Source organism: Rhipicephalus sanguineus, chromosome 6 (genome assembly GCF_013339695.2).
Source record: "Rhipicephalus sanguineus isolate Rsan-2018 chromosome 6, BIME_Rsan_1.4, whole genome shotgun sequence".
NCBI classification, from domain to species: Eukaryota; Metazoa; Arthropoda; class Arachnida; order Ixodida; family Ixodidae; genus Rhipicephalus; species Rhipicephalus sanguineus.
In genome coordinates, this window is record NC_051181.1 from 108,621,038 (window position 1) to 108,683,996 (window position 62,959).

General features: G+C 46.0%; 1 protein-coding gene and 3 long non-coding RNA genes across 5 annotated transcripts in view; all 4 read left to right on the forward strand.

Moving 5' to 3' along the window:
• LOC119396152 (uncharacterized) overlaps nucleotides 1-8,538 on the forward strand; it is a 91,590-nt gene extending 83,052 nt beyond the window's left edge. For both annotated transcript variants that reach the window (XR_007416564.1, XR_005184396.2), the window contains exons 2-4: nucleotides 1,795-1,865; nucleotides 6,916-6,973; nucleotides 8,395-8,538. This is a non-coding gene — a long non-coding RNA (uncharacterized LOC119396152). The remainder of the gene's footprint in view (nucleotides 1-1,794; nucleotides 1,866-6,915; nucleotides 6,974-8,394) is intronic.
• A 14,503-nt stretch (nucleotides 8,539-23,041) lies between these two features.
• On the forward strand, nucleotides 23,042-26,971 carry LOC119396154 (uncharacterized). The gene is made up of 3 exons (XR_005184398.2): nucleotides 23,042-23,100; nucleotides 25,834-25,891; nucleotides 26,826-26,971. It is a non-coding gene; the product is annotated as an uncharacterized LOC119396154 (long non-coding RNA).
• Nucleotides 26,972-31,273: 4,302 nt separating this feature from the next.
• LOC119396145 (uncharacterized) lies at nucleotides 31,274-39,196 on the forward strand. The gene is made up of 4 exons (XM_037663246.1): nucleotides 31,274-31,463; nucleotides 34,259-34,329; nucleotides 35,335-35,392; nucleotides 39,042-39,196. The coding sequence occupies exons 1-4, from the start codon at nucleotides 31,280-31,282 to the stop codon at nucleotides 39,068-39,070; spliced, it is 342 nt and encodes a 113-aa protein (XP_037519174.1). The 5' UTR covers nucleotides 31,274-31,279; the 3' UTR covers nucleotides 39,071-39,196.
• Nucleotides 39,197-56,543: 17,347 nt separating this feature from the next.
• Nucleotides 56,544-60,701, forward strand: LOC119396146 (uncharacterized). The gene is made up of 4 exons (XR_005184391.2): nucleotides 56,544-56,744; nucleotides 57,980-58,047; nucleotides 59,396-59,450; nucleotides 60,577-60,701. It is a non-coding gene; the product is annotated as an uncharacterized LOC119396146 (long non-coding RNA).
• Nucleotides 60,702-62,959: the final 2,258 nt, after the last annotated feature.

Here is a 62,959-nt window from a genome sequence, read left to right on the forward strand (position 1 = left end):
TCATAACATGAAAATCATGACACGCATGTCATGTACAGCATGATTTACATGCTACGCTCATGGTGCGCTGGCGGCCGTTTCACTAGTTTGATATACACCAAAATTGGTATCTTGCGACGTGAGTGTGTGACGAACATAAATAACACGAGTTAACATGAAAATCATGACACGCATGTCATGCACAGCATGACTTACGTGCCACGCTCATGGTGCGCTGGCGGCCGTTTCGCTAGCTTGATCTACCCCGAAATTGGTATTGTGCGACGTGACTGTATGACGAACATAAAAACTCGAGTTAACATGAAAATCATGACACGCATGTCATGCACAGCATGACTTACGTGCCACGCTCATGGAGCGCTGGCGGCAGTTTCGCTAGCTTGATATACACCAAAATTGGTATCTTGTGACGTGACTGTGTAATGAACACAAATAACACGAGTTAACATGAAAATCATGACACGCATGTCATATACAGCATGACTTACGTGCCACGCTCATAGAGCGCTGGCGGCAGTTTCGCTAACTTGATCTACCCCGAAATTGGTATTGCGCGACGTGACTGTGTGACGAACATAAATAACACGAGTTAACATGAAAATCATGACACGCATGTCATGTACAGCATGACTTACGTGCCACGCTCATGGAGCGCTGGCGGCAGTTTCGCTAGCTTGATCTACCCCGAAATTGGTATTGCGCGACGTGACTGTGTGACGAACATAAAAGCAGGAGTTAACATGACAATCATGACACGCATGTCATGTACAGCATGACTTACGTGCCACGCTCATGGGGCGCTGGCGGCCGTTTCTCTCATTTGATCGACCCCGAAGTTGGTATTGCGCGACGTTACATTGTGACGAACATAAATAATAGGAGTTAACATGAAAACCATGACACGCATTTTCCTCAATGACATACAAGACGATGTATGCAGCTCTTTGCTGGCTGCTTCGCATTACATCGATTCCCACAATGCGTGGGATCTGCCGGCTTTTTTTTTAACTTGTCAAAGCTGAAGTGGTCACATCAGTTATTAATCTTGGGCCATTGACAAATCAAACTGAATGTTTGACTTGTCTCTGTTACTAGGTCCGAACTTCAGAATCCTGAAGCGAAAAATGTGCGGCAATACAGAGGCCCCTGTGAAATAGCTGACAAGACGGCCAACAGTCTATTGTGTAAATGAACTTGGACGAAGCCAAGCTGTTAAGAAATATCCCGGGCCAGCGTAGGGGTTGGCGTGGGTGGGTCTGCCTTCTATTAATCCGTCCAGAGGGAAGGGGAGCACGATCCCCGCTGTATCGCCGTAGTTTCCGCCTATGCGTATCACCGCACTGCAACGACTGCGGTTGCCTACCACTGTTTAATGAACGTTCACTCGTGTTTAAGATGGTGTATAAGGATACCCGGGAGATAGTCCAGGCTAATCTGATTCCAAAAAAAAAAAAAAGAAAAGATGCCAACTGCGTGAGTGTGCCAACCGATTTCTCTTAGCACTTTGGAAATCGCCTATTTGGATGATGCTGGCTTGCATGATTATTATATTTTTGCCTGTCTTCGTCTTTTTTATAAGTACCACACGCTTCGGAAATGAAAATCACTTATTACCAGCATACGACAAGTCGTTATTCCAGTGCCTGTCATTTCAGAGCTCTGGCCTCAGTGGTTGCGGTGAAGGGCTGTTTATGAACGTGTGTTAGGAAGTTGTGTTTGGAGCTAAGGTTCATACCCGTGGCTTCCTTTGGCTGTATACTGCTTGTATATTCATGGCAAAGATTGTTTTCGCAGTGGCACTAACGGAAGCGGCACGTCCTGCTCCCGCAAGAGGTGGCGGTGGGAAGAAACCGGCGCTTTGCAATGTAAGTGTATTTTCCTAATATTATTACTCAAGTTCAAACCAAAAAGAAATTCAAAGTTACTAACGATTGCATACGGATACCACTTACATGGAAATTGTAGTGAAGCTTTTAACGCGACAGCACTCAAGAGGTCGTTTCGCAGATATCCCGGTGTCGGTGTCGCTATCGGCGTCGTTGGTTGTTCGCGAAAAATTAGCGTTGTCCGTGAGCGAAAATTCGAAAGAGATGCAAATGAATGAATAATAAAAAAAAATTTAAGGCAGCTTCGCACTGGTGGTGCCAAGCCTAAAGGAGCAGCGGATGTAGGCGACCTTCCTTTCTCTGTTTCTTTTTTAACACGAAAGTGTTTTATGCCGGGGTCCACCAAGACTTCAGTGACGTATTTCCGTCACGGAAATGACGTCGAAAAATGTACACTATCAGACGGCAAAGAAAAAAAGTTTCTACAACGGGCATCGAACTCACGACCGCTGGGTCCGCAACAACAGATGCCGGGCGCGCTATCCACTGCGCCGCGGTCACAGACTAGAGTCTTTACAAGCGCGCCTTTTATATCTACCACTATCCCGGTCGGCGGGGTGGTGTTGCCGTCTGGGAGCGGCAAAGTAAAGTAATTCATCATTACTGTGGCTTCCGCGATTAGTACCTGCAAGGCGTTACACGTTCGTCCCATTTGGCGCGTTTTCAATAGAAGTGCAATTTTGTCAACGCCTTAACATACCGCGAGGTGGCGACCTTAACGCAAGCGTCGTAAAAGCGTCGGCTTCGATCATAGCATCACGCTAATCAAACCAAAAATAGCTCTGCGACGTGCGCCTGCTGCACCCGGCTGTAACATCGCGTTCCCCGCCTATGCGCTCGCCCCGAGAAAAATCGAGGCCGGGCTACTGGGGCGGCACGACGCGCTTTGCGTTTCCCTCTAGTGCGGCCGTGGTGTTCAATCACATTTTAACATGCCGCAGGATGGCGACCAAGTTCTGCGTCCAATATGCGACGCTCTTCTGGCTATCACAACTCGTTCTCTGATTACGCTTTCACCGCTAACTACTACAGCTACCACAAGGGCTTGTTTAATCATTACACATGGACGTTATTCGTAGGTATGGAGATGTACCACCAAGCATCAAAGTGGGTGCATCCACGTTAAACGGTGCTATAGCTGCCAGACACCAATATACATTGTGCAAACTCTCTTGTATCAATGTACAGTAAACATTCAGTTACTTCTATAAGGGCACGTTTTACTTTCGTGTTATTCCGATTACTATGACGGAGGGATCAACCATGTTTTTTTCTGTTCCTGGCCAGTGCGCCGCTCTTTTATACCGACGCTGACTTCATGGCTTTAGCTCCGCCTACGCAGCTGTGCAGAGTGTGATTGAGAAGTGGCGGGCGGCTAGACGATGTGCATACGTAGCCGCGCAGACCTGTGCCCTTATGAAGGTTATGCTGGGGGTCAGAAGGTTATGCAGTGGCGGGAATTTTTCGCGCGCTTTTGCGTGGTGCCATGTAGCAAAGGCAGAGCTCTGGAAAGGTAATGAAAAGCCACCAATTTGGCTTGTACTATGTAGTGCGATGCTTACCTAAGCAAGGGTAAGCAATTTCAAGAAACGTATTGGTCATTGATCGATTATCGATTAGCTATCGATTGGCTTACACCAGCGTTCGGCAACCTTTTGAGGCGAAGGGCCAAGTTTCATGAAGCCGACACGGCGGGGGTGGGCCAGCAAATCGGAGGGGGGGGGGGGGGCTTTGTAGGCAAAGAGAAAGTATTTGGCGAATTGACAATAGTGTACAAAATTCAAAACTGGAACACAAATCATATTTCTTTTCAGCACGCATGTCACGAGGTTGCAATTTACAAGCATAGGTTACAAGCATAAAAAGGACGAGACAAGTAAAGATGCCGCGAACTTTTTTGTAGTGAAGCTGGTAAGGGCTCGTTACCGCAGCATAGCATCCGCAGACACGCGTCGCGTAGGCACAAAACTCGAGCGAGATCACCATCACCCTAACTCGAATACGACAAGGAGGGTCGCCCGTTGTCCTGCGCGGGAGGAGTAATCTTTGACGTACACGTGGAGATTTTTAGGTGAAGGTCCTTCTCCGATCTAGTTTTCCCACAAAATATCTTCATTCCCCCTTTTTTAGGCCCGTGCAAAAAAAAAAAAAAAAGGTAATGAAGGCATATCTGGCTAAGTGTGAAGATGGGGGAAAATGCCAAATGGAAGTGATCTTTTTTCGTTCCTGTCTAACTCCATTCGAGGTCAAAACAGCCATGTCGACCTTCAGATAGGAAATGACAGGGGGAGGGGGTACCGACGTCGTGCCGGGCCGCATGCTGGCCGCGGGCGGAAGGTTGCCCACCCGTGGGTCATACTGTGCTATAATTACCATGCATGTCCAGGCATTTGTAAGAAATTTCCAGAAATTCATTAGTTATTGATCGGTTATCTATTGGTTATATATGTCAATAATTTTTTATGCTTTCTCTTTCTCTTTTTCTTGACTTTCTTTCTCACTGTTTCTCCCTTTCTCTTTCTTTCTATGCTATGCTTTACTCTCTCGCCTCCCCTTTCCCACCCACTTGTTATGCTATACGAGGCTATGTTATGCTGGCTAACACGCCGGGATAACCGAGTTGTTACAATGCTCGCATTCGGATCATCGCTCCTCGGCTTCGAATCCAGCCTGGTCAAGAAACTTTCCCCCTAGAACTCGCCGCAACAATTGCTAATTCGTCGCTCATTGTAAGTGACTCAAAAACTGCCATATACAACTTCGGAGCGGGTAGGGTTTGTAGGACAGCCCTAGCCATTCTCTCTCGTAATCCGCCATCCCAACGTGTTACATTAATCTGGACACCAGCTCACGCAGGCCTAATTGGTAATGAGGCGGCTCATGCAAGAGCTTTCACGATCCGAGCGCAGGCTAGGCTAGGGGACGCTTCAGAAACCAATAATCTTCCTCCTGCATTTACCTCTAAGACAGATTGGTTACGTACCACGACATTTGCGGGCATTACCGCCTAGGCCGCCAAACTCTCCCGCCTTTACTACGTCGGTCCTCACGCAGCCGCGAAGTTCTATGGCGTAGACTACAAACCCGCACTTTTCTTTCCCCTGTCTTACGCCACAAAATTTACCCCGGGATGTGCCCTAATTCGCACTGCAAGTTTTGTTCTGTCAGGTGAGCGGACCTTAACCACATTATGTGGCAATGCAAACGTCACTCCCCTCCCCAGAGCCTTCGTAAACAATTAAGTAGTCAGGAGCTGTGGGAGGCTGCCATGCGCAGCTACAACCCCGCACTTCAGGAGGCTATCCTGAGGTGGGCTGAGGTGGTAGCGTAGGCCTACCGCGAGTAGGATCCCTCGCCTTCATCTCGCAGCCCCTTTCCCTTAAGATGGGATAAATAAAGTTATTTCTCTCTCTCTCTCTTTCTTTCTTCCTCGCTCTGTACTCGTTCTTTCACCCATCAGAGTCATTCCATCCCACGCCGGGTAAATCGGCGCACGTGTTCTGGGATTGAAGCAGAAGAGGAAGAAGAGTACGAACATAGCGTGTGTCGGTTCATGATGTCATAATTTTCTGTTGACACATTATAACCAACGGCTGCCATAAACAGCTCCGCTGTTAAAACGTTCAGTTCGAGTGGGAATCGAACCCAGGACTTCCGGGTGGCAAGGAGATGTTCTACCACAGAGCCACGCCACTGCATGAAATTGTGTCGAAAAAAATAAAAACCCTATACGAAAATCATGTCGAGAAAGGAGTCTCTGTAACGCATGTAATATTACGTGGCAGAAGCGTGGACTCGCACCGGTCGTCAAAACATGTGCATTGCGCAACGAGTGGTTGGTTTAAAGGCCCATCAATTACAAAGCGCACAGCTATAATTAATCATCATTAACAACAACAGCATCAAGAAAGAGTGCAGCTGCGTGGTTACGCGTGTTGCCTTACGGAAGTGCACTGGGTACTTCCCTGACCCACAAAGGGAAGAATTATGCCGTAGTGGGCACTTCACAACTTTATTCGCAGTAGGCATTCAAATAGCCTCAAATAGCCTATGTTACGCGCACAGACAAGTCTTCTGTGGACGAAAATAAAGTTTGGATCATTATTATAGTGATTACTTTCTTTGCGGCACGGTCTCCACCGAGAACCAAGGCGAGGATAGCGATTGAGAAGGCTATGCAAATGGGCCCCATTACGCTATCGCGTTCTACTCTTCAAAGCGAAACTCAAGCGTCCTCCAAGTTCTTTTTTCTCTCTTTTTCTCCTGTTACTAGTATCAGATGGCGAAACGTTATGTTTTGGAGTGAAACAATGCATTCTTGGAAATGCGCAACTTGCCAGCAGCCAGAAACGACATTGCGAAGGTGCGAGAAATGTGACAACCTACTCAATAACCTAACATGGATCACATGGGTAGTATTCATTGATACATAAAACTGGAAGCAGGATATTGGCCCCGTGCTGAGGTGTATTCGCGTAACTGAACTTTCACGTACTCAGTATATTCTGAACGTTACCATGATACCAGACGTGGCTTGCATGCTACTGCTTGAATTAGATTGAATAGATGTTGAAGATATGAGGTCGCCCTCACATCATACGTCTCGCCTGTCCGACAAATACGCTTGCAGCGTCACCGGAGATGACTATTCTAATTTCGCTGTTGTTGGCTATCTGTTGACTTCCTGCAGGGCGTTGCCTTCAATTTTCCTCTTTCAATAGATACTGGTGTGCCTAGGAGCTAATTTCACTGGAAGAATGGTGCATGGTAAATATAACACTAGGGTGAAAATAGGCTGAAAGCCCGAGGGTTAACCATATTATCTATGACTTTTCCATTGGATCTATTAAGCCCAGGACTCTGTCTTACATGAAGATAAGAATGAATACTTGCCCACGCAATGCCTCTTGTGCTACCTGCCCTGTTGCTAAATCTGCCGAAACGGCTCGAAGGTGGCTTCGGAAATGTTTATATGACTTCAGAAAATAAAGAAGTAAATAAATAACATTTTGTTCTTCATTTCTTACAGGGTAAAAGATGTAAACCGAACGAGTACTGCCAAGAAGGTTTTTTGGCACCCACGCAATGTGAGTACTTCGCAGCTGAGGTCGCTTTGTTTCCTATGTTGGAAGCATTAGTGTTATGTTTTATAACCATCATCACCATCATTGTCAGCCTATCTTCTTTCCACAGCACGACGAAAGGCTTTCCCAGTGATATACCCATGCTGCCCTGCGCGAGTTTATTCATTTTTATATTTTCAAGTTTGTTAGTTTCGTCACCACACTTGACCCTTACTATATTCGGCCAAGCATGTTCCTGTGTTACTGGAAGCTGTGTTTAGAAAATATCCACTCCCTTTTCAAATTAACAGCTGGAGGTATAATCACTACCGAGGGGGACCTTTACGTTGCGCCGTAAGAAAACTGGGTTCAGAGAAATCGGTTGGCAGTCGCTTAAATGTATGCCGAAACGTGCAAATAATGACATTAATGTATGATGAACATGAGTGGCATGTCATGACACGACTATCATTACTTCGTGTCACGCACGCCGCCTGCTTCGCGTAACATCAATTCCCACACATTGTGAGATATGTTTTTGTTATTGTGACAGCAAATAAATGGACACTCGATGCGCTATTTCGCCGTCGCCTTTATGTTCCATATAAAGTACAAAATTGATATGATCAGCCCACACGTCGTATGTTCTATGTGCGATCTAATCTAAAGTGTTCGAGGATTACATGTGCGAACGAGGCAGAAAAAAATTGCGATTTAAAGATCCATTACCGTGAACATTATAGCGCGCTAAGCCGTGATGTCATATATATATATATATATATATATATATATATATATATATATATATATAGAATGAAGGAAAGAAGATGACTCTTAAGGGCTCGTTTTCTTTATTAGACACAATATTAATGAGAACTAACAGACAGTAACGCCAAGGAAAGTATAGGGGGTGTTATCTGTAGTACTTAGAATATAAATGTGAAGAAAGTAAAGTGGACGAAAAGATAACTTGCCGCCGGCAGGGACCGAACCTGCGACCTTCGAATAACGCGTCCGATGCTCTACCACTGAGCTACGGCGGCGGTCATCCTCCCGTCCACTTTATGGGGTATATATGTGCATTTAAACCTTGGAGTGTTAGTCAGCGCCAATCGCAGCCATGGCGGCGAGTGTGGAACACTCTTTTTCTGCCTTTCTGGCGTCACGTAGCACGTGATCTTTTTACGAGCTGGCAGCTGACCAATACTCCTTCGCATACTACCTGAAGGCATCAAGTCTGCCAGAACGAGACCCTTGCTATGAATGAAGGAAAGAAGGTGATATATATATATATATATATATATATATATATATATATATATATATATATATATATATATATCTATATATATATATATATATATATATATATATATATATATATATATATATATCAACACGAAAACAATTCATTTGCTAACGAATTCGTCTTTCGTCTTTTTTAGGTCTTCCGAAAGATTACAGGCGATGACAACTTCCTGCCCGTGATGGAAAATCGTTTCCGCAAGAAACCTGCCGCACGGAAAAAAACACATGAGGGACATGAGCGGCATCAATGTTTTGACTGACTGAATAAAGTTACTTGTGCTCACAAAGTTGGCTCAGGCTGCCAGTTCTTTCTTTAACAAGCGTATTGAGAAATTTTAGGTGTTAACGGAATAATGTGCCCTCACAGTCACTTTAAATATTTCCAAAAAGTGGATTCCTTCGTTTGACAGCTTTCACTACGACAAAAGCAAGCAGAAAAAATATGCACAGTAATCACTGACAGACGATGATAGCCGATTAGGCTGAACAGCCGTAATACTTCACAATAGTTATTCATTGGAATAAATGAAAGGTGCGCATAACAGTGCATATTGGTTTGAGGAAGGCACAATGAGTTAGGGTGCTCAGGTAGAGTTTGATGCTTTATTGCAGCGAAAGCTGTTATGAGATCATTTCACCGGCCGTTTTTGGCGCCGTAGTTGTCCGCCGCCGCCGCCGCCGCCGGTGTCCGTAACCAGTATCGCTCGAAATAAGAAAAAAAAACGAAATAAGAAAAATTCCAGGATGGAACGAGGTTCGAACCTGGGCCCTCTGCGTGTGAGCCCAGTATTCAACCTCTGAGCCATGCCAGTGGTTGAAACTGCTTTGCAAAAAGGTCCTATACAGGCTTCGTGTCGGGAACGAACCACATTAGCATATGCAATATAGCGTGGTAGAAGAGTAAAATAAGCACCAAGCGTCGCACAACGCGAATTCTATAACCAGACGTCACACAATGCGAATTGCGCAACGAGTAGGTTGTTGATTGCTTACAACCCATTACAAAGGTCTCTGCCATAATTCTTCGTCGTCATCAGGCACAGCATCAACAAAGTGCGCATAATGCCTTGCATGCGTTTAGCAGATAGCACGGCTCTCCGTAGAATGACGAAAAATGGCACAGTGCCTGCTGCCCTACTTCTCAAAAATTACAATGATTTATAGCGTAGTGGGTTCCTCGCAAGTGCACTTGTATTGGTTGCCAAGGAAGCCCATAAGCGCATGATCCATTTCCTCGGGGTCTCAGTAAAGTTCTTCGCACCCCTCCCCCGTCTCTCTCCCACGTCAGCGTATGTTATACAGCATGACGGCCGAGGGAAATAGCCACCGGGCGTCACCCAGTGCAAATTACATAACTGGTGGGCCGTTTAAAGCTTCCAACCCATTACAAAGGGCTGAGCCGTAATTCTTCATCGTCATCAGTCGTCGCGTCAACAAAAGTGCACATAATCCCTTACAGACGTGTAGCTGGTGCCTCGCTTCTCCGCAGAATGACGAATAATGGCTTAGTAGGCGCTTCCCAACTTCACGAAAATTTGATTTATGGCGTAGTGGGTACCTTTCTAGTGTACTTGTATTGTAGCCCCAACAGAGCTTACAACGGGCTCTTGAAACGCCGCTCCTCCAGCTTTCGCTGTGACTGTGCTGCGGTTTCAGCGCAGGCCTGGCGTTTTTTGTGTAATGTTAAAGAACATATCCACTAATCGGAACATCTATAGCAATAATACTGGCAAAGGGGTGGAAGATCGCTAATATGGAAGGTGTTCGCCCGCTATCCCCGCAGTGAACAACACTGTCATCGCGTGGTATATACTACGGTCAAAGACGCACGTTATCAGACTCATGCACCAACAGAGACAGCTGTTTGTGATCGCCGACATCAGCTGTACCACAATTACTGCGTACCACCTCTTCTAGTCAGTCCGATCATCATTGGCACTGGACAGGGATATTGTTTTTCTTCCGCTAAAACCATATACTGCACACAATTCGTAGTACTCTCGCAAAAGTTCGCAGGCACTTCCCCCGTGCAGAAGAAGTTAGTGTGAGCGCATGCAACAGATAAATGATTTTCATCTTCCTCCTGGGTAGATATCGTCAGCGCGTGTGCATCTTCCTCATCTGTAGTCTTTGTCAGTGCGTTAAACAGCTTGCTATGGTGCCTGCTGGCGGCTCTTATTTGCCTGGTGTATGTGTACAACCATTTCTTCGAATTTGCTTCAATATTCTACGCTTTCCACAGCTAGTGAATCCCTCCGTCCACAAGTGGGACGCTATCACGTCTGACTACACCCCGCGCTACGTCATCACGTGAGCGGTGCCAATATGTGCTAACTGCGTACGCCAAACCATCACCGCCAAGAGTGAAATTTAATAGGCGCACCAGAAAAAGTAAGACGTTTTTTTTTTTTACGCGCCTAGCGGTGATTGCTTCGCGAAGTGCAACAGAAATTTCACTCTAAACCAACTCGCTTGTAAGAGTAACTTTGCCAACAAGCTGCGCTTCTGACCTTAGGGGATATCCTCCCAAGCGACGTCATACCGCACAATGACGCAGCGTGGCAGCAGCTCTTTAATCCCCACTGCCTATTCTTGTCTGAAGTTGTGGTAGACGTTTCTCGTTCCAGCTCTACCATGAACAATCATTCCCCGGAGGCCGATGCAGCAACCTTGCGGTTAAAATGGACGCTGATGTTGAGTGCAGCGTCGTCGTTGCTGTGGTAGCTTATAGAGCTCGGCCAGAAAACAAGTAGTTGCCTGAATATCATCATCATCATCATCAGCCTGTCTACGCCCACTGCAGGGCAAAGGCCTCTCCCATGTTCCGCCAATCAACCCGGTCCTGTGCTTTCTGCTGCCACGTTATACCTGCAAACTTCTTAATCTCATCTATCCACCTAATTTTCTGTGCCCCCCTCACGCGTTTGCCATCTCTTGGAATCCAGTCAGTTACCCTTAATGACCACTGGTTATCCTGCCGACGTGCTACGTGCCCGGCCCATATCCATTTCTTCTTCTTGATTTCAACTATGATGTCCTTAACCCCCGTTTGTTCCCTGACCCACTCTGCTCTCTTCCTGTCTCTTAAGGTTACACCTATCATTTTCCTTTCCATCGCTCGCTGCGTCGTCCTCAATTTTAGTTGAACCCTCTTTGTAAGTCTCCAGGTTTCTGCTCCGTAGGTAAGTACCGGTAAGATGCAGCAGTTATATACCTTCCTCTTGAGGGATAGTGGTAGATTACCATTCATGGTTTGATAATGCTTGCCGAATGAGCCCCAACCCATCCTTATTCTTCTAGTTATTTCACTCTCATAATTCGGCTCCGCGGTTACTACCTGTCCTAAGTAGACGTACTCCTTTACAACTTCCAGTGTCTCGACACCTATCGCAAAGCGCTGTTCTCTGTCAAGATTGTTCCACATTACTTTAGTTTTATGCATATTAATTTTCAGACCTACTCTTCTACTTTTCGTATCCAGTTCAGTAATCATGAGCTGTAATTCGTCTCCCGCGTTACTCATCAATGCAATGTCATCAGCGAATCGTAGGTTACTGAGATACTCTCCATTAACTCTTATCCCTAACTCTTCCCAATCTAGGGCCCTGAAAACCTCCTGTAAACACGCGGTGAATAACATTGGAGAGATCGTGTCTCCCTGCCGTACGCCCTTCTTTATTGGGATACTGTCGCTTTCTTTATGGAGGAATATAGTGGCTGTGGATCCGCTGTAGATTTCTTCCATTATGTTTATATAGGCTTCGTCGATGCCTTGATTCCGCAGTGCCTGCATGACTGCTGATGTCTCCACCGAATCAAATGCCTTCTCGTAATCTTTGAAGGCTATGTATAGGGGTTGGTTCTATTCCGCGCATTTCTCTATCACCTGATTGATAGTATGAATATGGTCGTGATCGTATAGTGGTTGTACCTTGCGTTGTGCCTGAATATGTTGAGAGACAAATTATTTGAATATTTGGGTTATAAAAGGGATCCTGCGCAACAGTGAGCTGCTGTAATGAGTAAGCCATATTTTCGCAAAGCAATAATGTAATAATTGTTGGGGTGTCACGCCCAAAAAACGATATGACTACGAGAGACGCCATAGTAGAGGGCTGCGGTAATTTCACCTATCTGCAGTTCCTTATGTGCACCTAAACGTAAGTACATGGTCCGCTAGCGTTTTGCGTTCGTTGAAATGCAGGCTCCATGGCCGAGATTCAAATCAGAGACCTTACGGCAAGCAGACCAGCACCATAACTAGTAGTCCTCCTTGACGGGTTAGGTTTGGAAAGTCTCTACGCTTTGAGACAACCGGGTGCGTGGAGAAATAATTAAACCGAGTGTTTGAAAAAAATATAGCAATTCGTGTTTACTTCAGACACTTTTCGTATCTTTTATGAATGCGCTTATAATGCTTCGCAAGCCTGAACGATTTGCCAAGAAAGAAAGCTTTATCTATTGCCATGAAACGCTCCATCATATCCTTGAAATTTGAATGAGCTAGCCATGTGAGAATGCAAGCATCTCTTTTCACCCAATAAGAGAGCTAAAATGCATAATGCGTTCAAGAGGACCTTTCCTTATAGATAACATGAGCCGCGGGCATTGCGAACATTGTGGACGCCCTCATGGCGATGCCAATTTACTTAGTATACAAGAGAACACTTGCTTTTCTGCGCAGTAGGCGCAGCGAAAAGAAAGAACGAACCGTTCCACACAAAGTTTTAACTCCCCGTCGAACGCTATGTCTCAAGCAATACATCAGCGCACAATTACCATTACATCATAATCATTCAGAAAACAAATAAATACACTGTTACAACCACTTTGCATACCAAACCTTTTAATCGTTTAAATAGCCATGGAAAGTAGCGCAAGTATTTATACGATTCGTGAAGCGCCGAATAAAGTACTGCTCGTATCAGAAACCATTTATGTAATTGCCTTTTTTCAGTAGTTATTGTAGTCTGGCAATTAGACTCGCGATTTATATTTGTCGTGACATCGCAATCGACTCTCTTTAGTTAATGTTCTGGCAAGGACAAGCAAAGCTACTTTGAGATAAATATATTGAAAGCCGCACCATTCGTTAATCAAGGAAGTTTTCGTTTCGAACGTGTGCGTCTGCAACCACATACGAAGTAACAACAAAGATATCTTGGCACGAGAACAGGAGGCCCAACACATGCGGGTTCTGGGGAAGCTAAGCGAACTCATTCCTATATAAGATGCTATAGGCGTAAATTGTGTAGGGCGCCAGAAGTTACGCAACGATGTTTTTGTTGCTTCAGGCCATCCTCCATCTACAATCCGCCGTAATAAAAGGGCGCTAGCACAGCACAGACCACGGTAGAAGTCACTGCGCCTTCCTGGTTCACCACTCACTTGCAAGCACCAAGAAAGCCACGATGAAGAAACTGGTACTCATATTGGTCGTTGTTCTTCTCTGTGAAGGTAAGTGCCAGAAGGGCCATATCTGCTACGGCTGTTTTTTAGAAGGCGATCATAGCTTTTCAGGTAGCTTTGGCACATCTGGAAAAAAAATAAATAACAGCTCATTGCGTTCGCAACCAAGCTCTTTGTAATATCACCCAAGACTTCATTCACAACAGATTAACAACATATAGTTTCTAAAGCGAAGAAGAGAAAAAATAAGGGCTGTTGCGTAGGTGACATATGAGGATTTATTATGAGGCAGTGACGGTATGGACCTTCGATGTGGCACCGGTCGAACCCAAATGCTGATCGCGCGCATTGCAACAGGCGCGAAAGCGTTTCTACCTTTGTTTTCACTGGAATTTTGTTGTTATGCGCTGCGGACAGACTGCTATGAAAGCATCGCAAGATATATGTGGACAACACATAAATATTACCCAGCAATGAAACAGATAAAGTAAAAAAAATGCTTATATTGAGGATATGCTGCATTAAAAAAATTCTTACACGAACAGCTGAGCTTCTAAGGAAGACGCATCCAAACTAGGAGTTAAGACCAAGAAACACGAAGAACAATTTCGTTACTTTCGGTGGTCGACTATGCCCGTGAGTCAAGGACACAGGCGGCCATTAAAATGATGGACATAGGAAACCAGCGAAAACAATGAAGCCAAATTCAAGGACCATGACTTTGATGAGGTGGCTCCTAAGACTTTCACAATGCGTGAGATCCGTCCATATGCTTGAATGTTTCTTGTTTTTCGAAAAATGCAGGCGTGGGGAGTCTTTGGATAGGAATGAGCTGACCTACAGAAGGCTCCACAAAGTGAAACAACGCGTTCTAGTGATAGTCCGATATTGTTGTCACAGCACTTTAATGGGATGAAATCGCCGCGCAGATCCCAAGGAATCACGAGGAGTCGGCCCACCGAAACGCACCACGAGAGCATGGGAAATTTTAGGGCAAGCCCTTTTGGTGCGCCAGCGAACGCCGTTTGTAATTCAAAGGCCGAATCAGAAGCAAGAGTTGACAAAATGCACGTAAACATTTTAGTTACAAATACTTCAATTCATGCACATTCGGCTGGTTCACACGATTGCTTCTCAGACGGGATAACAAAACGGACACTAACAACAATCGCGCTGCAGTACCACACATGTGTAAGGGAAAGCCCAAGGACATCAGGTGTCCCATATATTAGATGCGAACCAGCTTTTGCGCTGGGCTTTGTCCGTAGTTCCATTGGCGACCGTCCGCTTTCTAAAACCTACCATAGATATCTGTAACATATTGAGCGCACGCTCGCGCCAAGGAGAAGTCTTCTTCGTCATGTTCTTCGACCTCCTTGATGATGATACGTGCAGAGCACTTTAGGGGCCCGGGCTGCCGTATGATATCCTAGCTTGGCGTAACGCAGACAAAACAACGTGTGCTGGCACGCGCTAGGGCGTTCGGGCTGTGTAAGGGGCTGGTTAAGACGCTGTGGCCTCTCCCCCATACACTATCTCAGCAAACATGTGATGGCGTCGGCGAACGAGATTCTGCAGACGCGCGATGAACCTGCGTGGCGTGTTCCAACAAGATTTCGGGACGAGTAACAGCAACAACAATTACAGTGATTTCATGGTTTGCTCCACATGCAGGGACGCGTTAACATTGGGCAAGGTGCCCGTGATGAACGGAACTTTAAGTCGACCCATGCACTCCTTCGCATCCCCACATAGTTCAATTTAGTGGGAGATGGCGAAATTTTTTTTATTTGTTGATTGATGCCATCTTTGCGCGGAATTCATCATACGCTGTGCCCAGGAGTATTTTAACTACTTTAGCTACGACAAGGGCTAAATCATGATCGTGGACATTAGTCGTCGGGATGGAGATGTGCCACAAGGCTTCAAAGTAGGACGTCAAAGGGGACTGTGGCTGCGAAGCACCAATAGACATTGTGCAAGCTCTAACGAATCAATGTAAAATAAATAATCAACTACCGCTGTTAATACAGAGTTCATTTTAGTGGTATACTGATTCCTATGACGGGGGGATGAAGCATGTTCTTTTCATCGTCATGCTTTACTTACTTTGTGAAAACATGAGTCAGAGAGGAAAGAGCGGTGTTGGGGAAGTAGGAGACTGCGGACTCAGAGATGGTTATTGAAGGGTTTTTAATAAACTACGCGACCAGAAAACAAAGGGCCCCAGGCCCGATTGACTATACAAGCGGTTTTCCGAGCAGCTTCCCTCGTTGGCTGCCGGAGGTGGACTCCCTGTCGCCTCGTCGACGCTCTCTCCCTTCCACGACGATCACGTGACCGTGACCCGGCCGCGGCTTCCAGGCGCCAGCTCCTGGGGTCGAAGGTCGAACACATCGACGCTTGGTTCCAAAGCAAGGGGCGCGATGACAGGCAAACACCTCTCGCCCCCCCCCGTAACCGTTCCAGGGAAGAGCCGTGGTCTGTTCACTGTCAGTTTAACGACAGACGCGGCGGTCTCAGGCTCGCGGGGTGCGCGGAAACGGCGTGAAGGCATCTCGGGCTGCAACACCGATATATCTTGAACGGAGAGTCCGCGAAGCTGCTGTCACGCAACAAACTCCTCCCCCCGATGAAGTCCTTCGTCGAGGCTGCTTCCGCCGATGCAGGGTCGAAAGAAGGAAACACGAGTGTATGTTGCAGAAACACTGCTCTTCACACACACGCACGAGCACTAACACACACATTCGCAAACGCTCGGGACCGGCAGCGCACAAACGACCTGGCTGCCAGACAGTTTACTGAGACCTCTTGGTCGTTTTTTTTTTCTTATTTTTCTTTGGTGTATTCGGCTCTCGACTAAGAAGACATACCATAGTGCAAGGTTACACAAAAAACAGGTGGCCGTTCCACCGAATTGCCCTCAAGCCACTTAGAACCCTCGACTCAAACCATCTGCGTTTTTGTTCGCACTTCCCTTTCTGTATTAACTTCGAAGTTGAACTCTTGCAGAATAAGGCTCCATCTCAGTAGCCGGCCGCTTTTTCCCGACATTTCTTTAAGCCATGACAGGGGGCAATGATCAGTCTCTACCACAAATTTGGTCCCCTCGAGATAACAGCGCAGTTTTTGAATCGCCCAAACAATACACAGGCACTCTTTTTCCGACGTGCTGTAAGCCTCTTCCCGCGGGGTCAATTTCCGACTGAGGTACAGCACGGGGTGTTCCTCACCCTGCTCGTTATCTGAGAAAGAACGACACCAAGACCACGATTACTAGCGTCGCACTGGAGAATGAATTTGCGACTGAAATCAGGTGAAGCCAAGACTGGTCCTAGGGATAGAGCGTTCTTCAATTTCAAGAATGCTTCCTCTTTTGCATTAGTCCAAGTGACCTTTTCCGGCTCCATCTTCCTCAAACTATCCGTTAGAGGACTCGCGAGTTGGGAGTAGCTCGGTATATAATGTTGATAATATCCGGCCATTCCCAGAAATGATCGAACATCTTTCTTCGTCACGGGCTTCGGAAAGTTTAGTATTGCTGCTACCTTCGCTTTCATCGGCTCGCGCTTTCCGCGTCCTATCTCGTGACCCAGGTAAGTGACACTGGTTCGCCCCAACTGGCACTTCTCTGCCTTTACTGTCAAGCCTGCTGCTCTGAATCTATCAAGTACTTCCCTCACGTGTTCCAAGTGGGAACTCCAGTCATTCGAAAACACAGCTACATCGTCCAGGTAGGGCAATGCGAATTCACTAAGTCCCTCCAGTACCCGGTCCATCAATCTTGAGAAACAAAATGGTGCGTTCTTGAGGCCAAAACTCATTGTCACAGGTTGAAAAGTACCGAAAGGCGTTATAAAAGCTGCATAGCGACTGGCTCTTTCGGTTAAAGGTACTTGCCAGTAGCCTCTCACTAAATCAAAAGTAGATATAAACCTTGCCTTGCTAACCAGCTCCACTCTTTCTTCAATGTTCGGCAAAGGGTAAACCTCGTCCTTAGTGATCGCATTTAACTTTCTGTAATCCACACAAGGTCGTGGATCCTTTCCCGGTACTTCTACCAACATCAACGGAGAGCAGTAATCGCTGCTTCCTGGCTTGATCACTCCTAGTTCAAGCATGCGGCTGATCTCACTTTTCATAATCTCTTGATTCCTTGGTGACATGCGATAGGCTTTAGATGTAAATGGAACTTCTGATGTTAGTTCAATGTCGTGTGTCACCAAGTGTGTCCGTCCCAGCTTCTCCGTGAAGCATTCGAGGGAGTCCTCTATGACTCTCCTTAAATCCTCAATTTGTTCATTGTTCAGCTCACTCTTATCCACAGAGTGCGCGATGATTTGTTCTACAGTCGGAGCCATTTCGCAGAGTAAGGAAGGCACCTCCGTAGTAACGTCCTGAGAGTGATTCAAGGCAATGCTCACCATCTCCCTCCTTTCAAAGTATGGCTTTAACAAGTTCACATGATAAACTCGCTCTTCCTGTCTCCGTCCGGGTAACCTTACCAAGTAATTTACCTCAGACACGCATTCTATTATCTCAGCCGGTCCGTCCCAGAGGACCTCGAGCTTGTTCTGCCTACTCGGGCGCAATATCATCACCTTGTCGCCAACTTTGAATGTCCTCTTTCTCGCATTCTTATCGTAGTAGCGCTTCGCCGCTTTCTGGGCTTCCTCCAAGTTGGCCTTTACAATTTGTCGAGTCTCATTTAATCTTCCCATTAGTTCAACTACATATTCTACCACACTCTTATCAACCCGTTTGTCTTCCCAAAGTTCCCGAACTAGCTGCAATGGGCCCCTAAGGTTTCTTCCATACACGAGTTCTGCAGGAGCAAACCCAGTGCCTTCGTGCGGCACAGTGCGCAAAGCGAAAAGCGCGCCTGGAAGACAACAGTCCCAGTCTACTTTTCGCTCATGGCACAACGCTCTCAGCACTTTCTTAAGCACAGCGTGCCATCTTTCAACACTGTTGCTTTGTGGGTGATACACGGAGCTGTGTAAAATTTTGATTCCGCATTTCTCAAGAAATGTGGTCGTAAGTGCACTCGTGAAAGTCGTCCCTTGGTCTGATTGTATCTCCGCTGGGAAACCAAGGCGAGAAAACACTGTCAATAGGGCATCTACTACCTGCACTGAAGTAGCCTCTCTTAGCGGTATGGCTTCAGGGAATTTTGTTGCTGGACACAACATAGTCAATATGTACTTGTAACCAGCCTTGGTCTTAGGTAGGGGTCCAACAATATCAATAACAACCCTTGAGAACGGTTCTGAAATTATAGGCACCTTCACCATTGGGGCCTTCCTTTTGTCGTTGGATTTACCCACCTTCTGACACGTCTGACATGTTCGTACGAACTCCTGTGCATCTCTAAAACAACCTGGCCAGTAGAATTCCTGGAGTAGCCTCTGTTTAGTTTTGTTCACTCCGAGGTGCCCTGCCCACGGGTGATCGTGGCAAAGACTCAGCAGATCCTTCCGATAATCGGCTGGAATTACTATCTGATCAAAGCTTCTGCCTCGTTTGTCTTTGTAATGTCGATAAAGGATACCATCTCTTTCCCTGAACTTAATGTTACTCGAGGAGACGCCTTCGCCTAGGCTACTGCACACGACCTTAAGCGTAGGGTCGTTTTTCTGTGCGGCCCTTAGTGTATCTCGACCAACATTCAGTAGTTTATGTAGAGAAGGCGCAGTTGGTCTTACCAAGGAGCCTTCGTCCTCGGTTTCGGTGAGCCTTTCACGCCCAGCGCCTTTCTGCGGGCGCTCCGCTTCAGCATCAATTTGATCTTTTCCGGCACTCAAAGGTACCTTGACCTCCGTCTGCTCCGCTACGTTTCCCCCAATTACTGGTTCTTCCAGTTCAGGTTCCTCTTTCCCGTCTGAATAACGCAACTGCACTGAAAGCTGTCTGGCTTTAGATCGCGTCAGCGCAAGCACCTGTGCATCCACGTCAGCAAACTTTTTTCCCTGCTCATTCAAAAGCGACTCGGATTTATTTGAAAAAAGGTATGGATACCCCTCGGGCAACGCTTTTGATACCGCTGCCACAGTTTCTAAAGTACCGAATGGCCCCTCAATGTGAACTTTTGCCATTGGCAGGCACACAGAGTCCTCACTGACTGCTTGACGTATCCAAGCGCATTCAGAAAGATAGTCCTTGCTTGATACGTACTTTGGGTGGACCACGTCCATGGTGGCCGCTGAGTCCCTAAGTACTCTACACTTCTGGCCATTTACAACTAGATCTTTGGTGTACGGTTTTAGTAGCTCGTTGTTAGTGGGATCACTGCTTATTATGGTCGCGAATACACGCTTTTCCTTTCGGCAATTTCTGGCAAAGTGACCCGCTTCTTTGCAAATGTAACAAATGGTTGGCCGTCTCTTTTCCAATTCCTCTGACTGACGCTCTGGCCCCTTTCCTCGGACTTCCTGTTCTTTGTTCACGCTAGCAGTCGGTTGCGATGAATTTAGCTGCCCTTTGCCCTCTCTTTCCCGCATATCTCGCGGTCCTTTATAATAAGGCTGCTGCCCAGAATGAGCCTTTCGATAGCCCTGACTGCTTAGGCTAGTCTCTTTGATGCCACGACTCGCCACATACTCATCCGCAAGTTGCCCTGCCTTCTTCACACAGACGCCAACTTGTCTGTCTCTCACCCAAAGGCGTATGTGGTCCGGCAAGCACTCATAGAACTGCTCGAGACAGATTAAATTCTGAAGCTTGCCGAAGTCGCCCTCTGCACCAGAGCCCTTTATCCATTCGACCAAGTTATCAGTAAGGCTGCAAGCAAATTCAACAAAGCTTTCATTCGCTTTTTTCCTCCCTGTTCTAAACCTTCTCCTAAACTCTTCGGTGGAGAGCTTATACTTGGAGAGCAGGCTTGACTTCACCAAATCATAGTCGCCTGCTTCACCAGCGCTAAGACGAGCAACAACTTGTGACGCCTCCCCCGGAAGCAACGCAAGCAACCTTTGTGGCCAAGTGTCGCGGGTGAATGAATGTCTCTCGCACATGCGTTCGAAATTCACAAGGTAAAGACCGATGTCATTCCCCACACTGAACGGCTGAAGCAAACTAGTCATCTTTACATGGTCGGACGAAGCGGCTGCCACACTCGCTCCCGACGCCAATCTCGCTTGCTCGAGCCTTATCCTTTCGAGTTCAAGCTCAATTTTCCTCTGTTCTCTCTCAAGCTCTAACTCAGCTTGCCTTTGTTCCCTCTGTTCTTTCCTTTCTCTAGCTTCTGCCCGTTCTTTCTCAATGCGGCATATCTTTTCCCATGCCTCTGCGATTTCGTCCTCTTCGAAATCAACTTCCTGAATTGCGCAGCGGATCTCGGGTTTCCTCATTTTCTGACTCACTTCCACCCCGAGCTCTTCCGCCAAAAGCAGCAATTCGTCTTTTGTTAGCTTCCTTATATCCATGGTAAGCAAGAGCCGACTACACCAACTTTCGAAATAACCACACACCCTGTGGTGGCAAACGAAAATTAATGTGCCCGATTGAACCCGGTTCTAATCGTCTGGCAAACAGTGGTCGCTCAAGCACTCACCGATACCACGAGCGTGCGATGGCCTTGTCTCCCGGAGACGTTGCCTCATCTGCCGATCCCAGATCGACGACTTGCTCGTTGTGGAGCCTTCGCCGCTTGCCTCGTCTGCGTAGTGGAACCCGATGATCCCGGATCGTCGAAGTTCCTTCCCTTCAGCAGGTGTCCGCCAGCCTTCTTCTCATCCCGCCGCTGCCAACCAGTTTGTTGGGGAAGTAGGAGACTGCGGACTCAGAGATGGTTATTGAAGGGTTTTTAATAAACTACGCGACCAGAAAACAAAGGGCCCCAGGCCCGATTGACTATACAAGCGGTTTTCCGAGCAGCTTCCCTCGTTGGCTGCCGGAGGTGGACTCCCTGTCGCCTCGTCGACGCTCTCTCCCTTCCACGACGATCACGTGACCGTGACCCGGCCGCGGCTTCCAGGCGCCAGCTCCTGGGGTCGAAGGTCGAACACATCGACGCTTGGTTCCAAAGCAAGGGGCGCGATGACAGGCAAACACCTCTCGCCCCCCCCCCGTAACCGTTCCAGGGAAGAGCCGTGGTCTGTTCACTGTCAGTTTAACGACAGACGCGGCGGTCTCAGGCTCGCGGGGTGCGCGGAAACGGCGTGAAGGCATCTCGGGCTGCAACACCGATATATCTTGAACGGAGAGTCCGCGAAGCTGCTGTCACGCAACAGCGGCAATGCTAGCACAGGAAGCTTTAATAATACTCATGAACTTAATTTAGGATGGCGAAAAATAAGTGTGCATGGTGGCAAATACCATTTGCTACGACTGCACCTTGTACGAAGCTGGAGCCACAAATTCTCCGCCAAGGGTAGTTTGCTGGACGTATATTGGAGTCACTCTTCGGTCACCGAAGTGGTAGTCGAACCCTTCAGTCACTGATAAATTAAAAATACGCAACCATGTTCTTCTCTCGGCGCATTTATAGGCAGGTAGATCGGAAGGGCGCCCACTTGTAGATATCCAAGAAATTACAGTTTTATTGGCGAGCAAATCTATGCGAAAGCATTCACTGACTGACTCAACCATTGTTGTAGTCCGAAATCTAGCCGCTACGCGGTTCAGGACTTTTTGTTCGCTTGCCAAAGCTGAAGTGGTCACTTCGGTTATTCATCTTGGGCCAGTGACAAATCAAACTGAATGTTTGACTTGTCTCTGTTACTAGGTCCGAACTACAGAATCCTGAAGCGAAAAATGAGCGGCAATAGAGAGGCCCCTGTGAAATAGCTGACAAGACGGCCAACAGTCCGTCGTGTAAATGAAATCGGACCAAGCCAAGCTGTTAAAAAATATCCCGGGACAGAGTAGGGGTAGGCGTGGGAGGGCTATTCCTTCTATTAATGCGTCAGGGGGAAGGGGAGCACGATCCCCGCTGTACCGCCGTAGTCTCTGCCTATGCGTGTCAGTGCATTGCAACGAATGCGGTTGCCTACCACTGTTTAATGAACGTTCAGCTGTGTTTAAGATGGTGCATAAGGATACACGGGAGATAGTCGAGGCTAATCCAATTCCAAAAAAAAAGATGCCAACTGCATGAGTGTGCTAAGCGATTTCTCTTAGCACTTAAGAAATCACCAATCTGGATGATGCCAGCTTGCATGATTATTATCTTTTTGCCTGTCTTCGTCTTTTTTATAAGTACCACACGTCCAGTCGTCATTCCAGTGGCTGTCTCCAGAGCTCTGGCCTCACAGGTTGCGGCAAAGTGTACTTTATAAACGTGTGTTTGGAGCTAAGGTTCATACCCTTGGCTTCCTTAGGCTGTATACTGCTTGTACATTCGTGGCAAACCTTCTTTCTCAGTGGCGCTAACGGAAGCGGCACGCCGTAATCCCCCTGCAGGCGGCAGTGGAAAGAAACCGGTGGTTTGTAATGTAAGTATATTTTTCTTAATATTATTACTCAAGTTCACACGAAAGAGAACGTCAAAGTTAATAACGATTGCATAAGGATACAAGTCACATGGAAATTACAATGACGCCTTTAGCGCGACAGCCTTAAGGAGCTCGTTTCGCAGAAATCCCGGTTTCAGTGTCGGCGTCGTTGGTTGTGAGCGAAAAATCAGCGTTGCCCGTGAGCAAAAATTCGACACAGATGCAAAATGAATAAATAATAAAAAGGAACGTTAGACAGTGGTGCAAAGCCTGAAGGAACAGCGGACCTAGGCGGCCATCCTTGTTTCTGTTTCTTTTTTTTCTTCCTCGCCAGTGCACCGCCCTCTTATACCGACGCTGACGTCATGGTTTTAGCTCCGTCCACGCAACTGTGCAGAGTGGATCGAGAAGTAGAGGGCGGCTAGACGAAGTGCGCGTAAAGTGCGCGCGCAGCCGCGCACACGCACCAGCTGCGCTCATAGGCGTGCGCAGGGTTCCCCATCAGGGGGGGCGAAGGTTCATCGCAGCGCCCCCCCCCCCACCCTACTAAGCCAATGTATAGGGCAGATTTTGCGCCTCCCCCCCTCTTAGGTGCTAGAACGGTCAATGTACAGGGCAGATTTTGCGCCCCGCCTCTTAGGTGATTAGGGGGGCGGCCGCGCCCCCTGCCATTCGAGGTCAAAAGTGTCATGTCGACCTTCAGATAGGAAGTGACAGGGGGAGGGGTTACTGATGTCGTGCCGGAAGCCCACATGTGGCCCGCAGGCGGAAGGTTGCCGACCCCTGGCTTATACTATGCTTTACTATGCATGCCCAGGCATTTGTAAGCAATTTCCAGAAATTTTTTAGTTATTGATCGATTATCGATTGGGTATCAATTTCAGTATGTCTTTGATGCTCCCTCTTTCTGTCTTTCTCTCTCGCTATGTGTCTCTTTCTTTGTATGCTATGCTTTACCCTTTCCCCTCCTCCTCATCCTCACTTCTGTTTCCCATCCCTTTTGGGGTACCATACTATGCAACGCTATGTTATGCTCTGTTAGCGCGCATGGATCACCGAGTGGTTGGGATGCTAGCCTTTGGATTGTGGCTACTCGGGTTCGAATCCCGCCTCGTGAAGAAATTTTTTTACTAAAATTTCTCTATTTCTGTTTCCTTCTGTCTCTTTCTTTCTCTCTCGCTCTGTACTCCTTCTTTCAACCATCGAAGTTATTCCATCCCACGCAGGGCAAATCGGTGCACGTGTTCTGGAGCGAAGCAGAAGAGGAAGAAGAGTACGAACATAGCGCGTGTCGGTTCATGATGTGATAATTGTCTTTTGCAGGATTATAACCAACGGCTGCCAAAAACAGCCCCGCTGTTAAAACGTTCGGTTCGAGTGGGAATCGAACCCAGGACTTCCGTGTGGCAAGGAGGTGTTCCACCACAGAGCCACGCCACTGCTTGAATTTTTTTCGGGAAAAAAAAACCTATACGGATGTCATGTAGAGAGAGGAGTCTCCGTAACACATGTAATATTGCGTGGCAGAAGCGTGAACTCGCACCAGGCGTCAAAACATGTGCACTGCGCAACGAGTGGTTGGTTTAAAGGCCCACCGATTACAAAGCGCACAGATAAAATTAATCACCGTTAACAGCAACAGCATCAACAAAGAGTGAAGCTGCGCGGTTACGCGTGTTTCCTTATGAAAGTTTACTGGGTACTTCCCCAATTTACAAAAGGAAGAATTATGCCGTAGTGGGCGCATCACAAATCTCTTCGCCGCAGGAATTCTAGTATAGTCTAAAACAGCCTATGTTACGCGCACAGACGTTACTATCCTTGCGGCACGGTGTCCACCAACAACCGAGGCGAGGCTAGCGATTGAGAAGGCTATGTAAATGGGCAAGATTACGCTGTCGAATTCTACTCTTGAAGGTGGAACTCAAGCGTCCTCCAAGTTATTCTTTCTTTCTTTTCTTGCTCTTACTTGTATCAGTAGGCGAAACGTTATGTTTTGGAATGACACAATGTATTCTTTGAAAATGCGCAAGTTGTCAGCAGCCAGAAACGAGATTGTGAAGGTGCGAGAATTGTGACAAACTACTCAATAACCTATCATAGATGACATGGGCAGTATTCATTGATACATAAACCTGGAAGCAGGATATTAGCGCCGTGCTGAGGTGTATTCGCGTAACTGAACTCTCACGTACTCAGTACATTCCGAACGTTACCATGATAGCAGAAGTGGCTTCCATGTTATTTCTAGAATTAGATTGAATAGATGTTGAAGATATGAGGTCTCCCTCACATCATACGCCTCGCCTGTCCGAGAAATACACTTGCAGCGTCACAGGTGATTACTATGCTAATCTCCGTAGTTTTGGCTATCTGTTGACTTCCTGCAGAGTGTTGCCTTTCATTTTCCTCTTTCAGTATATACTGCTGTGCCTAGGAGTTAATATCGCTTGGAGAATGGTGCATGGTAGATTTAATACTAGTGTGAAAATAAGCTGAAAGCCCAATAGTTATCTGCATGACCTATGTCTTTTTCGTTGGATCAGTTAAGTCTAGCGCTCTATCATACATCAAGATAAGAGTGAATACTTTCTCACTGATTCCTTCATGTGTTACCTGTCCTGTTGATAAATCTTCAAAATGGCTGGAAGATGGCTTCGGAAAAGTTTTTATGCGTTTCAAAAAAATGAGGAAGTAAACAGATAACACGTTGTCGTTCTTCATTCTTTACAGGGTAAAACATGTAAACCGAATGAGTACTGCGAGGACTATTTTGTATCGCCCCCGCAATGTGAGTACTTCAGACCTACAGTCACTTTGTTTCCTACGTTGGAAGCATTAGTGTCATGTTTTATGCTCATAATCATCATCATCGCCAGCCTTTATTTCTTTCAACTGCAGAACGAAAGGCTTTCACAGTGACCTATACCCATGCTGTCCTGCGCGAGATGATTCATCTTTTATATTTTCAAGTTTGTTAATTTCGTCACCACACTTGACACTTACTGTATTCGGCCAAGCATGTTCCAGTGTTACTGGAAGTTGTGTTTACAAAATATCCACTCGCTTTTCAAATTAACAGCTAGAGGTACAATCACTGCCGAGGGGGAGCTCTACGTCGCGCCGTAAAAGAATTGGGTACAGAGAAATCGGCTCTCAGTCGCTTCAATGTATGCCGAAAGTTGCAAAGAAAGACATTAATGTATGACGAGCATAAGTGGCATGTTATGACAGATCGATCACTGTTTCGTGTCAGGCACGCCGCCTGCTTCGCATAACATTAATTCCCGCAGATTGTGAGATTTCTTTTTGTTACTGTGACAGCAATTAAATGGACACTCGATGTGAAATTTCGCCTTCGCCGTCGCCGTAATGTCTCCTGTAAAGTCCAAATTTATAGCATCGGGCCACGCGTCGTATGCTCGACGTGCAAGTGAAAGCGTTCGATTTTTACATGTGTTAACAATGTAGATGTAAAAAGCAATTTAAAGATTCACTATAGTTCAATTTTCAGCCACTAAGCTACATACATATATATATATATATATATATATATATATATATATATATATATATATATATATATATATATATATATATATATATATATATATATATATATATATATATATATATATATATATATATATATGAAGAGAGAGAGAGCGCAAGAGAGCATGCTGTTTTCTCAAAACGAAAACGAATTCATCTTTCGTCTTTTTTAGGTGCTGTGAAAGACCCGCTTGGACGATGATGACAAGTTGCTGCCCATGAAGAAATATCGGGTCTGAAAAGAAACGTGAAGCTTGGAAAAAGCGCTATAGGAACATGAACAGCATCATCCTGTTGATCGACTGAATAAAGTTACTTGTACTCACAAAGTAGGCTCAGGCTGCCATTTCTTCCTTTAATAAGCACATTGATAAATTTGAAGTATGAACCGGATAAAATGTCCGCACAGCCTTTTAAATAGTTCTTAAAAGTGGATTCCTCCGTTTGACAGCTTTCACTAAGACAAAAGCAAGCAGAAAAAATATGCACAGAAATCACTGACGGATGATTATTGTCGATGAGGCCGAATAGCCGTAATATATAATAAAAGCTATTCACCGGAATAACTGAAAAGTGCGCATCGCCGTGCATATTGGTTTCAGGAAGGCACAATGAGTTAGGGTGCTTAGGTAAAGTTTGATGTTTTCTTGTGTAATGTTAAAGAACATAGCCGCTAATCAGCCAATCTATAGCAATAATACAGGCAAAAGGGTTAATACGGATTAATACGAGTGGTACAACGCATGGCTTGAGGGCTTAAAGACCAAGGATCGGTTAGTCCCGCCTCAGGGAATACCTACGAATGGGAATGGGGAAGACAGAATCACCCGATTTCACGAAATTACAGTACGCCACAGATTGCAGAGGCGTACATTTCCACCGCCTCACACGAAATTAAGCAAGAAACAGTCGATCAAATGCGGGAGTTACAAACCCGATCCTACGCGAGTCCAGCTATAATGTACATAATTCACCCAGATTTATACACGACCGACAAGTGCAGACACTGCGACTCTAGAGCCACGCTAGAGCACATAATATATGGGGATGTCCAGGTATAATAAGCAATAACCCATGATGCAGCCTTAAACAGCGACAGCCTCCGCGCGCGCTCTGGGAGTCTGCGTTGCTCAACTCGGACCTAGAGCACCAACTCTGGGCCGTCCAGCGAGCTGAAGAAGCCGCCAAGGGCCAGGAACCCTTGGCCGAAGCCTAGGCGGGATCCAGGCCCCTCCCATCGATTCGCAGGGCACTCAATAAAGTTATTTGAACTAATGACCAGAAATAGGAACGCGTTTATTTTTAAGTATATAACAGTGATTGTTTCGTGCAGTGCATCAGAATTTTCACTATAAACAAACTAGCTTGTGACTACTAATTTTGCTAAATTCGCTTCTCACTTTGGGGGATATCCTTCCGCACGACGTCACACCCCATAATGGCGCAGCGTGGCAGCAGCTCTTTAATCCCCGCTGCCAATTCTTGCCTGAAGATGCGGAAGTCGTTTCTCGTTGGAGCTTTGCCGTGAACAATCATTCCACCGCTTATACCCCGGAGGCCGATGCAGTAGCCCCGCGGTTCCAATCAACGCTGATGTTGAGTGCAGGTCGTTCTTGCGGTAGCTTATAGAGCTCGGCCAGAAACCAACCAGTTTCCGGAATATGTTGAGGGACAAATTCTTCTAATATTTAGGTTATAAAAGGAATCCCTGCAACGGCAGTTGGCTGCTGTAATGAGTAAGCCATATTTTGGTAAAGCAATAACATAATAGTTGTTGCGGTTTCACGTCCCAAATCCACGATACGACTACGAGGGACGCCGTAGTGGAGGGCTGCGGTAATTTCGGCTAACTGCGGTTCTTTATGTGCCCCGAAATGTCAGTAGACGGGCCTCTAGCACTTTGCCTCAGTCGAAATGCGGCATCCATGGCCGGGATTCGAACCCGAGACCTTCGGCTGAGCAGTCGAGCACTATAAGTACTACTTCTCCTCGGCGGGCTAGTTTTGGAAAGTCTCTACGCGTTTGGACAACCGAGTGCGCACAGAAATATTTAAACCAAGTGTTTAAAAATTATACAGCAATTCTTGTTCATTTCAGACTTTTCATACCCTTTATGACAGCTCTTAAAATGCTTCGCGTGCCTGAAATATTTGCCAAGAAAACAATCTTTATCTGTTGCCATGAAATGCTCCATCATATCGTTGAAAGAGCTAGCCATGTGATAATGCAAGCATATCTTTGCTCTCAATAAGATAGTTAAAATGCCTAATGCGTTAAGGATGACCTTTCCTTGTAGATAACTTTGAGCCGAGGGCAGTGCGAACATTGTGGACGCCCTCATCACGATGCCCATATACTTAGTGTATTTAGTATGCACGAAAACACTTGCTTTTCTGCGCACTAGGACAAGCGAAAAGAAAGAACAACCGCTCCATACAAGAAGTTTTAACTCACCGTCGGACGCTTTGCCTCAGTGAATTCATCGATGCACAATTATCATTAAATCATAATCAGTTATAAAACAGATAAATACACTGTTACAGCCACTTTGCAGGCCAAACATTTTAATCGTTATAGAGAGATGGAGAATTTATTTACAAAAAGGCGGAGAGGTCCGCCGGAGTGACAGTTTACGATGGCCTGCTACTCTACACTGGGGAGGGGGAACAGGGGAGCGAAGGAGTGATGAATGACGATGGTGAGGTAGAGAGATGAGAATATAGTTCCGTTACGCTGGGGCAAACCTAAAGACGTGCATCTAGTCCAGTGGCTTGTAAGAAAGCTACGGCTCCTTCTATAACCCCACTTGTGCTGCTGAGGTCAGGCCAAGGACCTAACACAACCTCATCGGTTATTGGTCTACTATGATATTGCCCAATCGAAGAGATCAGTTTCTGACGTTCTCATGCGTACGCTGGACAGGCGCAAAATATATGTTCAAGTGTTTCTGGTAACTCACAATGAGCACAATCGGGAGCTGTGTCACTGCAGCCGATGAATTGGGCCTAGCGTCTTGGAAATGCCGCGCCAAGACGAATGCGGTGAATCATGCATGTGATGTTTCGCTTTAGCTTGTGAGGCATACGGAACTTCATTTCTGGGTCTCATTTATCAAGCCGCTTGTTCCGGCGTTCTGGTTTGTTCCAGTGCTCTAAGGTGGAATTGCGCATTATGCGCCGCAGTAAGGCGTTAGTGTCTGTTCGTGAAAACGCAATGCACACTTCCGGGGCATTATTTAAAGCCGTTTTAGCTTCGGCGTCAGCCTCTTCATTACCGATTACGCCACAGTGAGCAGGTATCTACTGGAATGCTACATGACGTATATTTTTTGTAGCATTGCCAAGAAGCTCTGCAATTCCTATCTATAAAGTATGATATGGGCCTTCTCTCATGATGCATTTGATGGTCTGAAGAGCAGCTTTGGCATCGCAGAATATCGCACATCTACGAGCGGGCTCTGCGGAAATGAATCGTACTGCCTCCCGAACAGCAACAAGTTCCGTGGCAGTTGACGTGGTCTCGGGATCTAACTTGAAACTTCGAGCGACGGTCATTTGCGCGATGACAAAGTCTGCGGCGGAAGCCCATGACGTGGTAGATCTATCAGTGTATACGTGTGTCGCACCGCCGTACATTGTATAAATGTGCAGGAGGGCAAGCTGCTTTAGGCCGATAGATGGTACAAGGGATTTCTTCGTAGTCCCAGGCATTTAAAGCCTAACGAGCGTTCTAGGCAGAACCCACGGAGGTGTCCCGGGAATACATGGTGGAGAGAATCTTGATGGTATCATGTTCTCGTGCCGTGACATTGCTCTTGAATAACAGCAGTCCGAGTGGGTATCAGGGAGTGCTGATAGGAAATGTTGCCTGTGTCGGGTCAGCAGGCGAAGATGGACTCCTAGGGGCTCGCAGAGCATATACACATCCATGGGACAAGCCCGATCTTCGGCGATAGCTCCATTAGTTGATGTGCAGCGTGGTGGGCCCAAGCATGTGCGGAACCCTTGAGCTTGGATGCTTTCTAGGGTGCTCACACAACTAGGCTTCATGTTTGAGAGCAAATGATGTATCGTAAGTATCCTACGATTAAAAACTGGTACAGTGGTAGGAGAGCAGCCTTCGACTGGCCCTATCTTGCTCCTGCCAAGAGCCGAAGAACGCGGACAAAACTTTTTTCATCTTTGACTTTATAGCAGCGACGTGTTTTGACCACGATAGATAAATAGCCATGGAAACTTTCATGCGATTAGTGAAGCGCCGAATAAAGCGCTGCTCGTATCACAAACCAGTTATGTAAATGCCTTTCTCCAGTAGTTATCATTGTCTGACAATTAGACATGTGTTTTATATCTGTCTTGACATCGCAATCAGCTCACTTTAGTTAGTTTTCTGGCAAGGACAAGCGAAACTACTTTAAGCTAATTATATTGAAAGCCGCACCACTCGTTAATCAAGGAAGTTTTCGTTTCGAACGTGCGTGTCTGCAACTACATACGAAGTAACAACAAAGCTATCTTGGCACAAGAACAAGTGACCCAACACGTGCGAGTTCTGGAGAAGCTAAGCGAACTCATTCCTATGTATTATGCTACACGCGCAAATTATTGAAGGCACCAGGAGTTACGCAATGATGTTTTTGTTCCTTCAGGCCATCCTCGATATACCCGCCACCGTAATAAAAGGGCGCTGGCGCAGCACAGACCAAGGTAAAGCTCACTGCGCCTTCCTGGATCACCACTCACTTGCAAGAACCAAGAAAGCCACGATGAAGAAACTGGTGCTCATATTGGTCGTCGTTCTTCTCTGCGAAGGTAAGTGCCAGAGCGGCGAAGTCTGCCACGGCTGTCTTTTAGGAAGTGATCACAGCTTTTCAGGTAGGTTTCGCAGATCTGAAAAAAAAAAATAACGGCTCATTGCGTTCGCAGCAAAGCTCTTTGTATTATCACTCAAGACTTCATTCACAACTGATTAATAACATATGGTTTCTAAAGCAAAGGAGAGAAGAAATAAACGCTCTTGCGAAGCTGACATATGAGGATTTATTATCAAGCAGTGACGGAATGGACATTCGAGGTTGCACCGGTCGAACCCGAATGCTGATCGCGCGCATTGCACCATGCACCAAAGCGTTTCTTCCTTTGTTTTCACTAGAATTCTGTTATGTGCTGCGGAGAGACTGCAGTGGAAGCATAGTAAGATATATGTGGACAACAAATAAATATTACAAAGCAATGAAACAGATAAAGGGAAAGAAAGATCTTTACATTGGTGCTTTGCTGCTTTAAAATAATCTTACACAAACAGCTGAGCCTAACACTTCTAAGCAAGACGCATCCAAACCAAAAGTTAAGATAAGGAATCACGAAGAACTATTTCGTTAATTTCACTGGTCGCCTATGCCCTTGACTTATGGGCACAGGCGACCAGTGAAATCATGGACATAGGAAACCAGTGAAAACAATGAAGCCAAATTCAAAGACCATGACTTTGACCAGACAGCTCCTAAGGCTTCCAAATGCGCGACATCCGTCCATATATATGCTTCCATGTATTTTGGAAAAAGAGAGATGTAGGGAGTCTTTGGGTAGGAATGAGCTGACCTACAGAAGGCTCCACAAGGTGCAACACCGCACTCTAACTGATCACTAATGATAGTCCGATGTTGTTGTCACAGCACTTTAATGGGATGAAGTCGTCGCGCAGATCCCAAGGAATCACGCACCACGAAAGCACGGGAAATTTTAGGGCAGGCCCTTTTGGTACGACGTTTGTAATTCGAAGACTGAATGAGAAGCAAGAATTATGAAAATGCACGTAAACATTCTAGTTACGAATACTTCAAGCACATTCGGCTGGTTAACACGATTGCTTCCCAGAAGGGGTAACAAAACGGAGACTAAAGATAGTCGTGCTTCAGTACCCCTCATGTATAAGTGAAAGCCCAAGGAGTTCAGATGTCCCAGATATTAACCAATGTAGTCAGAGCAAGGAGGTCATGGCGTAGAAGCAACGTTTGGTGTCGCATGTCGGTTTCATCGCGAAGACTCTCCTTCCACCGTTGGGCTGGTCGCATGGCTGTTGTGACTGACACACTGACCGGCTCTCTCTTCGCCTCCGCTGCTTATATGAGCTTCCATCGAAGTCCATGAGTTTTCAATGTGATTTAAAGACCCTCTGCACAGGGTGTCCCAGGGAACGAGGTAGAACGTTCTAGCGCCTCTATGCGTCGGTTGTCGACGGTCTCTGGTGTGCTGACGGCGTGGTCCACAATATATTAAGGCAGCTTCGCTCTAATGGTGCCAAGCCTGAAGGATGTGCGGATCTGGGCGGCCTTCCTTGTTTGTATATTTATCTTTCTTTCTTCGTCTCTTTCTTTCTCTTACACCGTTTTGTCTGTTTTTCGATCTCTTCTTCTCAATGTTTATTCATTCTTTTCTTTCTCTATCTTTCTTTTTCCTTCTTCTCTTTCTTTCCGTCTATTTTAACGTTTCCCCTTTCTCTTTATTTCTTTCTCGCTCTTTGATCGATTGTCTCCCTTTCTCGCTTTCTTTCTCTTCATGTCAAGCTGTCTGTTATTTATATCTCTTTTTTTTTGTCTGAGTCTTTCTACCTCTTTCTCCCTGCGTATATTTATTTTTCTGTCTTTCTATTTTCTCTGTCTTCCCTTTCTTTCTTTTTATTTATTTCTTTGTCTGCCTATCTCTTTTTTGCTTGTTCTCTTCCTCTCTTTCTTTCTCTCTCTTTGTACGCGTTCTCTCACCCATCAGAGTTATTGCATTGCACGCCGCACAAATCGGCGCACGTGTTGTGGTAGCGAGGCAGAAGATGAAGAAGCGGACGTAGATGGCGAAGGGAGCGCGTGCCGGTTCATCATACTGATAATTTTTGCACACGACCGACGGAGTTTCTCCGCGCTTGAAAAGTTCCACCGTTGAAACTAATAATCTTCGTAAAGCTACCGACCCTTTTATAACTAACGCCGAGGTCGAACGAAGAAGCACCAGTGCCCTGTCGTGGCTTCTGCATGCTCAAGGTGTTGTTCATCGCTTCCCAATCTCTTATGGTAAAGTGTATGGAGGGCAGACAGGCAGATGCCTTACGACAGCTCAAGGAAGAAGAAGCAAAAGTTGAACTGTTACCGCGATCGGCAGGTGTCAGCGCATTGCAAGGACTGCGGTTGCCTACCAATGCTTAATGAATCATGGAGTTTCGTTCAGGAACATCGGTAATGACACACGGGAGAATGTCGAGGCTGATTCAAAATGTGCTTGCAAAAGAAGGCGTGAACTGCGTCACCGCGCTCTGGATTATATTCGGTGCACAGAAAAACGCTTTTTGAATGATGCTGGCTTGCATAGTTGATACCTTTTTTGCTGCCCTCGTCCTTGATTTAAATACTACACGTTTCCGAATTAAAAATCAGTAGCTCCCACGTCCTGTTGTCTTACTTTGTTGCTGTCTTTTCAGCGCTAAGACCTGAATTGTTTGCGGTAGAAGTTTGTTTATAAAGGTGTGTTATAAAATTGTGTTTGGAGCTAAGGTACATACCATCGCCTTATTTAGGCTCTAAACTGCGCGTGAAGTCATCGCAAATCATTTTTCGCAGTGGCGCTCATGGAGGCGGCACGAAGTGCTTCCGGAAGAGGCGGCAGTAGAAGGCCACCAGTGAAGTGTAATGTAAGTATAACTACGTAATAATACTACTCACGATCTACTCCGAACGACTTATACATGCGAAAACACATGACTACTACGTCCCGTGCATTGTAGCTAGACACCTGTTATAGGCTCCTATCGCAAAACCTGGCAGCGTGAACCATCTTCTCTAGGAATATGAAGATCATTCGCAAGGAATCGACAAAATTCTCGTCGCGACGTGGATGCAAAATTACAGGGGAAGCACCACACAAAGAGTTGAGCTAATCTTTTGGCAAAAAAGTGCTTCTGTGGGAAAAAGAACAGGGTCAGGCCACAGCGTCTATGCAGTTACCCCACAGAACCATTTTATCGGTGTCACGTATTGTTTAGAACAAAATATGTGCCTTCAGGATCGTAATCTGACAATCTGGATGGAATCGATGCCTGTTTAGGCATGCGACTGTCGCGTCGTGGTTAGAGCATGGGCTTTAATAGTTGCAACAGAGAGTTCAAATGCAGAAGTCGGAACATTTTTTTACATTATGAAGGAAATGTCCTCCCAGCACTCTCCTACTCGAATTCTTTAATTGTTAATGACGATGCGTGCCGATCTCGAAGGCACTGCTTACTTAAAGAGGGTCTCAACATGTCACTTGTTTTCAACTACCCAGTGTACTTGCATACTATCAGCACTATTTAACACTGACTAGTGATGTTTAATAATAAATAAACGACTGATAGTGAGGACTATAAGCTGTTGGAACATCGAATCTGTTTTAACTCAGGGTCAGTCCGATACTTGAGCTGAATAGAACATGTGTTCTGTTTATGCTTACTCGAGGTAAATATGCACCGCGCTGACGTCACTAGTGCATGCATGTATTGTGAATTCACTCGCGGATTTAAACCACATGCGCTCCTGTATGTGTTCAATACCCGGTAAGTCTGTCGAAATGACTGCAAGGTAGCTACGTAAATGCTATGTGCATATTTACAGTAAATAACTAAGCTGATATTTCACATATTGTTCTTCATCTCTTGCAGGGCAAGATCTGTGCGCCGGATGAGTTCTGCGAGGATTGGGAAATACAGCCCCCTGCCTGTGAGTACTTCGCATCTACAGCTTTCAAGTTTCTTAATTTCGTTACTGTATATAGCAGTGTCCGTACTGGGCCGCACTTGCAACGTCATGGTAATAATTCCGTCGCATCACCTGACTGGTATAGTACACATCATACCTGTAAAAAACAGGCGGCAGCACTGACAGTTGCCGGAATTTATTTGAAAAGCTACATTCTCCTCGAATTACATTACGGGACGCGGTTTACGCCGTCCCGTAATGTAGTTCCAGGAGAATGTACCTTTTCAAATAAATTCAAGCAAATAATAGCGGGACAGCCTATGCAGCCAAAGCTGCACGGAAGGAGCTGCCGCCTATGCACTACACATCCACTCGAGTCCGGAGAAGTTCAACGTAAGTTTTGGTATCCGGTTTGGTAGTGCGGCTGATACTCTTCTCCAGAAACCGGCATCGGGGTCGCGACAGTAAATTCCAGGTGAGCTGTCATTTCTCGAAAAGATGTACGGACTTCGTGTGTTTTTATTTCGCCGCACCATGGTTGGTGAAATTCGTCGCCACTACAGCGTACCACCCACGTAACGAGCCTGGCGTGCGACAATTCGTCGAATTTCCCTCGGGTGTCTCTCTGATTGGTGCAGATGTTGATGAACGCTATTGGCAGCATACGCTCCGGCACGGAGTGAAGACCAGCTGTTGCCAGACCCTTTTTGTACAATGATGCTGTATGTCTCGTGTATATATATATATATATATATATATATATATATATATTTTTGTTTTGCAACCGGGTGTCCCCGCTATCTTTAGCCAAGGGTTCAAAAATACCATATTCGAGGCAGGCGAGTGAAATCCGTTGCAAATTACTGACAGCCACCTTGCGCACTCCGGAAAATTTTTGTTTTGCAATTCATTATTTTTTTATTAGCATTATTTAACTAAATTGCTAAACAATGACTCTTCAGAAACCCCCATTGCATTATTTGCGATAAAGAAAGTCTCACAAATACCGTTTTTTCCAAGCTGCGAAGAAAGCCCGCGAAATACAAGAAGAACCACGTGACTAGCTGTTCTCAGCCGTGGTTTGGACGAACGAAATTAGCTGCGGCCGCGATTCGCCGGCTCCGTTGCACCGTAGGCCGATAGGTCGACGGTGGTTTCTTGGCCCGCGCTCGCTACAACTTGCACCGTCACGCGCGCCAAGTGCCTGAGTGTGATATATATATATATATATATATATATATATATATATATATACAGTCACAGCTTACGCAAGTACGCCGTTTCTGATATTGGGTGATATCGCATCTGAAAAAGCCCCCGATAATTCGATGGTGCTCATTGACAAAAAGAGCTGTAACCATGACAGAAGTTCAGGGCGAGACGGAAGCTTCAAGAGGTGAACAGTCTTTCAACGAAGGGCGTCACTGAAGTTGCTGCGTCGAAGATAAGTCGACTTGTCAAAGAACCGGTTCCACAGACAAACCTGGTCAAAGATTTTTTATCTCCCATAAACGTCTTTGTGTCATGAGCGCGAAAACTTGCTTTTATTCCTTTGGGATGAACTAATTATTATTTGATCTGGCGGCTATCCTGCTAGCTTTTATAATTTACCCATGGTAACTACGTAGAAAGAAACAGCCATTTCAAATGAAACTATGTTGCCGTTCACAACAACGCAGTCGAGGTGGCGTATATATATATATATATATATATATATATATATATATATATATATATATATATATATATATATATATATATATATATATATATATATATATACACACATGTCAAATGTCTCGCACTATAACAACACCACTTCTTAGATTAGTAAATTTTTCAATGTATAGTAGTCATTTCAGCTTTCTTTACCTCAGAGCTCTTTTTACATGTCTTCCCGAGCACACTGTGTCCCACGTGATGATGTGCAACGAAAATTTGACACTTGTATATTCATATACCCATCGCATGTCAGTCATGTTAACACAATCTCTTTGACAGATTACCAACTGTTTTTTTTTATTTTATTGCGATAGTAATTATATGGACAGTCTCGGCTGGTCTTTGCCGTCGCGGCCGGCATGCACCGTATATATATATATATATATATATATATATATATATATATATATATATATATATATATATATATATATAGACGCGCGGCGTCTCGTTCCGAAACGCGCGGCGTTTGACGGCTAGGCCACGAACAGTACCCTCTTTAACCATGCTAACGGCGACCTATTTAACATCGTGGTTTAGCGCTAAAGAAAGACAGACACATGTGAGAGACATGACAGGCGCTACTAACAACTGGTTTATTGCAAGGGTTGCAATGGAATAAATACCACACTGGTGCGCAGACGTGACGGACGCGTAACAAGACGTCACCACTTATCAGGCTACAGGCATGTGGCATCAAAAAGCTTAATCTCATTTCTATACAAGCAGATAGATGTGTCGCTAACACAGTTAGTACCTTTTTTTCTTTATATAGCGACACATCTATCTGCTTGTATAGAAATGAGATTAGGCTTTTTGATGCCACATGCCTGTAGCCTGATAAGTGGTGACGTCTTGTTACGCGTTCGTCACGTCTGCGCACCAGTGTGGTGTTTATTCCATTGTAACCCTTGCAATAAACCAGTTGTTAGTAGCGCCTGTCCTGTCTCTCACATGTGTCTGTCTTTCTTTAGCGCTAAACCACGATGTTAAGTACTCACCAACTCGCCCAACAACAAGTTCTTATTAAGGCGACCTATTTATATACACCATTTACTTCAGCGTGCTTTCTTACTCACCAGCGAGATGGCGCGAAGTGCGCGCGGGTTAGCTTTAAAGGTCGTCGGCCCGCAACTGCGAACGCAAATGGTCTTCGCCCTACAGGGCGTGGTCGCCTTCGTGCGCTTATCTCGAGGAAAGAAAAGGGGGCGGGTGGAGCGGGGGGTTGTACGTCTTGTGCTTTCCCCGCGATGTCCGCGCTGAAGTCACAGAGCGTAGGAAGGTCACTTCGCTCGCTGCAGCGGCCGCGTTTGCGAAAGGAGCGCGCTGTTCAAACAGAAATAAGTAACAACTGCGACATTTAGTTCGCGCTCGTCCTGTGTGTACCTGTTCGTTCGTTTCGTGCGTCCTGCTTTATGTTTCAGCAGTGCGCTTCAAGTATCGAGCTGTGACGCATGATAGTTCGCGCTCGTCCTGTGTGCGTTCTTTTACTGCGTACTTTGGGCTCGAGCGAAGCGCTGGCAATTTCGAGCTCCTTTCCATTCTTCGCGTTACATTCCAATTTGTTGCTATCGCATTCATTGCTTCGCCGTTGCGGCGAAACTGTGACTTTTTATTCCGATTGTTCTAGCTGTTGTACCGATGGTTCGATACGTGAGCCCATAAAAGCGGCTGCCTTGTAACAAACCTACTTACTCTGAAGAAGGCCGTGCCACGGCCGAAACGTTAGTATAGGCATTTGTCCTTTTCAAAATGTGCTATCTGCAAGTTCATTCAATATATATATATATATATATATATATATATATATATATATATATATATATATATATATATATATATATATATATATATATATATATATATATATATATATATATATGACTTGGCGCTATTTTTATTGTCGATTGATGAGGTGCTGAGACAATATTATTTTCGTCTTTTTTAGGTCTCAAGAAAAATCAGTATCGCCGATGAAAAAAGGCTTCTGCATATTAAGAAAAATCAAGGCTGAAAGAACCTGCAGCAAGGGAAACGAATTGGGAGAGCATGAGCAACATCAACTTGTTGACGATTGAATAAAGTTTCATGTTATCCCGCACACCTGAAGTGGAACTACGATTACTTATTTTTACAAGCTTGGTGATGAATTTCAGGTGCCCGCAGAGCCCTTCTATAGTGTTCACCACGGAAATTCCTTCGTTTAACAGCTCACGTTCAGACGACAGCAAGCAGGGTAAATGTGCGCCGTAATCGCTGACGATGATTGTTGATGCATACAAGTAGCCGTACGCTTCGTGAAAGCTATTTTCTGTAATAAATGAATGGCACGCACGGCAGTGTATAATTTTCGCAGGAAGGCGCAGTGAGTGAGGGTGCTTAGGTAGCGTTTGATATTTTCATTTGTGAGGTTAATGAACATAGCCGCTAATCGGCAGCAATAGCAGTCCCTAGCTATAGTGTAAACGAACGTCGTGTTCGTGTCACGCTCTTGTAACAATCGTAGTTGTGCGACAATAGCGTCCCCAAACAAGCATAATCGTCTACGAAAAATAAAAGCGAATTAATGAGTGTGTCACATCGTCTAAGAGAATGTCTTATATAGAAGCGCATGCATGCTAGACCAACTACAGTGCGTTGGTCCCGGAGGTAACTAATCACTGATCATCTACTTAAAATACTGACACGAAATCTTCAGTTGTGGTTTTTTTTGCGTTAAATGAAAGGTCAAGGCCTCAACAGCCTAGAAAAGGTAGTGCTAAGCGCGAGTGCATTCTGAAAAAAGTAATTACATGTTTTTAAAAGCTAGTTTTGGTTCCTACTGTACCCTGACGTCACAACATGGTATGAGCTTCTCGTCACGTTCTCGCACAATATACGACGTTTCCACGGCCGCTCCGCACCGTGGCTCCGTTGGTGACGCACAAGCGGTCATTTTGAATGTTTTGGTGACGCACAAGCGGCCCATCTTGGAAGTTTCGGTACCTAATGTCATCACAACTAGCCATACTGCTGCGTGAAGTGACCAGAATTCATAGAGGAAGAAAAAAAGAAAGGACGGAGCATTACGTCACGCGATTGAAGCCCACCGTGTCGGCCCAACACGTGATCAAGACGTCAGAGCGCGCGGTAGGTTTTAGTACAACCGGCGGTGTTCTGTTTTTGAATCTCCTCCGTGAGCCAGCCGGCCTGCGCCGAACGAGAGCGCTTCGATTAAAAGATACTGTGCTCCATATCCGAAGTCTAGGCAAATCTCATTTCTTGCGTGATCTTGACGCAAAAGGGCACGTGTTGGGCCGATACGGCTGGCTTCAAAACGAGTTAGCTTGCCAAGGCTGGCTGCTTGACGTAATGCTCCCTCCTTTCATTTTCTTTAAAGTGACCGGCAGAAGAGCGAGAGATTGTGGGATGCGTCGTCTGTTACCGGTTTCCGGTTCGAGGCAAGCAGGCCTCTGACTGTTCGGCATTCTCGCACGAGGCATTATCGCCTTGCAAAACCATGGTCGGCTGTTCAGCGTCCGCTGCTTCAACTCGAGTGCTAAAGGGAAACGTAAATAGCAAGCTTACGCATGTATTTTCTGCGAAAAAACATGCATGTTTGTACCATCTGGTACATGCATGCATGTACCATCTTGCTGAAACATGCATGTATTTTCTACCGTGAACAAACATTCCATCACTGATAGCCCGCATACCGATAACGTAACCGAGTGGTTCAAATTAGCATTGATGTCTTTTAGAGTACAGGGTCATCGTTGTTGTGGTAGATATACGAGCTCGGCCAGCAAAAAAAAAAAAAAAAAAAAAGCGTACGCTACAACATGTACAGAGACGAATTCTTTAAATATTTAGGCTGTAAAAGATATCCTACACTAGTGCGATTGTGCAATAAGGTAGCTGTAGTTTTGGAAAGTCTCTACGCGTTCTGACTATCTGGCGCGCACAGAAATAACTGACCCCAATGCTTCAAAATAATATCGCGATTCGTGGTTATATGCTACAGCTCAATATGCTACAGTTGACTATGCTATATGTTGTTTTGCCTGCGTTCATATCATCATCAAGGCGCTCGAAGAACAAGAGGAAGAAGACTTCTATTTGGCGCGAGTGAGCGCTCAGGCGTTACGCCAAGCTACGACGACAGCATACGATCACAGCCTACGACAGCCCGGCCCCGTAAGGTGCTCATCACTTAAAAGAAAGCTTCATTTATTACCATGCAAGATTCCATCGTAACATTGAAGGATGGAGAATTCAGCCATGGGAGAATGCAAGCATCCCTTACCCCGAATAAGCGTGCTAAGTGTATATTCTATAGAAGTCGTTTCCTTGTAGATAAGACTGAACCGAGGTCGTAAATAGTGAACGCACTCATCACGATGCCAACATACTTAGTATGCATGAAAACGCTCGCTTTTCTGCGCAATAGGCCCCACGAGAGGTAAAAACATCTATTCCATGCTATATATTTCTACGTCACCACCTGGCACTATCATAAGCAATTCCTCGATGCCTTATTTTGATTAAGTGATAATGAGTGAGAAAACAATGAAATACGCTTTTCCAATCAATTTGCAGGCCAGCCTATCATTCGGTATGAAGAGTGACAGACAGCAGCGCACTGTTTAACCCGATTTGAGAGGTGCCGAAGAAAGCTGCTTTCCTTACAAACTAGCTTTGTAAATGCGTTTTACTAGCAGTTAACTTTCTCTGGCAACAAGACAGGTGAATTACATCCGATTGAGATGACAATGGTTTCACTTTAGTTAAATTTCTGGCAAAGATAAGCGTAACAACTTATAAGAATATATCGGGCAATGCACCGTTCTTTAATCAAGAGATTTTTCGTTTCTAACTTGCGAGTTTAGGACTATATAAGAATCAACAAAAAAAGATATCTTGGCACGATAACAGGCGCCCCGACACGTAGCTGGTTCTGGTGCAGAAGCCTAAGCGAATTCATTTATACTTATTATGCTATAGGCGTACATTCTGGAAGGTGCTAGGAGTTATGAAACGATGTTGTTGTTAACTCTTTTGTTACTGCGCCTACAGAACGTGGGTCACCGGTGACCCGAACGCCCGAGCAAGAATGTGAAAATACGGGAGCTCCTATCAACTAGTTGGGCTGTCTAGCACATTCAGTAAGCACTAATTTATCGTTTCCTGCATAGTTAGTTTCTTTTTTCCCGAGCAACGGCGATTTGTAACAGCGACTCGAAGATAGCGGTTCGGTTGGTTAGTTGGCGAAAATGGCAGACGACTCGGTAGCGAGATCCTCTCGGAAATGTCATTCTTTGTACAAATCTGTTGGGTCCGCAAGTGATTTTTCTGCTGTTTCTAGGGGAAGTGATTCTGAGGATGATGTCAAATCATGAAATACACTTCCGATAATAAAAAAAAACCGTTAAACTTGCCCAGGTCGCAGTGAGGTGTCAATCAGTGCGTTACACTTTCTGGCACATTGATTTTTCACTCCGATAGAAATGTCGTGAGGATGTTGGCACAATTATATCTTTTATTTGTAGTGTCTCAACAGGATATATGGTGACATCATCTTCAGCCAGTAGGGCGTAATGTTCAGCCCAAAAAGGGTACCAGGCCGTGTCCTCAGAGTAGTGTGGCGCAGTGAAGCGATATGTGTCACAAGGGAAATCGGGGCTTAGGGCATATTTTTTACAGCGAAAGTAATAAACAGGATTTGTGTTAACAAAAACGAGTGCGCGTGGTTGCACGTCCTGTAGAGACAGTCTTATGCTGAGGATTATGGTTCTCGGGAAATAGTCACGGCAGCAGAGAGGGTGATTTCCATTTGCCTGCCGCTCTATACGGGTATTGTCGAGCTTCCGCGACTACACGCCCCCAAAAACAAGCATATTCAGAACAAGTCCTACCGACTGTCGAAGCGGAGAAAATACAAAAAGTGCTATGAGAACAAAAAACTAGACGACCGGACAAATGCCAGTTGTAACGCCTGTTTTGCATAGTGGCACACCAACCTTAGGAAAAATATTTTTGACATCTTAGAGCTTTCAGGCATGGTTCCACATATTTCGACAGTGTCGCACATTGAACTGCGAAGACTTTTTTGGACCTTACAAGTTTAGAATATTTTTATTGTGTGCGGTGAAGCCATACTTCAGGATGTTTGGTGCCGTGTTCTGTGCTATACTTTTGGTATCTAAATTTTTAAGTGTGCTGCTGTTTAACATAATTTGCTGCAAAACCTACGGATCAATAGGAAATTCATTCTTCTTTTAAATTGTATTTATTGTATACTTTCTTTTTTGGCAAATTTGTAGAGGGGAAAAATACGACCGTGCAACCTGATGGAACAATGGAATTTTCACTCGGCAGACCAAAAAAGAAAAAAAGAAACTCTAGCGATTTTTGAGCTACATCATTCAAACCTTCCTTTAATATAGAAAACTGTTGAGCAACCATTTTGTATACTTCAGATTATTTTTTCATGTTTTTTTTTCTTTCCTGCTGGTAGCACAGCATTAAAAATGTTCTATGCAATGTTCAATAAATCTTCTTTTTCATGAACATTCTTGCATATTATGCCCTGATGTTCGTTTTTTGAAGTATTATCAATAAAAAGTACAATCGCTTAGCTTTATATTGACATATAATATTATGCTGTATCTATCATATTACTCATAATAAAAAATAATTAGTAGCGCATATAAAATTTGGCCAATTTTCCCATGGTTACGAAAGAGTAAAGGCGTTCCTAGATCTACCCGCGACCTCTTAGCTGCGGGCTGTAACAGCACAGATCCAAGAGAAGAGTGCGTTTGCCTGGATCTCCACTAACATCAAAACACCGAGAAAGCCAAGCTGAAGGTGCTCATACGGGTCGTCGTTCTTGTCTTCGAAGGTAAGATGCAAAGCGGCGAAGTCTGTTACTTCTGTCTTTCGGGAAGGAATGATAGCTTTTCAGTTAGCTTTCGTCAATCTGAAAAAAAAAAAAGAGTTCATTGCGTACAAAAATTACATCTTTGCAATATCACCCAAGCTTTCTAAACTGGTGCATATATGGTATAACTACTTTCTTTCTTCCTTGATTGCGCATGCTCGAACCTGCCGCTTCCTTCAGCATTTTTAACGCCTTCTCCGCAACTTACAGGTGCACGCTGGCAGGGTAGCTTGCGTGCCGCAAGCGCTGCTTTTGTCTAGAGAAACACTCTTGCGTCCGGTGGGGGCAGGACTTGCGTAGCGCATTCACAAAAGAGAGGTTAGCAGTTGCACACTTTAGCAATTTAAAATGTGCCGACATATGTAAAAGTAGCTTCTTATTCAATCGAGGGTAATATTCCCAAAAGCAGTGATCGCTGGTTAAAGTGATGACCCACTGGTCGCGGGATCGAATCCCGGCCGCGGCGGCTTCATTTCCGATGGAGGCGAAAATGCTAGAGGCCCGTGCACTGAGATTTATGTGCATGCATGTTAAAGAACCCCAGGTGGTCAAAATTTTCGGAGCCCTCCACAACGGCGCCTCTCATAATCATATCGTGGTTTTGGGACGTTAAACCCCAAAAATTATTAATATTAAAGTAAGTTTGATGTCTATAAGCTGGATGACATTATCTACAGGAACGTCATACATATTAACCAGATTGTCAAGACACTCGCATAACATGGAAATCACACCAGTCAGTGCTTCAGAGTTAATTTAATCAAAATCGTACTGAACAAGGTAGTCGTCAACATATCTAAACAGGTGTGAATTCGTTAACGCCTTCATTTTTTCTTTTATATCTCTGCCGAAACAGCCAAGATATAAGTCGCTCAAGGCAGGTGCTAGACAGGAGCCTGCGTTCTGAAGAGAGGTGATCCCTTCGCAATCTACGTATATTAGAATTTAGATTACACGCTGGGAGCGTTTTATCTAAAGCTAATGGAACCGGCAAGCCTTTGCAGGTGCAATTAAGAAAGTAGAAAGAAAGTAGTTGTATCATATATACACGGATTCTCCCACCGCTTAAAGAAGGTGGCCAGAAAGTGGAAGTAGATGTTATTTTTGCGCTCCGCAAAATTAATAAGCTTTGCAAGTCTACCGAGCCTTTTCTTAAGTAACGCCGAGGATGCGCGAAGAACCACCAGTGCCCTTTTGTCGCTTGTGCACAAGGCGTTGTTTATCGCCTTGCATTGTCCGTGCAGTTAAATGTATACATAAACCAGACAGGCTGCTGCTGAATGACAGGTTAAGGGAGCGCAAGCAGAAGCTCAACTGTTAGCGCAATGAGCATGTGTGAGTGGACTGCAGCATGTGCGGTGGCCTGCTTCAGTTTAATGAATGTGCAGTCTTGCTTGAGAACATGTATGAGGACGCACGGGAGTTAGTCGAGGCTAATTTGACTGCAAAAGAAGGTGCCAACTGTGTTACTGCCCCTAACATTACTCGTAGCTCAATGGACATCACCTATCTGGATGATGCTGGATTGCATAGATTATATCTTTTTTTTTTTTGCTATTCTCGTCTCTGATATAAATAGCACACGTTTCCGAAATAAAAATCGGTAGTTAGTAGCCCACCTCCTGTCGTCTTTGTTCCTGTCTTTTCGGCGCTATGGGTACGATTGGTAGCGTTAGACATTTGTAAAGTATGTGAAAAAATCATGTTTGGCGCTAATTTACATACTCCTGTCTTCTTTACGCTTTATACTGCGCATAAGTTCATGGCAAACCATTTTTTTTTTTTGCAGTGGCGCTAACGGAAGCGGCACCCCGTGTTCCGGGAACAGGTGGCGGAAGCAGGTGGGTTGCGCGTAATGTAAGTATACTTGCGTAATAATATTACTCGGCGATCATACGAAATAGGACGTCATAAGAGTGCAGCTTATGCTGAAATTGTAATGAAGACTTTTTCTTTTCTCCTGTTGTATAAGGTGGTTAAGCGTTAGTTAAGTTCTTCTAGTTTGTTCCACTCGCCTCGCTGGTTGCGCGACATTTGCTGCTGCCGCCAAAGAAGCCGAAGACGAGAACTTTTCATCTGCTGGCACCTTGAGGAAACGACCGCTCCGACATAATCTGGATAGAGACGTTTATTCGTTTCTCTTCCCCCTTCCTGTCACTGCACCCCTGCTTTTATTCCCTGTCTCCCCATTCAAACACTCTTACAGTCCAATCGGAAAGCAGGAGTAACTCTCTTCTTGTCTCCCGGTCGGCTGCCGCTGAAAGTACCAGGCCCGGATTCCTCCTCGCCACCTCCTCGCAGGAACCACCGCCTCTCGCCCATTCGTCGATTCGCCGCCGCCGCTCAGCTCCCTTTCAACCCGGTTTCCGGAATGTTCGGCCTCATGCGTCGACGGGTCGTAGGAAAGCACCTCCGGGTACGTACTTGCCATGCTGGGCTGACGGGCCGTCAATACAATTGGCCGTGCATCATTGCCGCCGCCTTTGGCTGTCACAGCGAAGGCGCAAGTGTACCTTCCGTCCCTGTAGCCCGGCTGGGCCACGGTCTCCTGTAAGGCACCATAATTGACCCCTTCGGGAGACGTGGGTCTTCGCGTCCTTTGTGACCAGCAGACAGTCGTCGTTCCACCATCCGGTACCACCGCTTCCGTGTTGGCGCAGGCACGCCGGCCGCGGGGCGGGTAACAATATGAAGGTATTCGGCGAACGTACGAAGTTCGACCCCAACACCTCCCCTCCAACTGTGTTGCACTGTATCTATGACATGCGACACACACACAACCGCATATTCACACATGTTCACTGACTCGACACGTGAGGCACCACTGTCACTCGTACCCCATTGACTCTGCCGCGCGCACGCGCTGACAAAGCATGCACCCCCCCCTTAACTCGCTGTCCCTTTTATGCATCATCGTTAGGAGTCACCAACCGCGACATTGCGTCGGCATTAGCATTTAGACACCCAGGCCATACGATTGACGCACAAACAGTGAGTACTTAACTGCCAAACAAGAATATAACGCTCCAGCCGAACAAGGAAAACAAGAATCGGTTTTGAGGCTTTCGTCACAAAAGGGCCACGACTCAGTCGTCGATAGTTAAGCTTCCGCTTGACCCCATCTCGCTGCCCACAATAATGCACCGCTAAAGCTAGACGTGTTCCTGTGAGCAATCTCGCGCTGCACCAACATCAGGAACCGAATTTTCAAACAACATCCGTAATTGCACGTACTAGTGCCGCTGCGAGCTTCCATTCCGCGGATGTACGACTAACCTAGCTCTACTCTTGCGGTTGCAATCCTCACAAACAACCGAGCGATTCTCGCGATAACCTTTCCTCATTCGCTTACACACAGAACACACGCGAAAAGAACAAACAAACAAAACCAACTTTCGCGTGGCTCAGCCGAAACTCGCACAAAGCCTAGCCTTGCCTATCTTTCCCGCAAGCTACCAGCTTAACTCCAATGTTTCCGCTATCCGACACGTGGGACACCCTGATTTAACGTGCCCCTGCGTCTACGCATGACACGCAACGGAAACGCCACAAACTCTTTTCACAGTCAGCTGCCGTAGCCCTATTCAAGGCGCTCATCTCTTAAGCCCTCGACTCGCTCTAATGCGTGTCACTAACCTTCCGATAGTTAAGTGCACAACACATATCGGTTAACAAAAAACATACGGCACTAACAAAAACAAAGTTTGATACTAGTTACCTTAAACTATCAACAGTCGCGGAAATAACAAGGAAACTAATTCTTAACTAAAATCAACAAAAAAAAATTCCTTTTCCACAAATCCTGAGTCTACCTTCCATGAAAAGCTAAGAGTTGTCCTCAACGACTTTTCAGACGCACTCGCGGTGGTCGCGCCCAGAACGCTTTTCTAGTCAAGCGGGGTGTAAGACACACATGAAAGTTAACCATTCCTTCGTCGAACCCCACTACGTTCCTCGAAGCGGACCCGCCTTTGTCGCCTCCTCCTTCCTCGCGAAGGTCACCGACCTTGCGAACTCGCACCTGAGCCAACGCTCCGCGAAACAAACAACAGGAAGGTCTTTTGCCCTCCGACCCCTTCCGCGCACAATACGCTGCTCTTTTCTTTTTCTTTCGGCGGCTCGGACGCATGCGGTAGACACCTGTCAACGATGAGAATCGCACCCTTCTTGCAATTTCGCGCCGACGTCTGCAGCACTTTTTCAAACGCGTCGCGATCTTGGCCGCATTTCTGTTTTTCGGACGCTTTCTCCTTTTTGCCCGCTTCTTGGTGCAAAATTTGGAGCCTTCCGTCCACCTCCGATGCTCATCAGCATCGACATGCTCGTCAGCTGTCACGCGCGTACTGTCTCGATGATTGCCTATCAATTCAACATTCGGCCGCTTCCGCGTTGAATGCGCTGCGCTTTTCTTATCTTTCCGGCTGCTCGGACGCATGCGATAGATACCCGTCAGAGATGACAACTGCACTTTTCTCGCGATTTCGCTCCGTCGTTTGAAGCCTTTTCTCAAACGCGTCGCGACCTTTGCCGCTTTGTCCTTCGGACGCTTTCTCCCTTTTGCACGCTTCTTGGTGCCGACTTGGGAGCCTTTAGTCCGCCTCTGGCACACATCGACATCGTCACAAGCTTCGCCTGTCTCGCGCGCACAATGTTGATGACTACCTTGCAATTCATCCTCTATTTCAGTCACTAGACTGGCGGACAGCTCAACGCTCTCTAGGACAATGCCGCTACTTACTCCTATACAAGGCAGCTCGCATACCAGTGAGCTGTTCGCAACTGCATTGTCCTCTCCACTCAGATCTTCCGTTAGCCCTTGTGGCTTTTGGATTCTCAGAGTGGAATCTCCGTCACTTTCGGCATTCAGAACGGCAGGACTTACATGTATGAGCTCTCCTGTGCGCTCCTCTTCGCGAGATACCCGAAAAGCCTCTAAACTCCCGACTCCCTCCTTAGCTGGCGCGCCTTCCCTGACATCGTCTACAGTGCTGTGAGGTTCCTTTCCGGTGGAAACCATCACCACGGAATCCTCACACCCTGACTTGGCCGCGAGCTCTCTTTCCTCGGAACGGGTTAGGGCATCAGCTATGCCTTCACCAGCACTAGCCTTATCTTTGGCCTCAAACGGCACCGCCGCTACATCGCACCGTTTGTGCGCTACATCTACAGATGTCAGGCCTCTTTTTTTCAGTACATCAAGCTCACGGTGCAACCTTTCTAGCTCTTCGTCTAATGCCTGCATCTTCCTCCTATATTCTTCGAGTTTTTCCTGCCTGCGCTTCCATTCCTCTTTCTCTATTTCTTTTCTGCGCTTCCTTTCCTGTTCCTCTAAACATTCCTCGTCGTCTGCCCCGATTGCCTCGATCGCCTCAATGATCTCCGGCTTTTCCTTAGCCTCGGCAATTTTCAATTGAAGCTGTAGCAGCGCTAGCTGCTGTTCCGACGCCGTATCTGACGTGCCACTACCATGACCCCCCGTGCCGCTGTCGGCGACTCCCAACGCCTGCAAGTTTCCTGCCCCGTCCCCGTTCATTTCCGAGTTGTCCCTTTCTCTGTCTCGCAAGTTGTAATGCTTTGTCATCGCTTGCGCCCAACAGAAAATCAAGAGGTACCCGCCTGCAGTAGCCTTGCGGTGCGCTCTTCCTCCTCGGAATCCGGTGGACTAGCCTTGCTTCGTTGATCCCGCAGCGCGGTAGTCAGTTGAAGGTGGTTGTCGTCAGTCTCGGCCGATGTCGCTCCCCGCTGTCCTCCTCAGTTCAGCCATGCAGATCCTGCTCGACTGCGCCAGTTACGTTCTTCTCGTTTGTTCCACTCGGCTCGCTGGTTGCGCGACATTTGCTGCTGCCGCCAAAGAAGCCGAAGACGAGAACTTTTCATCTGCTGGCACCTTGAGGAAACGACCGCTCCGACATCATCTGGATAGAGACGTTTATTCGTTTCTCTTCCCCCTTCCTGTCACTGCACCCCTGCTTTTATTCCCTGTCTCCCCATTCAAACACTCTTACAGTCCAATCGGAAAGCAGGAGTAACTCTCTTCTTGTCTCCCGGTCGGCTGCCGCTGAAAGTACCAGGCCCGGTCCTCCTCGCCACCTCCTCGCAGGAACCACCGCCTCTCGCCCACTCGTCGATTCGCCGCCGCCGCTCAGCTCCCTTTCAACCCGGTTTCCGGAATGTTCGGCCTCATGCGTCGACGGGTCGTAGGAAAGCACCTCCGGGTACGTACTTGCCATGCTGGGCTGACGGGCCGTCAATACAATTGGCCGTGCATCATTGCCGCCGCCTTTGGCTGTCACAGCGAAGGCGCAAGTGTACCTTCCGTCCCTGTAGCCCGGCTGGGCCACGGTCTCCTGTAAGGCACCATAATTGACCCCTTCGGGAGACGTGGGTCTTCGCGTCCTTTGTGACCAGCAGACAGTCGTCGTTCCACCATCCGGTACCACCGCTTCCGTGTTGGCGCAGGCACGCCGGCCGCGGGGCGGGTAACAATATGAAGGTATTCGGCGAACGTACGAAGTTCGACCCCAACAGCGTTATCCTTTGGGACGAAACGATGTATTTTTTGGAAATGCGCAAGTTGTTAGCAGCCAGAAACGACGTACTGATGGCGCGACAAAAGTCACAAATTTCTGAATAACGTAACACGGAGGACATGGGCAGTATTTGTTGATACATTAACATGAAAGCATGATATCCCATGCTAACGAGTATTCGCGTTAGTGAACTTTCATATACTCAGTACATTCCGAGCATTAGCATCACACCAGGAAGCTGGTTCCGTGTTACCCCTTGACTAAGACTGAATATGTGTTAAATATATGAAGTCTCGGTTGGGACGGCATTTCATCTGGTACGGAAGAGAGAGATCATATGGTCACACATGTATACAGGAGCCATGAGATATCATGGAGATTTTAGAAACGCCACGAAAAGTCTTTTTGATGTGTCGTTCGAACGCTGATAGGTGTTTGATTTCGAAAGGCACGTAGTCACACCTGTCTGTCTTATTACCGTCTACCGGTCTTGTGGTCAAAGCCATGGCTTGTTTATGACTCCAAGTGTTGTTTCCTTCCTGTATGGATCGCATTTCTATAGGTATTGCCCTATAGTCACTTAAGGCCCTAGTTGTATCTATATTATCTATAACTTTCTATTGGCTGCTAAGCCCAAGACTCTAATTTATGTTTTCCCGTGAATCACCTTAGTAGTAGTAGTAGTAGTAGTAGTAGTAGTAGTAGTAGTAGTAGTAGTAAAAACATTTATTGCTTATATAACGTTTCTGGGCGAGTGGGTGGGGTCCTCAGTCCAGGGCTCCACTGGCTTTTGCGGCTCGCTGGGCTTCGTCGAGCAGAGCCAGCTGGCTCTCCCGATCCTTGCTAGCAAGCCAGCTCTCCCACTGCCTTGATCGAGATTGCGTCCCCCAAAGGGGAGAATTGACGTTTGGGGGCCGCGACTGGCATTCCCACGTAATGTGGGCGAGAGTTGGCCGTTCTCCACACCTTATCGTTTCAGCAAATGAACCGTGTTACTTTGGACGAAATCGCTATATTAAATGAAGATAAACAAATCAATACTTATTTGGAATTTATCTGAGAAAACAGAGGTTAGCGTCTACTTCGACACGATTTATAATCACGAGAACACAAGGCTACGACTTCCCGTGGAGTTGAGCGAGACACCTGTTTTAAGCTCCTAGCCTACAGTGCTAGGAAACCAGATGGGTCTTCAGCGCAGCTTTGCAGCCTACAAAAGGCGCGGTGACCTTTTAGTAGACCGAACGGGCCACCATGTAGGTACGGCCGGGACACTCCACGCATCCCGACTAGCAGCCACACGCTTTTTAGCCAAATTGTACCTTATTACGGCTTTAGCGATCGTGCATCTCGCATAGGCGACAGTCTATACAGACTAGCCAGACTATCGCTGGTCGTGGAGCACGCCAAGAGTGGCGCCGTTTTCGTCTGTATGCGCTTCAGTAGTGGCTGTCGGGTACAAATGGCGTTGCGACGTCGAAGCAAAACGCTACGTAGGAGACATCGCGCCGCACGCAGGATACCTGGAAGAAACGTCCGCTCCGCCGTAAAGGAGCTGGGCCAGCGACGACGCAATCGATGCCTGTTTAGGCATGCGACTTCACTAATGCATCGGGCTTTAATACTTGGAACACAAAGTTCAAATACAAAAGTCGGAATATTTCTGACGTTAGGAACACGGTGTGCTCTTGACACTCTCCCAGTCGCTTTCTGTATTGGGGAAGGACGATATACGCCGATCCCTAAGGCATCACCATCGTAAAGAGGGTCTCACCAGGTCACTTGTCTTTAACTACCCAGTTTACTTGCATGCTATCAGTATTAGTTAACACTGACTAAAATTGTTTAATGATAACTAAATGATTGATAGTGCTGACTATATATAAGCTGTTAGAACACCATACTGTCTAAAGTCAGGTTCAGTCCAGTACATGTGCTGAGGATACCTACTGTTTTTTTTTTTTTGTGCTTACTTGGTGTAAATATGTGCTGCGCTGAAGTCACTGATGTGTACCTGTGCATGTATGTGACGCCACTCACTGTTTTGCACCACACGCGTTCCTGTAAATTTTAGCCACCAAGTAAATTTCTCAAAGTGGCTGGACGTTGACCACAAAAATGTTATATGTAGTTTTTAAAATAAACAAATAAGTAAATAAATAACGCATCCTTCTTCATCTCTTATAGGGTAAGCTGTGTAAGCCGAATGAGTCTTCGGAAGATGAGGAAATGTCGCCTGCTGCCTGTGAGTACTTCCCATCTACAGTCGCTACGTTTCTCTTCTTGGAAGCATTAGTGTTATGCGTTATACTCATATTCATCGTGACCTTCTGCCTATCTTTTTTCCACTGATGACGAAGGCCTCACTATCGCTCACAGGTAGCGAGCGACTGATGTTAGGATAGCTGTTATATAGAAACCCGAGGCACATTCCTTGCCGTCGGCGTAGGCGTGATGTGCCATATAAAGTACAAATTGATAACATATTCCCTCGCGTCGTATGTTCAATGTGCGAGTGAAAGCGTGCTACAGCTGCCAGCGATTGCGGCGCAAGTGGAGGCAAAATGGACTCGCCGTCTCAGTGGCGTGAAAGTCGTGTGTAGGGGTGGCGGAGGTGGGCTGCCTGCCTCTCTCAGAAACTGCGTACCTTGAGCTGCAGGGTTTAGTCGCTCGCGGCCACGCGCGCCTCAAGTCCTAACAACGCGTACGCGTTACAGCACATGAGCGCGTGGCGTGCCCTCTCCCTATGCGCGCCTTCTCCCTCCATAGGAACGCGACGCGACGCCAAGTCTACACGCCACGCGCTGAGGCTTTATAACGAGTGCGCGTGGTTAGGGCTTTATCTTGTCCAGGTATCCGCAGACTGCTCATACATTTGTACCTCTTAGTTTGCAGAGGAGTTAAAGATGGCACTAAGGATGCTTCGCTTGCTGCTGCGGCCGTGTGTCATTGCCCCAGAGTTTTGTTCAGTCGTGCCAGGTGGCATACTAAAGTAGTGAGCTGCTAGCCTTACTTTTTATATGATTACTATTTGTCGCAATTGTATTCATTACTTTGCCCTTGCGGTGAAACTAGCTTCTTTATACTGCTCACTACTTTCTCTATATCTATTACAACATTCCTAATGTTTCTGAGATGCTGAAGCGCTTATGTGAAAGGTCAGTTTTCCCCATAGAATATGCACTCATAGCGAATATGAGCAAACTTCGCAAAAAGAAGAGGACTAGAAAGAGTGGACACAACACTCCGGCGCTCGTAATGTCTCGACTCATCATACTGGGCACAACACGAGCTCTGCAGTGTTGCGTCCACTCTTCCTAGTCCTATTTCGTATTGCGCTCTTTCGTTTATATTCGCGATTAATACTTACCACCTTGCGCAGTTCACAATCCTATTCATTTATACATTACCCGTAGTAAGTCAAACGTAGCTGTCGTGATATAGGGCATCAAGGCTTAGTAGTTCTTAGAGTTCCGAATGCATTGCGTATTGATCCAGAGCCGTGTTGCTTTTGTGAGCCACCGGTATTATGTCATCCAATTCGCAAAGTAAGAAGCCAGTCTGTATTTCACTGCTAATGAATGAAAGAGGACTTCATCAGTGAAACTGCTGCACATAATTGACCTAAATACCATTGGTGCACTATACGAATGAGGACAAAGATAATGGCGACGAAGCGGCAGCTTGCTCTTGCAGGCATGAGCGAAAACAATTTGACGCAGCAGAGCAGGATTCAGAAACCTTAAGGTATTAGACCTGCCAAAGCGTCCGATAATTTGGTGGAGGTCATTGAAGTACGACGAAGAGCTATAAACAAGGCCGAAGAGCTATAAACAAGGCAGAATTTGAGGGCAAGATGCAAGCTTCAAGAGATGAAAAATCCTTCAACAGTGGTTGTCGCTGGAGTTGCTCCGTTAATAGCAAGTCCACGTGTCAAAATTCTGGCTCCAGCAACACCCCTTGTTCAAGGATTTCTCATTTCTAAGAAAGAGCTTGGATCATGAGCGCGCAAACTTTCTTTTGAACTTTTGAGATGCGCTAACTAAAGTCTTGCTGATGTACCCTGCTAGATTTACAAGATTTGCATGTGCGAATAGCGTCCTCCAGATTATATATATATATATATATATATATATATATATATATATATATATATATATATATATATATATATATATATATATATATATATGGATAAAGAGAATTTCTGAATGTCCACGCCCGCTCTCTGTGGAATGAACAACGCTGCCACTGCTTATTATAGACTCCGCTCAAAGGCGCAAGGTATCAGGCTCTTGCACCACCACAGGTGGCGGGTCCTGATCGCCGACATCGTCCTTGGTGCACTTATTGTGTCTCACCTCTTGTTTTCCACCCGTTCATGGTTGGAACATGACAGGAATAACGCGCGTTGCGCGTATTTCGTTCAGAACTCCATAGTCGGCACAATTCGGAGTGCCCTCGCACAGGTTGGCGGCCACTTCCATCATGGGAAATACATTTGTCATGGCAATAAAACACATAAATTACCTTCATCTTCCTCATGGGTAACTACCTTCATCGCGCCTGCGTCTTCCTCATCTGTAATCTTTGTCAATGCCCCAAACAGCTTGCTATCATACCTGCCGGCGGCCGTCATTCGCCTGATATACATTTTCACCCATTGTTTCCGGTCCGCATCAATATACCACGCTTTTTCCATCTTTTATATTCATCCGTACGCAAGTGGGATTCTGTCGCGCCCGATTACACCGCGCCCAACGCCATTACGTGAGCTTTGTCAATAAAGGCTAGTTTACTGCGCCAAACCATCACCGTCAGGAGTCTCATGAAATGGGCATAATAGAAAAAAAATTACCGCAGTATTTTTGTGCACCGAACGGTCAATATTTCATCAGCAATTTCAGTATAAGCTAACTAGCTCGTGTAAACTAATTCGTTTACCAATAAGCTGTCCTTGCGACTTTGGTGGATGTGCTTATTACGGCATCATGCCATTAGCAGAGTGTAACGTTAAGCCAGTTGATGCGTAGCTTAACGGAAGAATTGTGGCGCAAAGTGAAAACGAGGGAAACAAGAGGAAAGTAAGAGAGGCCCCATGTCTTGTCTTCTCTCGTTTTTTCCTCGTGCTGAGTTTGCGCCGCAAATCTTGCGTTAAAACATCATACCTATTATTGGTGCAGCGTGGCAGCCGCTCCTTGGTCGCTGCTGTCAATTCTTGTTTGAAGTCGTTCAAGAATTTATCGTTCTAGCTCTACCGTGAACAAACATTTCACCGCTTATACCCCGCAGAGCGACAAAGCAACCGAGCGGTTCAAATGGACGCTGATGTTTAGTACAGCGTCACTGTTCTTGCCGTCGCTTCTATAGCTAGGCCAGAAAAAAATAGTTCCCAGCAATATGTTCACGAGAGCAATTCTTTAGATATGTAGTCGGTAAAAGGGATCCTACACCAGTGAGCTGCTGTTATGAGAAATGTGTAGCATTGGAAAGTGACGCATCATTTTGATTAAAACACAATCAGTGACAAAGCAAGCAAATACGCTCTTTCAATCACTTTCAGATCTAGCCTATTAATAGATATGAACAGCGACAGAAAGTAGAGCACGATTTTATGCGATTCTACAGTTGCTCATGCTACAATTGCCGAACAAACCGCTGCTCGCAACACAAACTATTCACGCAATTCACTTTTCCTGGCAGTTACCCCTCTCTGACAATTAGGCGCGTATGTTATATCTGTCTTGGCATCGTTATTGGCTACTTCAAATATTTTTTTCTGGCAAGGACAAGCGAAACGACTTCTCCGGTAAATATACATATATAGCCTTCGCTGATCAAGGAAGTTTTCGTATCGAACGTGTGTGTCTGTAGCTGTAGAAGATGCAACATCAAATATATCTTGGAACGCAAACAGGCGACCCAACACGAAACCGGTTCTGGCACAGAATCTTAAGCAAGCTCTATTCTAGTTATTACGCCACATGCATTCATTTTTAAAGGCACTAGGAGGAACGCGAAGATGTTTTTACTTTAGGCGTAAGCACACGTACGAGAGGCTGCTATAAATACAGGCTGCCAGAGCACAGATCTGGCAGAAGTGACTGCGTTTGTCTGGATCACCACTCATCTGCAAGCACCATGAATGTCACGATGAAGAGGGTGGCGCTCATATTGGTTGTCGTTCTTCTCTGCGAAGGTAAGTTCCATAGAGCCGGGGTCTGTTACGGCCATCCTTCGTGAAGCGACAATAGCGTTTGAGTTAGATTCTGTCAACAAGAGTTAGTTTTCGTCCAGTAAAAAAAATCATTGCGTTCAGAAATCATATTTTAACTATCACCCAAGACTTCACTCACAAGAGAATAGTAACTTATGCTTTCTATTGAGAAGAAGAGAAAGAAGAAACGTGGTTGAGCAGATGACATATGAGCATTCATTATGAGTCACTGACGACATGCAGGATCGAGGTGATACCGGTCAAACACGAATGCTCATTGTACGCATTGAAGCAGGCGCAAGAGCATTTGTTGTTTTCTTTTCGAGAGCAGCTCTTAGGTGTCCGTTCCTGCGGTGCGCAGTGTCGCCGTCGCCGTCGGTGGCGTAGCCGATAGACATGACAAAAATAAAACGGGAAAAAAACAACGAGCATCGAATTGGACTTGAACCCGGGGCGTCTGCAAGGCAATCGAGTATTCTACCACAGAGCCGCGCTGGCGCTTGAAACTCATTTGTAAAAAGTCCCTATACAGGCGTCATGTCGATCAAGGAATCGCGTTAACCTATGTAATACAGCGTGGCAGAAGAGTAAAATAACAACCAGTCATCAAGCAATGCTAATTGCGCAACCAGTGTGTGGTTTAATGCTTCCTGCCCACTGCAAAGTGCTCAGCCATAATTCTTCGTCATCAGCCACATGCAGCATCAACAAAGCGCACATAATACCTTACAGATGTGTAGCGGGTACCTCGCTTACCCGCACAAAGAAGAATAATGGCGTAGTGGGGGCCGCCCTACGTAAAAAAAAAATATGATTTATGGCGCAGTGGATACCTCGCGTGTGTACTTGTATTAGCTGCCCCGAGAGAGTTTAGAACGGGCTCTAGAAAGGCCACTCTACCAGCTTTCGATGGTACTGTGATACGCGCTCCGGGGAGGCCTGGCGTTTTAGAGCGCAGCTCTAAGGCGCCCGCGCCTCCTTTGAGCGGCGCACCGTTGGTGTCGGCTTAATTGATAACGCGAACCAGGACGAAATAAGCGAACGCGTAGCGCTCGAGCGCTGGCAGTTTCTGTGGCGATATGTAACGATTGTTACGAAGATACGACTGCGTAAAGCCAAAACTTCAAACACAGTTGGCGTTGGCCCAACGCGAAGCTCCATTCAGATTTCGCATTAGGCAGTATCATAATCGTGGGCGAATTTTTTTTTTTTCGCAGTGATGTCAACGGAAGCGGCACGCCGTCAACCCGCTAGATCGCGCAATACAAAGCGAGTGATGTGTGGTGTAAGTATCCGTTCGTAATAGTACTGCTCACGATAATACGAAAGGAAACTTCAAAATAACGTTTGCTTAAGAGTCTATCCTAAAAAAACGCTGTGCTTTGGAAGCAAACGGTGCTTCTTTCTTTTTTTTTTTTTTTTTGAAAATACGCAAGTTGTCAGCAGCCAGAAGTGAAGTTGAGAAGACGTGACAAATCAGACAAATTTTTTTAAACAGCAAGCATTCGTCAATAGATTAAAGGGAACATTGTATCACACCCAGATAACAATGAAGATAGGAACGAATACCTGCTGACGATTTATCAGAGCTCACAGAGGTTAGCGCCTACTTCGAGCGACTTATAGTCGCGGGAACCAATGGCTACAAGGTCCCATGCATTGTAATCAGACACCTGCTTCAGGCTGCTATTGCAAAACCTGGTGTAATGAAGTATCTGCTCTGGGGATACGAAGACCATGTCCGCTGTATTGACGGAATTCTCGTTTTGAGGCAGATGCGAAATTAGACATGTGCTTCTGTGGTAAAAAGAACACGCCAAGGTACAGCGTCTACATGCAGTTACCTACAACAACCGTTTTATTGGAGGCACGCATTAAATAGAGGCAAATACGAATGGCTTTAGGATCGTAAACTGAGACGCTGCAATGCAATATTTGTTATGACTATTTCACCTTGCTTTTTGAGCATGTTCGTCTGGCATTGTGCCTCGGTAATTAAAACTCAATTGCCTATCGACACTTACATAAGCAAAATTTTGTACCTATACCGATAAAGCTGTGCATCAATAAATAATGTGAAAGAGTCACATTATTATTATTATTATTATTATTATTATTATTATTATTATTATTATTATTATTATTATTATTATTATTAGTAGTAGTAGTAGTAGTAGTAGTAGTAGTAGTAGTAGTAGTAGTAGTAGTAGTAGTAGTAGTAGTAGTAGTAGTAGTAGTAGTAGTAAGTGCATAAAGCTTAAAGATCTGAGCAAGAAGCAAATTGAATTACATGTCGCCAAAGACGCTGGCGCGGCGGTGATATCTCACTGCATACCAACACCGTAATTCCGCGAATACATGGTTGAGGAAACGGTAGCAGAAAATAGCATTTTTGTTGGTGCTGCTTTGACAAGGCTGTTAAAGCTGGATGTACCAGCCAGCATGATATGCGCCAACTGAAAAAGCAGCAAAGATGAGCAGCAAGGAGCAAAGAGCACCTGCAGGCTCATTTGAACCTGTACGTGCTACCTGCCCGGTAAATCTGTCTAAATAGCTGAAAGGTGGCTGCGGAAACGTGGTACGCAATTTTAAAGTAAATAAACCAATAACATATCGTTGTTCGTCTCTTGCAGGGCAAACTATGCGCACCTGGTGAGTTCTGCGGTGACTTCATTAATCCCCCCCAATGTGAGTACTTTACATCTACAGCCATTTGGTTTCCTATCTTTGAGCGCATTGGTGTTATGTGCTCCATTCCACCTCATCGTCTTCACCCTAAGCCTATCTTGCTTTTATAGCAGGACGAGATGCTTTCCCCATGATCTCCTACACATCAAGTTCAGCGCGATATGATTCAATTTTGCGCTTTCGAATTTCTTAGTTTCGTTACCTCATATCGACATTTACATATTCGGCCGCGTTTCCCACAGCTTGCTATCCGTTCCCTCAGTTCCAGCAGTACCTACGAAATGCACAGCGTCGTTCGAGCAGCAAGTGCCAACTTTGAACACGAGGGTGCGCGCGCTATCTCAACCGAAAGCAGTAGACGGCTCGCATGTCCATGTGCAGGACTCACGAATTCAAACGCGACATCAGTTTTTTCTAGTATGACGACTTGTATGCGGAATAACTCCAGATAACGAGGTCATCTTGCGACGAATCTGGTCACTAAAGATAACGTAGGCTTGGATCTACGCGTTCGAGTCGAAATTACGCCGATATGGGCCGAACATAAGACAGAGGAAACGAAAGCATGCGTGTTACTTAGCCCTAAAATGGAATGGGAAAAAATTTATTCAGCTCCGTCTGGGCGTGAACAAGCACGTAGCGGGCCGCTCTCTTAAATGTCCCGTTTCAATCCGTGGGTACTGTACACGCGGTACTGTGCATGCGGTACTGTACATGCATTACTGTACATTCCGTATAGTAATGTATCACATTGCACGCTACATGCGGTACAGTACTCACCGCTTACTTCGCATTAAGACGACAGGCAGCACGAAAACCGCCTCGTTCCTTGCAGCGGCCGTATTCCCTTGCACCTTACACCAAGGTTTTGTAGAGCTACGCGAGATGAGTTCCACGTACAAACGAAAAACGATGCTTTATTGCCAACGTTGCTGCCTGGTAGGGGCCTTCGCCAGGCCGTACATTACATATAAAGATTAATAACTGCATATATATATATATATATATATATATATATATATATATTATATATATATATATATATATATATATATATATATATATGATACCGTTTTCATTATTTACTGACCAGGTGCTGAGAAAATCTCATTTTCTTCTTTTTTAGGTGCTCGGGAGGACCCTGAACTTATTGGATGAAGAATAAAATAAAATTCCTGCCCATTGAGCAAAATCGAAGCCGATAGATAGCTGCATCAAGGAAAGCACACTGGAGGAACATGATCAGCATCATTGTGGGCTGAAGAAGTGGACTGCCATTTCTTACTTCAATAAGCACGGTGTTGAATTTGAGGTACCAACCGAATAAAGCGTCCACACAGCCCTTTAAATATATCCAACAAGTGGAGTCCTTCGTTCAACAGGTCGCATTATGACAAAAGTAAGCAGAAGAGATGTGCGCAGAAATCGCAGACGGACGATGATTGTCGATGAGGGCGAACCGCCGTAGGCTTCTTGAAAGCGATTCGCTGCATGAGAATACATAATTATTGAAATTAGGCGATGCGGGTAAGAATGCTTGGGTAGGGTTTGATTTTTGCTTATGCAACGTTGGAGAACGTACGTGCAAATGAGCACATCTGTAGCAACAGTACTGACAAATATCATTGGTGGGGTTTAACGCCCAAAACGCGATATGATTATGAGGAAGGCGAAATGAAGATACATATCGATCCCGGACTTACAATGTTTTACAAGCTAAATGTAGCGTTCCAGTACGACCGTGGGTCAACCTAACGCCTTCTGGAAATAACTATACAGTGAGGTAGCTCACTGAATGTCAAGCAATGTGGTTCTCACATCACCGTACTTCTGCTGCGGAGAAGAGCGCGTGTGGATAACGTACGGCTAGCGGAGTGCGTGTCGATGTATGAAAGTTCGCTCCGTGAAGACAGTCAAGCCGGTCGTCAATTACTTCTAAAGGATCCCCATTCTTTTGAGGGACCATGTCCAGGGGGCGCTAAACGACATAGAAACACCAGCTGCTATTCTTCGCAATTAGTTATAAGTAGTAAAATGAAATAAATGATGAAGGTCGTTTTCTTTTAAGCTTTTCTTTTAAGTCGGTGTACTTCGTTCCCTTCAAATGTTTCTTCCCGACCGGACGGGTTTCTGTCGAACTCTCGATTTCAAAACGAAATAAATATACGAGGCGTATTCAAGAGGTAAAGCCCGTTTCAACGACAAGAAAAAAATTCACATCAGTAAAAATTCTTCTCACGGTGATATCGTTAAACAAGCCTCCGTCACTATTCATTATAACTGCGTTAACTTCGGGGCACTTATCGTAACGCTGCACGATCAAAGCCGCGATGATGTCACTAATCCCGTTAATCGGGTTGGCAATCGCCGGGCGGATTCTAAGGGCTGGCGTCACGGCCCTCCGAAAACGCACCACGAAAGCGCGGACAATTTAGGGTTGGTCCTTTGGTGCGCCAGCGAACGCCGGTTGTGTTCCAAAGACCGAGTCAGAGCCGAGAGTCGACAACACAACGAAAACGAAATATATTCTCAGTTAAGGCAATACAAATAACACAAACACGTGCACACTCGGCTGGTACCAGTTACAGCTTTCAACAATATAACTCAGATGGGTTTACACGACGGGAGCTAAGCAAACAGATCACACGCCTACGAATACAATCGCAGAATTACACTATTCAACGACAGTTACAGTCCTGAATAGATAATGGCGTATCCAGTCCACAATACTTGGACGGTAATCGAATGCTTCTCTTCAAGGAAACACTCACGCCAGCTCCAGCGTTGATCGTCGTAGCTCAACCGTCGTCGTGACTTGTCACGGTTCACACGGTGTCGTCATCGGATTCTTCCAAATCGACGATCGACTGCCGCACACCATCATAAACACGTCTTCTTTGGCTAACGAAGCCACACTTAGCGTACTTCACCATCAACGGGCCGACTGACTCACTCCGGTCTCCACTCCTGTCTCTATTCTCTCACTGACTGCACTGCCTGCACTGACTGTACTACCGTCGATTGCACGCTTTTATCCCTTCTTCCCCGGTTTCTAGAAGCGTCGGGATGTTTCTTCTGCGTGCAGTACAGCTAAGCCTGGGGAAAGGGCGAGAGCTTTCTCGTATGTTCGAATCGCGACGGCATCGCTCGCGGATGCGTCACACTCTCCTTCTAGAAAGATCCAGGCTTTGCCAGGCGTTCGATCGTGTTTACGGCGTCTGGCTCGCGTGTGGGTGAGGAGGATGCGGCGCGCCGGCGTCTTTTGATGCTTGTTTTTTTCGTCTTTCGCGCTTCTTGGGCGCGCGGTTCGCGCAGTTCTGTCTCGTAGCAGTTTGAAAGCGGCTGCGCGCGCGCTTTATAACGCGATCGTTTGTGACACTGCCCCCACTTCAAGAATATTATCCATAATATTTCAAACAACACAAACGAGCGCGCACATACACATAACCAAAAATGTCCCACATACAGAGTCCGTAACTCAGTCCACACAAAATGCGCGTCGTATCACA

Excerpts from the sequence above, each read along its gene's own strand:
- LOC119396145 (XM_037663246.1), top strand. The coding sequence starts at position 31,280 with ATGATGTTTTTGTTCCTTCAGGCCATCCTCGATATACCCGCCACCGTA. Across the intron at positions 31,464-34,258 it reads CGTCGTTCTTCTCTGCGAAG|TGGCGCTCATGGAGGCGGCA; the intron begins GTAAGTGCCAGA and ends CATTTTTCGCAG. Across the intron at positions 34,330-35,334 it reads GGCCACCAGTGAAGTGTAAT|GGCAAGATCTGTGCGCCGGA; the intron begins GTAAGTATAACT and ends CATCTCTTGCAG.